The sequence below is a fragment of the Colletotrichum karsti genome (genome assembly GCF_011947395.1).
Source record: "Colletotrichum karsti strain CkLH20 chromosome Unknown Scaffold76, whole genome shotgun sequence".
In the NCBI taxonomy this organism is placed as follows: Eukaryota; Fungi; Ascomycota; class Sordariomycetes; order Glomerellales; family Glomerellaceae; genus Colletotrichum; species Colletotrichum karsti.
In genome coordinates this window covers 1093-73181 of record NW_024065976.1, presented here as the reverse complement: position 1 = coordinate 73181, position 72089 = coordinate 1093, and the positions used below count along the sequence as shown (strand labels likewise).

Genomic DNA, 72089 nt, shown 5'->3' with positions numbered 1-72089 from the left:
CAGATATTGTTCATAGGCATTGCGGCATCTTAGGTACGCTCGGGCGGGAGGGGTAGGGTATTTCGGATGAGGGTCCCCGCCGTCGGCTTACGGGTTGAAGGTTCCGGCGACACTGCACTGAGCTCATCTTACGAATGGCCTTTGGAGATGTGATTTGGATAGACTGGTAGTTATTGTTAAGTATTAATTAGGTAAAGCCGGCGAAGATATCCTATCCCAACCGGACATTGGTAGAGAGAGAGATGTCGGAGTCGGTGTCGGATGTGAGAGGTGGAGCTTACCCCTTCTAGGCATGTAGCTCAGGGAGCTTAGGTAGGTAGCTCATGCATGGGCCGGGGCGCACCTAACACCCCTCGTCTGTTCCACTGCTCGATGTTCTTCTCGCAACGCCGTCATCCGCCACACACACCCCCGTAGGAGCCGTAAAAGTTGGGGAGAATCCGAGAGCTCTTTCTTTCCTTATCCCGCTAGAAGTATTTCCCGGCCCAAGTCTGAGGTGCTGCGTCCGCTTTGTCCTTACTTTCCCTCCCACTACCTTACCTAGTCGGTGTACCTATTTAAATAGCTAAGCCCCTCCCTTCCATGTCCCGGCCCAGTCTTGTGCTTCGGCTTCGGAACGTCACCACCATCACCACCCCGCATCGACGAATTGCTTCTTCTACCACCGGCTTCGGGTATACCCATCTCGACACACGAACGCAGCGGACGAGCAAGATACGAGAGGACTGTCGTCGTCGGTTTTCCGCAACGACCGGACGAGAACGAGAACGTGAGAGACTGTATCTGGGAAAGGTCGTAGGAAGTCCCGCGAGGCTCAACGACGAGATGGCGGACCGGGTTCATCGCGTCACCATGTTCAAGATCGCGGACGAGGGGCAGAGGAAGAGGTTGATTGAGCAGTACAAGGTGCTGGGCAGCTCGCAGAAGAAGGTGTGTATATTGGTGTTGGGTCTCCTTGGGGGGCACTTGTTGTGTTTCTGGCGGCTTCGGAGTTGGGGTTTCGGAGGGGTGATGCCATCTCCCAATCTTCACTCACCTACGAAACTACTCTCCGAGTTGTCATTTGTGATAACGAGACCGGCCGTCTAGCCTTCTTCCGACGGGAAAACAACCCCCTTCTTTCGCATCATTGCTGACGGAGCCACCGCAGGACGGAAAGCCCTACATCCTCTCCATGGTCGTCGGCCCCGCCATCGACGACCCCCGCAGCCAGGGCTTCACCATCGTCGCCAAGACCGAGTTCGCCTCCCTCGAGGACATGAAGTACTACGACGACGAGTGCGCCGCCCACGGCGCCCTCAAGTCCTTCGTCAAAGAGAATCTCGATGTGGGCGGCGTCATGTCGGTGTACTTCAAGCCGGAGGCCATTGCGTCGCTGTGAGAGCGAGTTCGTGGACTTGGGTGAGGAGAGAGGTCTATGGGAAGTAGGTTGTGAGTTTCACGTTTCTCGGTGAGATGGCGTCACGGGACGTTGGTAGAGACTGGTGGTTTATCACCTTACTCGGTTACAGGCGAATTCCAATTCCATTGTTGCCGGTTATGGACAGGTATCAAGCTACTAGTATCACAGAAACACACAAACGCACCTAAAAACAACCCGGTTGCCTCATCCCTCATGTTTTTGTTCATTTCGTTTTCAAAACGTGCAAACCCAAAGACATCTCAACACCCTCCGTCACTCGAGGTATCCGAAATCACGAGGCAGCGGCAGCAGCGGCGGCGGCAGCCGAAGCGGGGGCAGCCTCGGCGGTAGTCTCGCCGTTCGTCCCGGCGGCGGCGGCGGGAGCGGCAGCCGGGGGCGCCACATCCCCCCCGCTCTCGACGAACCTCTTCAGCCCGTCCATCCACGCCGTGAAGGCCGCCTCGAGCTGCCCCACCAGCGTGAGCTTGACGATGTGCGCCAGCGGGCCGTAGAAGGTCTCGTAGCACCGGTACTCGGTGCCGCCCCCGTCCTCGGTCTCGAGGAACTCGTGCACGCGCTCCGCCCGCAGCAGGAACGTCGGCGGGGTGTACCCCGTGGTCTTCCAGGCGACGCGGTAGCCCTTGAGGCCCTTGTGCTCGCCGCCCGCGGTCGTCGTGATCACCTTGTTGAAGTCCTCGAGCTTGGTGATGATGCAGTGCGAGTTGGCGGACGGCTTGGCCGGGTCGAGGCCGAGGTGGACCTCGAAGGTGACCTGGGCGCCCTCGAGCATGAGGTCGGCGGGCTTGGCGTCGGCGACGGAGGAGCCGGCGAGCAAAGGGGGCAGGGGCTCGGTCGGGACGCGGTTGACGGTGACCTTGGGGAACATGGGGTTCCAGGAGGGGTAGGTGGCCGGGTTGACGAAGGCGGCGAGGACGGCGAGCGGGGGTTTGGCGATGGGGGTGGCGTAGGCGATGGTGAAGACGGCGCCGTCGTGGCCGAGGGTCGGGGTGGGGAGGACGGGGGAGACGAGGGTGGGCGCGAGGGTGGCGGGGATGGAGTCGGCGCCGTTGTCGAGGTGGTGGGCGGGTTTGGGCTTGAGGGTCTCGGGGAGCTGTCTGATGTTGTCCGGGATCTGGGACTGGATCCGCTGGCGGATGTTGTCCATCTTGACGGCCATTTTCTTTTGCGTTCTTCTCTTTGGGGGATATGAGCGTTCTGCGGGTGATGTTGGTGTATCTAGAGGTGAAGATGATTTGCGAGAAGGAGAATGAGGGGAAGTTGAGGTGTCGGGGAGAGCAGAAGGGGGAGAAAAGATGAGCCGTTTAGTTGCCTCGATGGTCTTCTGATGTGTGTGTGTGTGAGAGAGAAAGAGAAAGGGAAAACTGATTCAGGGAATCTGTAGCAGGAGGCCATCGGATTGGGCAGTCGAGGTGGATGTCACAGCTTTGTCCGCCGAGAAGATGCGTGGCCCAATGGTATCACCAGCTACACGTTTTGTTTGATAAGGGTCTTCCCTGTTACGCTTCTCCCGTAAGCTCGAGTTGGGCCGTATGAGGTAAGATAAGCCGGTCCAGGCGCATTCCAAGAATAAGTCTTTTTGTTCTCCTCAACGTTGGTGATCACGACATGAGGAGTTTTGTTTCATTAGGGCAGAGGGCATTCTACCCCGTGTGCTGCAACTGTGGTTGAAATCTGCAGGCGCGAGCTGTGATATCAATTCGACGCTGTGACATTCGATGCTACTCACCACTCCAAAAACTCGAGACACTGAAGAAGAGGCGGACAACACATACATCCCCACAACGAGGAGCCCAACCCCATCTTCGTTTTGGCGGATAATCTCTAACGGGGGGGCGAAGTGCGCAGCCGTAGGTTGGGCTTTAGACTTTGGGGTCTCGTGAGGGGTCGTCGGCGTCATGGGACGAGGGAGCTGAGGTACGGGGCTGGTCCGGGCGCGGAGATGCTTCAGCATGAGGAGTAAGGAGATGGTCTCTTGTGGCGGGGGTGCCGCGGGCCGGAGAGAGCTCTCCTGGGTGGTCTTGGTCTGGGCGGGGCCTTCCCCGGGAAGCTCCACTGACGATCCGGGGAATCGGACCCACTTGCGGGGACCGGGATTTTGTCTTCGGCGATTGCGGGGCGGGTGATCCGGCGGAGACGTCGGATTTTGAGGCGGGTTTTCCGGGATGCGCTCGGGGTGGTGGGGATGGTGTAGGAACGAGTTCTGTTTCCGCATGAGGCGTGGCCGGAATCATGCGCATGCGAGAAATCGCGGGTTGAAAGTCGGTTTGATATGGCCGTGGTGTCGTCGGCTTTGGTTAAGGCGCGGAAAAGGAAATGAAGAAGGACATGGTTTCCGGCTGTCAGCGAAGACAAGCTTGGCGTCGTCGCCGCCCCTCTAAACTGATCCTCAACTCTAACGGGTTCTCGCTAGCTTATCCGGAATGATTTCACGGCTTCTTTCAAGATCGCTCCACTGTATTTAATTCATGCCTCATCTCATCAACGACTACCCGGGTTGGCAAGCCGCGGGAGTATGCACCCGACATCGAGAATGCGAAGAAGCTGTGGGCTATGACTGAGGATCTAGTAGGACAGAAGTTTGACTTGTGATTGTAAAATGGCGATTTCCATCGTCAAAGTGCGCAGGTGTTCTCATTTTACGATTCTTCAATTGCTATCGCAGCTGAGCCAGACTAGTAACAATGCAACACTGTTCAATTTGAGTTTGTTGACTCAATGTGACGTATGCACGTTGTGCGGTGAGTTACACATTTATCATCCATTTTCCCATGCACTTACAGTCGATTAGCTCGACCGCTCTTTAAATCAGCTCCAGGCTCATAATTGTCGCTCAACGTGCATAACGAAATGCTTTGAGCCCCTGCTGTCGATGCGGCCGGGTAATAAAAAAACGATGACAGCAACTGCGGCTGTGGCTGGAGCGTTCTTAGAAGAGATGTCAACTTCGGGTTGATTGACTTGAACGCAACTCGCTTGGCTTCGAGTAGCGCAGCCTAGCTCGCGAGCTGCTTTTCGTGTCTTTTCGTGTTGTGGGTTGAACTCAATACCGCCAAGTGCGACTGCATGGAAGCCTTGAAGATGCTTCGCACAACTTCTGGCCCGAATTTGATAGTAAATACTCTCAAGTTAACTGTCAATATTGCCAAATTCCGCGACAGCCAGGTAACACTTTCCAAAGCGCACGAGCGGTTCCAGTTTCAGGGCAAAGTCACACGACAACCATCATATCGAACATCTTGTCGATACTCGGCTGAGGTTCTAGGATGCGACTGGGCCCGTGACAAAGTGGGCGCAATTGATCGTGTTGTACATTGAGGTCAACGTTGCCGTAAAGCCAACAATATTAGTTGACACCAGGACGCCATCGCACTAGCAGGTCATTTGGGTGCCTTGTTATCCCGCGAGGGATTGAAAGCGGCGTCGGCTGCAAAGGATGCGGATGTAGTGGAAGATAGACTCGAGTTGTTATTAGATAACGACCCAAGCATCTATGTCTTTGGTGGTGCGGTACGGGCCACCAATTTGCGATGGCAACGTCAGCGATCTCTGGGAACTTGTTGATTGCGATGCTTGCTTTCTGGTGAAGCTCGCAGTCGTTGTCAAGGATGCACGTGTCTCCTGCCTCGCGCATCCGTGGTAAAAGGTGCCCAGAGCAGTCATGCAGGGATGGCCGGTGGCGAGATGACTGGAGGTAGTGTAATGGGACAATCGTGTACCGCCACTTCCGTGGGCCACTTCCGTAGATGACTCGAAGACGCACTTGACCACTTTCGCATACGTCATCAAGACATTGCTGCAGTGCAGGCCTCTCCGCCTGAACCTGGGACCTTGGTATGGCAGTCTACATTCTCTTCACCCTCTGCATCGGATGGAAAGAAATCATCGCCATCGTCGCCATCGTCGCCATCGTTCTCATCAGGTTCAGCGTCAGGATTCTCCTCCTTGTCATCATTGAGATGAACTGTTCTTTTTTGTTGGTGCGTCGTCTCATGAGAGTGGTTATATCCAGTCTAACCTGCAGGCCCTCTGATATCTCCGAAGTACGACCTTATCAACGCGGCTGATACTGGCAATTCGAGTGTGACTCTCGTAGGGGTCCCCAAGCCAACGACCCCAGCCAACGCGCCATGAATGCGAATGGGCTCGGCCGTTGGAGGGTAGTATGTACTCACTTCGACCTTGGAGTCGGATTCATCATCGGGTTCAAACGTTGGTCATTCCCTTTCGGAACCTGCGGGCCTTGTGCCTGTTCTGCTGCGAGTACGCCTGCCCGAGCCGATCATTCTCAACCGGCGCGATGAGCACTTTGATTGTCTCTGCGGCGTCTTGGCTTCTGGGAAAAGGCTCTTGCTGGTCGTCTTCTCCATAGTCCGGTTGTGATAGACACTGACAAAGTGTCCTGTATGGGCCCGACCTTTCAGGATATTCTCAATGCTGTGATAGATTCTCAGTCATAGATGTCTAGTGGCAAGACGCATGCGCCTGCCCGTGTCCCTTTTGCCCTTACTTGTATAGAAAGGCAAGATGCTCGGCGCTAGGCCCAACTTCTGTCGCTCTCTTCAACAAACATTACCATACCTTATTGGACTAAGGTTACCATGGTATATATAACATAAGTTTATAGGAATATATAGTGAACTAATTAAATATTATATCGTATTTAAATACTATATTAATTATAGATATTATAACTAAGTCTAATTAATTAATTAACTAATAGGAGGCTAGGGATTTAAGTGCTAGTATAGGCGTTGCTCTAGGGCCCTATTTAGGTGCGCCCCCCCCCCTCTAGGCCCCCCTCTAGGCCCCCCTCTAGGCCCCCTCTAGGCGCCCCATCTAGGTGCGCCTAGCTAACTAAGCTATAGCACTAGGTATATATAGTTATTATAGCTCTAATTAAGTTAGTATTTATAAATATATATCTATATATATAACTATAGCTATTTAACCTCTTAATCTATATATACTAAGCTATTATTACTAATTAGAACTATATAGAGCTTTTTAGGCTAAACTAAGCTAAGGCTAATAATTATATAGTTATTATAGTAATATACCTATTTTAAGCTAAATACCTTATTATAATAATCTTAATATTATAGCTTCTCTACTATTAGAAAGATAAACTTTTCCCTATTATTAAGGCTATAGAGGAAGATTTAGTTAATATAACCTATTTACTATCTATTCTAAGCATTATTAAAGTAGATATATTAATTAATTTTAAATATATAGCGTTAGTTCTCTCTATAATTAGATTCTATATTAATAACTATATAATTAATATATTTACTAAATTAGCTATACCGTTATATACCCTAAGGATAGTAAGCTAATACTATAGTTACTAATACTAAGACTATCTATTACAGATATACTAAATACTTAAGTTTATTATATATCTACCTTAAAATTAGAGATATAATATACTATAGCTACTTAGTACTTATATATAAACTTAGTACTTAGAGAAGCTTATAAAGATATAGTAAGATATCTATAGATAGTCTATACGCTATAGTATTAGTATTAAGTTAGAATATATAAATATACCTATCTATAAAAATAGTTTTAATATACTATTAAATAGGAATCTTACTAAAGTTTAAAATAACTAGCTTATTATAATCTTATATATATACTTATAATAGAAACTACTAAAAATACTAAGATATATCTTTTTACTATATAAGTAGATAGTTACTATTATTAATCTTATAAATAGTAGACCTAATTTTAGCTAATAGGATATAGCTAATAATACTAATAAAGTAATAAAGACAAATTAGTGCCTAGCTCTAAATAAGCTTTATAGCGGTTTCTTAATATAAAGTTCTATAATATATTTATTATAATAATAGTACTTTAGCCTATATTATCTCCTAATAAAATAAATAGATATAATTTATAATTAAACTAATATTAATATATTTAGTTTAGCTAAGGTTTTTAAGTATATATATTATTTATAAGAGCTATAAGAAAAATAGGGGGGGAATAAATAGTAAGCTTAGTTACTAATAAGTAATAATAATAGCTTAAACCTATTATAAAGGTATTAAACTTTTTAGTTATAAATCCCTTTTTATAATACCTTTAAGGTCCTTTAATTAAAATAATATCTCTATTATAAATCCCTCTTTATAATACTCTTAAGGTCTTTTAGTTAATCTATTATATTATTAAGTAGGCTTATAAAGCTAGCTACTATTCTAACTCTTAGGCTAGAGGCTTATTCCTTATTTTCCTTCTTTATTACTATATTTAAATCCTTTCTCTAAAATATTATTTAGTATACCTCTTAATAAGTATAATAATATAAAAGCTTTAGCTATTAAGGATAATATCTAGAATTTAGGCTTTAGATATAAGAACTTAGAGACCTTAGTTAAAAAGAAAACTCTTATAAAATTTATTTTTAACTATAAATAGCTTTTAAGGCTTATTTTATATTTTTTAGAGTAGTTAGATAATCTAAAAGTTAATAAAATAGAGCTATTTATATAAATTAAAGCTAATTTATGTACCTATAAGTATCTTATAGGTTTCCTCTAAATAGCTATAGATCTAAAGCTTAAGGTAGTTAAGAATCTATAAGTTAAGCCTATTTAGATAATATATTATAAATATAGTTAATAATAAGTAATAAAACTATTATAATAGCCTTATTAAATAGTAATAGTAATAATAATAAGTAAAGAGTTTTCTATAAATAATTTTAAAAAGCTTAATATTAATAGTATAATAATATAATAGTATAGTAAGGTACTAGCTTAGTAGCCTTAAGGCTAATTATCTAGTAGATAGCTAGGAGGAGTAGCTTAGAGGAAGAGTATTAAAGCGTTAGATATATAGTAAAAAATCTATTATTATTATTATTATTATAATAGGGAAAGTTAAGATATAAAATAATAAACTAGTAGCTAAGATAGGAGCTTAAGCTTATATATAGGGTCTATAAGTTATATAGCTAAATAGCTATTAGTTAGTTAGTAGGCTAGGCTAAACCTAGAGTAAGTTAAATATATAGTTTAAATTATAATATAGTGCCTAAAGGCTCTAATAAAGTAATAAGCCCTAGCTATTTCTTTATCCTAATAGTATAGTCTTATAATATTAAGTTTATAATTATTAATATCCTCTATAGGGTATAAATAATCTTATAGAGTAATAAATAAGTTAAATATAGTTAGATACTACTTATATAGTGCTTTTATTATAGCTATAAGCTTAAGGTTATTAAAGAAGAAGGCATCCCTAAGGAGTAATATAGATAATATCTAAATAATAACCTTTTAGAGTAGTAGCTTCTTAACCTTAACTAAATAGTTTATCTTATATATATAAGTCTTAAAAAGCCTAGCTACTTATTAGTTAGGTTTAAACTATCTTATTTAATCCTTTTTAATATACTTAAGTATATATAGTATAGCCTCTTTAATAAATAGTATAAGTAAATCTAATAGTATATTAACTAATAGTAGGTCTATTATTAATAGAGAGTTAAGCTACTTAATATATTAATAGAAAGATAGTAGTCTATAGTGCTAATAAACTATAGCCTATATTAAATAAAGTACTTAAAGGGTAGCTCTCCCTCTTTCTCTAAACTTAATTACTATATTTATTTATAAAACCTAACTAAATATTATATACTACTTTATAAAACCTAACTAGTATAAAGTATCCTTATAAACTATTTACTATTATTATAATTATATATAAAGGGAATAATAATATACCTATATATAGATTCTCCTATTAGAGCGTTTATATTAATAGGTAATATATACTCCCTTATTATAGTAGAGTAGTAAACTATAATATAAATATTTAGTTATACTATATTATTTAGATACTACTTTATATACTTATTTAACTTATTATTATTATTACTATTAGAGTTAATTAATATATAAGACGTTTATACTAATAAGGATTATACTAATTATATAAAAGAAGAGCTATAGTAGGACCTATAGTAAGAATATATAGTGCTTACTCTAAATATATTAGTAGTAAGGTAGTATAGAGTATAAAACCTCTTTTATATATTAAGTATAATATTAATAAAGTAGGTTTAGTTATAATTAGAAATCTAGGGGCCTATTAATATATTATTACTCTTAGCTAACTTTATATATAATAATATAATAAAGTTAAGTCCTAGTTAAGTATTAGCTACCTCTAGATCTAAGTATTAATATATTTTATTAAAAAAGGCTAAATATATATATTTAACTATAAGCTAATATTTAAAAAGCCTTAATATAATAATAGACTATCTTATATACTTAGTAAGGGTATAGCTATTAAGGTAGAATATAAGTAATAGTAACTAACTCTAGCTAGATAGGAACTCTTAATATCTTAAAGTAATAATATACTCTTTTTTTATATTAACTCTATTTAGGATGATATTAAGTAGAAGGCTATATATTAAGTTAGTTAGGCTATTAAACTTAGAGTATATTATACTAATAGGCTAAGAGAGAATTATATTAAGGGCTAAGGTTAAGCCTAAAAGAATAGGCTTTACCTTAAGGCTTTTAATACCCTACTATACTCTATATAATACTTAATCTAATTATAGTAAGTTAATATTAATAAAGTTATATATTAATATTAATTAATAGTAATAGTAACTATATATAATAAAGTTAAAGTTAAGTACTATTATCTTATTATTCTTAGCCTTTATAGCTTACTTACTAATAAAGTAGAACTAATAAAACTTATTACCCTTTAGACCTTTTAACTTAAAGTTCTCTACCTATTATAGTATATTACTTAAGAAGGCTAAAATAGGTATATAAAGCTAGACCTATATACTTAGCTCTATTTTTATAATAATATCCTTATTAAGATCTCTTAATATAAGTATAGCTTTAATTACCTTATTAAAATTTAAGCTACATAGAATAAGAGTAATTAAAAAGATATTATAATAACTTTTATACTTACTTAATATAAGTCTAGCTAAAATTATATACTATTTAATAAGGCTTTATCTAGCGTTTTAATATAGGCTAAAGCTATCTATATATACCTCTATAGAATAAGTAACTATAGGATATTTAGTAATTAGTATATCCTATTCCTAGTTAAAATACTCTCTACTAAAGGCTTAGATTTTAAGCTTAGCGTAAATAGGATAAGTATAATATAGAGGTATTATTATTAGGATATTATTAAGCCTTAAAGTTATAATATATTAAATAATATAAGAATATTACTCTAGCTTAAAAATATAGTTATATTTATAAAAGATCTTTAGTCTCTAATTAGTCTTATTAATTAATTACCCTTATAGGTACTTAATAATCTCTATCCTAAGTGCTAAGTCGTTATAGACCTCCCTCTATATATAGTTATATAAAATAGAGTACTCTATATTAATAATATACTCTTTATATATAAAAGTATTAATACTAAGGAGGATATACTTATTATTATTTATTATTAAGTAGATATATATATTCTCTACTAAATAAGCTAGTTTTAGTCCTAAGTATTACTTAGCTAATAGACTAAAGGCCTTATATACTATAAGTATAATACTACCCTTCTTAATTATATAATATTACTAATAATAATTTAGGCCTATTATAATAACTTAACTAATATAGGTAGTATTATAATTATTAAAGTTTACTATTTAATATATATAAGTATAATCTATATAATAGTATATAATAACGTTAAAAAGAAAGATTAAGTTACTTAAAATAAGATTACTATTATTACTAGTTAGTTAGATATAAGTATAGTAGCTATTAGTAGTTTATATAGATAATAGCTATAAGATCCTATAGTAGAGTTTAATTAAGTAGTTAATAAAGTAGCTAAAACCTTAAAATAGCTTCTCCTCTACTATTATTAATATTATAAATCTCTTAAATAGGCTAACTAAGTTAATAAAGTAAAGGAAGACCTTAGGATTTAAGTAAATTAAGTTATTAAAGTTATTATCCTCCTCTACTTTATCCTTATTAACTTTCTCCTTTTCTCCTATAGGTATAATAGATAGTTTCTCTAGCTAGAGTATAATTTTAACTTATTATATTATAATAAGTAGTATCTATTTAGTAATCTTACTCTTTAATACCTTAAGTTAATTTAATAGTTTAATAATATTAAGTATTAATATTAATAGTTTATCCTTTTTCTTATATCTATTATAATCTTAGTATTAAATTAAGCTTATAATCTCCTATAACGCTATATATTTAACTTACTTTAAACTAGAGGAATATATAAAGAATCTAAAGGTAAGCTTAAACTCTAATAAATATAGCTCTCTATTATATTAGTATTATATTAGCTTAGAGGGGTCCTTACTAAGGTAGTATAACTTTAGATTAGTAATATATATTATAAATAGAATAGTCTCTTTATTTTTATTTTACTTACTATTATTATTATCCTTATAAAAGGGACTAATAGTTACTTTATATTTATTACTAAGTATATTATAGTTATTATATTCTAAAGCCTATAAGAGTTATTATATATTAAAACCTATAGAGAGTCTAGTCTATTAGGATAGTTAGTTATAGTCTACTTAATTAATAGTAGTAAAGTTAATAATCCTTAAATCTATTTATAGTTAGCATTCTAGCTACTTAGATATATTAAGTTTAAATATACTATTATTACTAGAGGAGTTATTTACTACCTCCTAATATATAGGGGAATTTTATAGATATAGATTACTTAATAATAATAGCTAGGGGCTATTATAGAGATCTATTAAGACGTCTACTATAGCTACTAAGTTACTTAAATATTATATTGCTCTATAGAGAGTAGCTTACTTATAGCTAGGAGAGAACTAAGAGGCTATATCTTAATTACTAGTATAGTATATTACGTTATTAAGTGCTCTAGCGTCTATAACGTCTATATCTAGCTAGGGTAGAGGTTATAATTATACTTATAGAGCTATAACAAGACCTACCTATTAAATAGTAAGACTATAAGGCTAGTAGCCTTACGTCCTAGTAGGTATCTTATTGCTATTATCTATATTTAGTATAATAGCTAAGAGTTACTAGTAGCATTAGAGATAGCTAATAGAAGCTAGTAAGTAAATACTAATACTATACTATATATAAGTATAATAAGTATTATAGGTATAATATAGTTAAGGTTATTAATATAGAAGATAGCACTTAAGTTAGCTAGATAATTAATAATAAGATATAAGTACGCTAGAGGTAGCTACCTTTATATATCTAGACTACTTAGGTAGGATAAATAAATAAGGATTAGTAAATTTACTTAAGGTAGTTAATTAATAATAGAACCTAAAGTATAAACACTATTAAAGGTTACTAAAGCCCCTAAAAGATATAGTATAGCCTTAAAAGGGCGCTTATAGTAAATAATACCCTACTATTACCTTAGTCTTTATTTATACTAAGTAATAAAAAAAAAGATCTAAATGCTATTAATAAATATTTACTAGATAAATAGATTTACTAAATAAATAGAATTTTCTAATATATATCTAACTTTTCCTATAGAATAGTAAAAATAAATCCTTTACTTTTCCTAACTTTTATAACTCTTCTCTATTATCTACTTTTTACTATTTAACTTATTTAAGTTACTTATTATATCTTAGCTCTAATAGTGCTATCTCTCTTATCCTACCTATAAATTACTATATCTTTAAGTTACTTAAGAGAGGTATATTACTATAACTAGCTAGGTAGGTTTAGCTTTATCTATATCTAGTAGAGGCTAGAAAAAAGCTAATAAAGCTAGTATATTAACCCTTTAGTATCTTATATATTCTTAGATATAATAATAACTATTTTATTATAGATTTACTACTAATAACTAGGATATTAATCCCTTACCTAATTGTTTTATAGTAAATAGCTAGCATTTTAAAGACGCCTAAAGGAACTCTATTATATAGTAAGATCGTTACGCCTATTCTAATTCTAGATCTACCTATAAGTTACCTAAAATAAAAGATTAAATATTATAGCTATTAAACCTTAAAGCTTTAGTAGACTATTACTCTATCTAATCTTAATACTTATATTAAAGCTAATAATAAAGTTATTAATACTCTTAAAGTTAGTTATTAATCTCTATCTTTATTTAGTCTATATAGCTAATAACTATATATAGACTTAATACGCCTTTCCTCTCTAGCTAGACGCTCCTATTAGGTATATCTCTATAAACCTACCCTTTAGGTTAATTATACTAAAGCTAATAGCATTAAAGCTATAGATACCTCTAGCCTAAATAGGATAAGTACCCCTATTTATTAGATCTACTATAGATAGTATACTATATATAGCTATTTAGTAGGCTATATTAACTCCTAGCTTATTATTTCCTTAGAGCCTATTCCCTTAATACTTATTCCCTTAGAGCCTATTTATAACTAAGCTAACTAGCTTTTCTAATACCCTTAAGCTTAAGATTTTCAATATTAATAGTACTCCTTATTATATAGAGTTAGGCACTAATAATCTAATTCCTATTATAGATAAAGTTATTTAAGTTAGTAGTATAGCCTATATAAAGAATATAGCTACTAGCAACCTAATACCTATTAACTCTTATCTAGTAATACTAAGCCCTTATAGACCCTCTTATAAACTTTCTTATAAACCTTTCCTACCTCTCTATATATATAACCCTATCCTATTTAATTAGTAATTAATTAACCCCTATACCTTAAGCCCTAGTAGAATCCTATATACTTATAGAGTTTTATCTATCTATAGAATCTTACTTACTTATAGGGTTTTATCTACTTATAGGGTCTTATCTACTTATAGGGTCTTATTTACTTATAGAGTCTTATTAACTTAATATAACTTAGGTCTATATTATATTCTTTAATCTTAATATCTTAATAATAAAGATAATAAAGATAAGAGTAATAGCTTATTTATTAAGTAGCGCCCTACTACTAGTAGATACTATTTATCTATCTCTATATTAGACTAGAGAGGTTAAACCTCTAGTATTAGCCTTAAATATAGCTAGCGTTATATATCTAAGCTTATACTTAATAACCTATTTAATTTTTTACCCCCTCCTCTACTTACTTACTATAGATCTAAAAAGGCTATTAAGATAACTCTAAATAATAATAAGCTTATTATTAATCTTATTATTACTTACTCTAACTATTTTAAGGAGCTATCTTATAAGAATATATAAGCCTTAAGTTAGGCTAATATTATATTAAATCTAAGGTTTAAAGGTAAAGTTATAGTAAAGTAGGTCCTTATTAAGAAGCTTAAATATATTAATATTAATAAAAAGAGTTAGCCTATTAGTAGATAGGAAAGTAATATTATTACCTTTACTATTACTAAGGAGATAGATATAACTACTTATTTAACCCTTAATTATCTCTATAAGATTCTTTACTTTATATACTATATAAATATCTTTATTAGTTAGGTAATTAAGTAGGCTTACCTATAGATCCCTACTTAAAGTAAGTTCTTTAAGTTATTATATCTATTTACTTTAAACTATAACTACTACTATAAAGTTAACTTTAGTATTAATATAGTTAAGTACTATAAGCTATTTATTTTGTAGGATACTATATATAAAGCTAATAGTTAAATCTAGCTAGAAGAGCCCTCTATTAATACTTAGCTATAGTAAGGTCCCTTATAGGCTTATATTAAATAGCTTAACTAAGTTATTAATAATATTAACCCTAAGTATATTAAAATATATAAATAAGCTAAAGAGTATATTATAATAGCTCTCCTAAAGCACTTAAATAACTATATATAGATTACTATTTAGTTCTATATAGTTAATATCTTTAACTAGGAGGCTAGTAACCTTAATAATACTAAGTTATTTATATATTATTATATTAAGTAGGTATATATTATACTAAGTACTAAATATCTCTAATATATTATCTAAAAGATTAACCTAAATACTAAATAATTTAAAGTTAAGTATTAAAAGTAGCCTATTATTTTAAATAATAACTAAATTATATTCCTTAACCTATATAACTCTATAATATATAAGGGAATATTTACCTCTATTAACTATATATTATTTAAATATAAAGTATAGCCTTAAGAGATAAATAGGAAGTATATTAAAGTGCTTACTACTACTTTAGCTAATAGAGATATTATTTATACTCCTACTAAGGCCCCTCTATATCTACTACTTAGTTACTACCTATCTATTACTAGTACTTTAGGCGTAAATAGCCCTATTACTACTATATAGAATAAGAGGTATTCTCTTACTACCTATAATAACTTAAATAATAATATACTAAATATAACTTAACTATTATAACTACTTAAATATATAACTAGTTATTATATCCCTACCTCTAGTAATAAGGATACCTTATATTAACTCTAAGAAGTAACTAATATAAATATTAATCTTATTAATAAAGAGAACTAAGTAGTCTCTAGTTTATTACTAGCTAAATATACTATAATAATATAATATAATCCTATTATAGAGGAGATAGTTACTAAAGGCTACTCTACTATTAATATCTTATTTAATAAATCTTTATTATTTAGTAATAATAGTCTAAAAGAGCCTATAGATCTAAAGCTAGCCCCTAACTATTCTAACTATAATCTAAAGGACTTAAGAAATTTTAAGGGTATTCCCTATATTTCTTATCTAAATAGATTTACTATAATAAAAGGAAGCTATTTTACCTATAGCTTAAATAATAATAAAGTTTATAATATAACTTTAGCTTAATATAAGTATAATAACTAGGTTTAATACTATAATATATAGTATTTTAATAATATATATATAACCTAAAAGATTATACTTAAAGAGAAGTTTAGCTTTAACTTTAATAAGCTAATTAGGGTTAAAGATTATAATAATAGGAACTATAAATATAATATAGATATAAAGATATTATATAGCTAGGGTATAATAGTTATATAAGGCCTTATAAGTAGGTTTAACTAAAAGTTAGTAGAGAATAGCCTAGAGATATAATAGTCTTTAATTAAGGACGTAAAGGCTTACTAGCTTACTAAAGCCTAAGTTAGTACTATTACTACCCCTTTTAGTCCTATTAATAAAACTAATATTACTAATACTTATACTTATATTAGCCCTATTACTAATACTAGCATTACTAAGCCTAACGTTATTAAGCCTAATATTACTATACCTAATATAACGTCTACTACTTATAACCTCCACTTTAATTACTCTAAGAGCCTAAAAGAGGCTACTTAAATAGCTATAAAGTATATACTTAATAATACTAATAATAAGACTAAAAAGTAATAGAAGATAAAAAAGATTAATAGCACTCCTATATCCTAATCCTCCTATAGTTACTCTACTAATTATAATAAGGTATAGAGTAAATAGCCCCCTCTACCTCTATATACTATATCCTATATAACTTATACCTAAACTACCTCTTAAGAGGATTCTACTACTACCCTAAGCAATAGGACAGATATAGAGGAGACTACTAGCACTATATTAAGCACTCCTACTCCTATAGGCTTATAGCGCTATTAATACTCCTATATAGGCCCTAAAGCTTAATTACTTATACACTAGGGATATTAGAGGACTTAGAGTAATATATATTATAGTATATTTACTAAGTAGTTTAAGTTTATAGATATAAATAGTTATACTAATATATATACCTATAGTATCCTAAATAAAGTTTTATTAGTTCCCTCTCTTATAAAATAAATACTAAAACTAAATTAAAAAAAAAATTATATTTATATATATTTACTTAATATCTTACTATATATAGTTATATTATTAGTCTATCTATACTATATTTAGTAATTTAGCCTACTTAGGTATACTAACTAACTAGATAGTATACTATTTAGTAGTAGTACCCTATAAAGCCTAGCCCTTCCTTAGCCGCTATTAACTACTATTAATTCTTCCTTATAATTACCTCCTACTACTACTATAGTAACTATAAGGCGTTTCTTATTAGCTTAATTAACTTATATATTACTCATTATAATATTCTATACTAATATAGTATTTAGATATAATATAGTATTTTATTATATTATATATTAAATTAATATATATATAATATCTATATTTACACTATAAAATAGTATATTTACACAATATATTTATAGAATATAACAATACAGCATATTAACACAATAACTAGCTCCCCCATATTCCCACTAATGAATTCCTCGACCAAGACGTGCACGCCCCCGGCATCCCACTTGGTTCTTGTTGGCTCGGATCGTATGGCGTTGGCATTGTTTGAGTTGATGTAAGAAGACCCCGTCCGGGCGTGGGGCAAAGCTGGGCCCGGGATGCTTCAATCCCACGAAACACCCCAAGACGAAGGTAACAGCGGCAGCTATGGTGACGTCCATGAAGTGAGAACATATTGGTCAGGGTCTGTAGACGTATTCTTTGTTACGTAGCCAGACGGTTAGGGCGAGAGTCAGGGGATGGTGATGGTTGTTGGAGTTGTGTTGCAATTCTGGTAACTGCCTGCACATGTCGAGACGCTCCATCGACATATTCTTCCGTCGAGAAGCTCCTCGGGGTTGATGAACGGGTAGCTGTCCCGTTCCTGCTTGATGATCCGGTTGCTATGCAGGGCGTGGAGAAAAGAGCTGAAGGGTCAGCCTGCTTGCACCTCGTGCCATGTGCAACCAGTCTCGTTGAGATGACGTCTCTGGCACAAGCTGTTCTGGACCTTTCAGGAGATGTCATTCCGTGAAGACAGAATTCTTCAACGCAAAGACTAAGCCTACATTCCTCATCATAGGTGACGAAGAAGCAGGCCTTGTAGACCTTATGGGCCATGCTTTGATGTGCAACATCCAGGGCCCGGCAATTCGGTTGCAGAGTGTGTTCTTCGCCATGTTAAATAAGGCGGCTAGATTTCCGCTGAACTTCGTGCTGAGTACTGAGTTGCATGATATTAAGGAGACCATAGTATGTAAGCTATGACTTCGACCTTGTCAGTGGGAAGCTGCTTCAACCGATCCTAAGCCGTGGCGAAATATGACGTCTCACTCAAGTAACCCATATAACAGCCATTGACGCATTGTAACAGAAAAAAGAATTCAAGTGTGCTGAACTCGCTGGTCCATCAAATCTCCTTCCCGCGTTGTGCAGACACAGGACCCTAGGAACGTGAGAGCGTCGTCTCTGTGGAAGTAACCACGAAGGGTTCGGGCAATCTCGTCCATGTGTTCCGGGGTGGCGGTTGGGATATTGTTTTCGAGGCGCTTCAATCTTATTCGAAGTTGGCCAATGTCGTCCAATCTTCCTCCGTTGTTATACGACCTATCTTTCTTTTGCCTCCAAAGCCGCTTGATGAGTAATAGCGAAAACGTGAGATCGGGAAGGCCATCCGTGATCGGGGTTCCGCTCAGTAACGCAAATAGAGGAGGATTGAGTTATCTTAACAGGCAATCCAGCATTGCCTCCACCTAGTTAGATATAGTCAACCGAATCTGGTGCACCTCGTCTTAGACGACGAGCCCCCAGCAAGCGCTGCTGATCGTAAACCTGAGTTTCCCGCCACGGAGCGTATCAAAATGATGGATCTCATTCCATTGCCTCCAGAATGGATACTCGTTCCGGCAAGCGTTCTCGCCATATTTTTCTGTGCACACTTTGCACATCACGAGAGCACCAATGTCGTAGCATGAAGGCATTGTCTCAGCCTTCTGGGCCGGGGGTGCGAGCAGTTGCGAGCAGCCCAGATCCGGGAAATTCACACAACAGTAGAGAAATCCCGTGGAACAGGTTGAAAGGAACCCGCTGACCTTGTGAGTGATTTCGTAATGATGGATGGTAGTGATGGATGGTAGTGATGGATGGGAATCCGCGCCGGAGAAAAAGCACACAAGGCGATCATGGCCTCCATGGTTTTGTTCCGTCAGCATCCCAGCTTTCATCATTCGGCCCCTCGGAAGCCAGCCTCACAGGCTGTCAGTCAGCGGGAATGTGATATAACGACGACAGAGACTGGACGGTCACGTTGATGCCTATATGGGTAGCTACGTTCGGGAGGCGGCCGAGCAGGTGGGGCCGGGCCGGGATGGCCGGCTGACGATCCCAGACCACCTCGGCCGCCTGCTCTTTGATGACTGGTTCGGCGTTGGCGATGTCGATAGAAAATGTTGAAATAGCAGTATAATTCCATCCGACCTCGATGGCCTGCCGAAACCGCGTCTTATAGCGCATTATGCGCTTCATCCCGGCCAGGTCCTTTCTTGCTCCGAGCAGCATATTGGTACATCTGTTGGGCCGTTTTATGGCAGTCGAAGTCTTCCAACGAGTCGGATACATCTAGACAGGACAGTACAACGAGCTAAAAAGATGGCTCAAAACTTGCCCATAGAATCTGCCGTTATTCCGGCTGTGCATGAAAGGCTCGTCGCGCTCTCTGTCCGCTGACTTCTTCTGCGGGCCGATCCTCTGGATCTGGGATGGTCGCGTTGGCGTAAGCCCGGCTTCCTCCACTTTGATCGCTTGCCTCTCTGGCTGACATCTCGCCAAGGTTTCTCGACATGTAATGACAAGTACAGGAAGGAGGCCCCGGACGCATGGATTGTTGATGGTCCCGGGTGATTCCTTGGCCTCCGGTCGACGTGGTGTCAGATTAGGTTGCTGGCTGTGTACGTGCTGCAGAGCGGTTGGCCATTGATAGAAGCCGTCGGCCCGGGGAGAAGTTGCAATCATTGAACAGATCGAATGACTTTCTTTGTCAAAACGAGAGGAATTTTAATTCGATTTAGCCACCACGCCCGCTATCGGGGGATTCAACAAGTTCTCGTCCATTTTTCCTTGCTCTTTTGTGATCTCAGGAGCCATAATGCCTGGGATGTGAAGAGAACGACTGGGAGGACGTAGAGGTCATTTATGAAAAAGATCTTTTGGTTGATCGCGTGATTGATCATCTCAAGAATCGGGGAAGGTCGACCCGAATAAGTTGGTCATTGTCAAGGCTATAGCCGATCATCATGTCGAAGTCTTCATCGCGCTGTTCGCACCAATACTGATGCTTTCAGTCAATGCTTGCGAGCAAACCCAGACAGTCGTTCATGAAGCTTGAAGGCAAATGGGTGGCAGCGCTAACGTGGACAGCCGTGAGTGTCTTGGTTGGGCCTTCCTCCGTCTCATGATGTCCACGAAGTTGTTGGCAGAATGTCTGTTGCCAGCGCTACGATTCTGGGCTTCTGAAATCCAAGCGGCATTGATCCTTACTGCTTGGTGGAATGTCTTACCACAATGTCCAGGTCTACGCCTGATTATGCCAAAACCACAGCTTCACCGGCCCGGGGTCTCGTCCTCTCCACGACTTTGCTGTCACTAGTAACCTTTTGAGCCCCCTAAGGGCGAGGAAGGTTTCTACGCTAAAAAGAAATAAAAACTTAGTAGTAGCTACTATTTACTATAACTAAATAGATAAAAACTTTAAACTTATAGAGTTATATAAAGACCTAAATAATATAAACCTTAATAGTTAAGCTAAAGCTATAAGGAAAGCTAAATTTAATTATAATTATATTATAATATAGTTAGTATTAAACTTCCTCTTATATATCTTTAAATTAAGCTAAAATACCTCTATTCCTTATTAATAGCTTAATAGTAATAGATTTACCTATATATTAGAATATTTAGAATATTACTTTTACCTCTCCTATTAACCTATATAATTTCTATCTCTTAGTAGTTACCCTTATATAAAGCTAAATAAGCCTTACTAAATAATAAGTATATAAGATTAATATAATTAAAAATATATTTAAGTAGATAATAATACTATTTATATCTAAAGATATAGCTAAAATTAACTAACTATTTAACTAATAGTATATTAAGCTCCTCTAAAGACTATAACGCCTTATTTAGTATAGAGGAAATAATATTTAACTTACCTATAGGGGGTAGAAAAGGGTAGTAGGAGCTATATAGTATATAGTATATATATAGGCTAAGTAGTAGGGTAAAGTATAAGTGGTCTTTATATACTCCTAGTTCTAATTAATCCACAAACTTATTCCACAATTTGGACTTTGCTGTCACGGCCGCTGCTAGGGCATGCGACTGCGCGATGTTGGCCGCAAATTCATCGACAATGTCCTTTCTGTGGTCATACCTCTCCATGTCCCTGTCCTTGAAACCGGAAGACGTTGGCTCTTCTGTCAGACTAACCAATAGGAGCTCTGAACACTGTGGAAACAGAAACAAGAGGCTTGGAAAGTGTCGTAATTGTCCTCAATCGCATGGAGGACGTGGCATACACAGCTGGCTCCATGAGTGGGCTCGCCACATTGCAACCACTGGTAGCCCTTGGTGGGCCAGCAAGGACACGCGTGGGGGCGAAGAACAGCCACGACTTGCTGAGGAGGTGGCTGTCCACGGTATAAGCTCAAGTGTCAAGAGCAACGTTTCCAGCAAAGATGACGGCTCATTCAGGAGACATCTGATGAGATCAGTTCACCTGGACATCCTTCTTGCACCCTTGGACGGCCTATTCTGTACTCCTGGCGCCAGATCAAGCCTGACAGTCTATGCATCTGTTGCTAGACCGTTGGGCCCGTGGCCTACGGCTGAGGTGAGGGACAGACCTGTGACCGGTTCCCGTCTCGAGAGAGGCGATCGTAACGGTCGGTTTACCAGCTGTATTTGTCTGCGAAGATGACCAGTTGAATCGGCCAGGCGTAGATGTAGATATGTTTGTCGTCTTCCCGAAAGGAACTAACAGCGCAGCCCGATGTCGTGCTCGTTTGTTTACCCCGGTCCCTGCGGGTGTGTCGCGTCAGTACTTACGCTCTCCCGACCACGGGCGTGAACATTTACTTTGTCTTTTGGAGCCCGGAAAACATGAGCCCCTTCGGCACCGTTGCGTTCCGTAGTTCGTGTTTGTACTAAGACTTTTCGACGCTGAGAACTGTCACCATGGTGGCCTTCAGGCGGTCAAAGTTACTGTGACCACCGCGGCGACGTGGGTGGGGGCGTGTCGCCGTCGCCCTCGAATTGACTGACGAGATCGATACCCCCCTGGGTGTCTGTCAGATCTTGCAACTCCTCGTTGCGCTGAGACAGCCGGACCATAAGAAAGGAACGCTGCAGGCCATTCGCCGCAATGTCGTGCATGTTGCAACTCCGCAGGACCCGGGCGAGCATTTGGAAAGGTTTAGGCACTCCCTTCTCTAGGCCTCCACATAGCGCCTTCCTTGACCTCTGGGAGTTAGTGAAATTCGCCATCTGCAAAATGTTGGCCTTGAAGCTGTTAATCATAGTGACCATTACATAGTCGGCCTGTCGGCGGGCTTCGTTGGCAGTGAAAGGCCTCCTCTCGGTCCTCGTAGTCTTCATGACGGTTACCGGGGTTGACGTTAGCTTGTCCATTACTTGTAGGCTCTGGTGCATGGCTGTCATGCGAGCCATGTCGAACCTTCCAGACACCGCGGTAATGGCCCTCAATCTCGTCGATTGGGCCCGGGTGGGCGACTACTCGTTGCCGTGCTCTTCACCATCCTCGTCGTCGGAGTCGATCGTCTCGTGATCCTCTGACTGCTTGGGTTTTCGATGGCGGGAGTGGAGCGTCCCATCAGCCGTTCTCCTGTTCCGTCCATTGGGCTTCCTTGGGGCAACGATCGGTATGCAGTATGACCTTCATCTTCCACCTTGAACAAGAACGGCCTTAGTCTGGATATGGAGTGAGCCGATAGTATTTGGAAATTCGTTCGTAATTGTGCAGGGGCTGATGCGTTGGAATAGCGATGTCTGGTGCCATCGTAGTAGGGTTGAATGGATGAGGGCAGCAGAAGCGACGGCGATTACTTGATGCTGGAGATGGTCGTCAGTCCCAACCCAGCCATGGAGGGAGATTGATGATCAGTCCGTCCCACCCGAAAGAGCAGGCAGTGGTTCCTCCATGATGTCGGAATCCACAACCGAGTGAAAAGCCGCCATCGCTCTGCGAGTATCGCCTGGTGAGGAACAGATGTGCTACTCTGGTGGAATTCCATGTATCCAGGGCCGTTATCAACCCTACGACACGCTGTAGATAGTGGTTGGTTTCAATGGCAAACCCAGGACGTGGACTCAGCAGGCCACAGACACTTGTGGTTCTTGCCTATCAACAACCCGCACCGAGAAATACGATGGACAGAAGGAGGCTCGGCCGTGCCTTTGATGAATCGGAGCGTTTGTCGCAATGCTGAGAAGCTGACTCTGCTTTCTTATCTGCGGGCCCGTGGAGCTCAGTGAAGCCATCCACAGTAAAGCGCCACCCCTGGGGTCCCGGGATTTGGATGACAGGATACCATTGCCATCGTCAGACGGATATCCCATCTGTGGCTAGACAAAAAGCACCGAAGAGGTCTGGCAGAAAACCAATCGGGCCGTACACCGATCTGACAATACGGGAAGAAGGAGATACAAAGTAGCTCCCTCGCCTCCGCTACGGTGGGTTCTGTCGTCCAGACGCTCGCAGGTAACGTCAAAGCCGTTTAGGATAGCGTTCATAGATGAGCGATAATCCGGGCCAATGCGGTTTACAGGGGCACGCAAAAAGGTAATAACTCTCTGATCGGTTCCCGGAGCGGTAAGGATGGTGAACTGGAAGTAAGATCCTAGTCGACGCGAAACTGACTCGGCATATGGGTGGCTACCATTGTAATAGTCTCGATGGGTGTGATGACAGCTCCGAGAGCACGGTGCGTTTCAAGCTTCTCACCTTCATGTTGGAATGATCTCCTCGAACAACTCCCGAGGTCTGCGTTGTATCGGGGGAGAAACAAAACAGACGAGGTGCACCAGCGGCGAAGGCGCGAGGGAGCATATGTCATAGGTGAGGGTCCTCGGATTTGCGAGACCGACACCACCTTGTCTTGCCACTCTGCGTGTGGTCGGAGGACCGAATTTGGTAGCTGCTAGATCCATATCCCTTGGAGAAGGCGATCCGATCGAGCTCTGGTGCGGATTTCATGTTCCTCTTCGGCCAACGGGAGTGGCCGTTTGTTGTATTCGAATGGGATGCGCCTCGTGGCTGGTATTAAGGGCCCGAGTGGACTGGACACAGTTTTCGACAACTTGATTGCGGAATTAGTACGTAGCTACCGCTGATCGACTCAGCTGGCAGTGAACGTCTTGCGCTGCAATTCTAGCGTAACATCATGCGTAGGGCGAGCTGCATGCTGGGCAGAGAGACCCCGGCGAATATGAGAATAACTCCAGGGAAACGAGCGCATATAGCCATCATGCATTTCTCTGATTGGCGTCGTGGCGGCTCGATAGAAATGAATTAAGTGTCTCGGCAACGAGGCGACGAGAACCCGTGATCGTCACATGAGACGAGGAACTGCAGAAGGGCTCGAGCCTTGATGGCCACCGACAGTGTCAACAGCGTCCAAGTCGGAAGAGTTGACACCTCAAACACCTTGTGTTCGATTCGTGGTTACGAGTCCGACTAGACGTGCCGATGAGAGACTGCCTCAGAAGTCAAGACATAGGAACGCTGCACCCAGGCCCCAGCCGTTGGGACCGTTTTGCACAGGTGGCTTTCTGAGAATGGTAGATAATCTTGTGCAGATTCTTCGACAGCCTTTCGAAATTCCTCGACCGAATCTGCAACAGCGATATAATGCTGAATGTGTGGAAGAGAAAGACAACGACGCCAATGAAGTTGGCGATCTTCTCCGATTGGATATTGACGATGTCTTTGTAGACTTGTCCGAGTACGGGAAGAGGACCCTTCGGCGAACTCCGTGATGTTCTGTATGCCTGATTCTCAGCTGTCGAGATCAACAAGCACGGTTCGTAAGTAGAATAGACTCCGTATGGATACTGTCTCTATGGGCCTTGGCGTCGACAGTCCGGGGAGACAACAAGTCTGAACTGGGATACGGAGTCCGGTGGTCGTTTCAACATCGAGCTTGGCGACTATGTTAGCCCTTCAAACCCGTGCGTCGACACAACGGAAGGCCAGAATACGATGTCGAACGCAGTGCTGTGGCGGGTGTTGAGCTTGGTCAAAACCACCCAGGATTCTATCGAAATCCGGTGACTGGGAAGATCTCTTGGTTATTCATCATCACCAACCGGGATTCACCACCAGTACCCCGCCAACTCATTAGCACCACACAACCAGTTAAAGTCTCGTTTCTGATCCACATCAGACGGCGACTTCAGGTTGTTCATCGTCCCGTCGAGCATTGGTGTAGGCCCGGCCCAGGAACGCCCGGGAATGGGATGGACTGCGGGTGTTCCAGACTGCTCTCCTGACCGGTCCAGAGGATACAGTCCAGAGAATACCGTGCAAGGGATTGCCTCTTTGCCATTCTACTGCATAATCAATCGACGAGAAATTGTGGTGTTTTCCTCCCGAGTCTCAATCGTAGGAGACAATGGTGCCCGCTCGTCTTAGGGAGATGGGCTGTCGCAGGATTTCCGAGGTGGCGCATGAGCACATCGATTTGCCGGAAGATAATGGCAACGGCCATGCAATCTCTCGTCTTGCCCATACCCATCGTATAAGCCAGTAGGGCACCCCGCTTTCCCTCCAACACGAAGGTGAGGATCCTGTAGGTGTCGGCCAGCTGGTATGGGTACAGGTATTGTTTGGCACCGACGAGGTAGATGCCCTCAGTAGAGTTCGGATCAATGCTGAACTCGGCAGCTACAGTGGCCCAGAGTTCCACATCGTCTTGGACACGGAGGAATTTTCTTCGAGTCTCGATCGTGAATGTTCAAATAGCTCTGGGACCTGGGTACCTTCGTGGTTCAGGTGGTAGTTCCAGCGGCGTTCGCGTTCCCTTCGACATCGCGACAAGGGGGTGACTGCAATACATACCTAGCTATACATCATTCTCGAAAGGGTCAACGGTTTCATCAGACGCATAGTCCCAGCTGCTATAGGCTTCTATGGCAAATGTAGCACTGGGGAATGGCTTCTGATTCCTCCCGAGGCTAGTTTTCGAAGATGACCCAATACAGAAGTGTGATGCTTGGACATTTGGTCTCGAAGAGGGGCGGCCGCAACACTGCCATGGATTATTCTCTTCTTGAAGAACTCCTACAAGAATTGCGTTCCGGGCAATCTGCGACCGGGCAGATGGACAGCGACCTGCAATCGAGTCGTTATCTAGGCGAGTGTGTATCCGGCGACGTTATTCATTCGGACTGTGCGTTCCCAGCACATCAAGTCAGGGACGATGAAGTAAGGTCCCGGAGGTTGAGGCTAATGCGTTCGGGAGATGGTTCTAGATGCCTGAAGAACGGGAGAACCTATCCAAATCTTGAACCTGTCGAGACAGGAAGCTCCTTCGCGTTTGATGAGAAGCTTATCAGGAAACTTTCTGAACAGTATTGGGCCCGAGTTGGATGGCGGTTATATTGATGAGCAAATTTCGGGTTCAGATCCAGCTCAAAACCCCCGTGTTTCACCGCCTAATGTCTCGATGAGGTTGGCTGTGTTGGCTCATCGTCGGCGAGAAGAGCCGTGTTGCCATCCGCCACGCCTGCGTAGGCAGGGCAACGTAGTTTCTGATTTGTGAAAATGCAGTTCCGGCGCGTGGTCCGCGTAGTTTTATCCTCTGTATGGTCGTTCCTAGATTTGTTGGATGGGTTTCTCCAATGTTCTGTTGCTGACGTTTCCTTCGGGTGCGACGCCCGTTGTTTGGGTCAATCACTCAAGCAATGCTTAACCGCACTGGAGTAGCAGGCGATTCAGCACTCGATGAGTCTAAATCATCGTCCCTAAGATTGATCTCACGAACGATGTGGCCAGAAGCAGGCGCATTAGGACCTGGTGTCCGAGGTTCCGTCGGCGCTCCATGAGAATGTTTGTCGCCATGGGCCCAGAGGTCTCCTTGAGGCCTTCAGGATATGCAGTCATGTACGACCGCCGCTGCTGAGCTACCTTGCTCATGAGGAAATGCAGGACAAGACCGAGACAGTGCACTAGTTTCTCTTCGGTGCGGAGATCGTATCTAATGAGACTTCCCTCCACCGCAAAGTGGAAGATATCTTGTCCGTTGGTGATGAACTTCTCTAGCCATGCCAAATTACATCAGCGGCGTAACGTGGAGATGAGGGCCGATTGTTGAGCTCGACGGGTGAAATAGTTGAACCGTCGGCGACTATGCGGGAAGCCTCCCGCTTTAGCGATGCCACCAACCGCTGGCTGCTGGGACCCAGAGCGCAGTCCTGCCTCTCGATAGCCTTCGTCTTGGTCTCTGGCCGGGGTCTTCGATCTGTGGTGAGATGGACGTACGACAGCCGCACCAGTCCTTCTCCAGGCTCTCAGGATCTCTTAGCAAAGTAGTCATACTACTCAAGACATGGTGGCTTCTTTACATTCCCACTAGAAGCATCTGAAGCTGGAGGCTGTTGTATTACGTCCATTGAAAGTCGCAGGTTGATCGTGGTACGGGGGTGATGGCAGACCACGTTCACATCCAGAGCCGGCATTCGAACCCAGCAGATCGCAACGAACCCTATCGGACGAGCCACGGGAAGCAGACAATGTGACAGATCTCGTAGACGACAGCACCAACGAATCCTGTTAAATGTTTCCGGCCGATATGCAGCGCCAGAATGATTGCTTGGGCGCCTTGGAACTCCAGACTTCCTTCGCTGATGTAAAGTATGAGATAAACCGCACCGCAACACCACCCATTGGATCTCTGTGATGGATGACATGGGTGAGACCTGCAGACCTTTCAAGAGACGCTGTGGACGAAGGCGTAGAGCATACAATCACGGTTGTGCAAAGTTATTCTGATAAGGTGCTGCGTGTTGGTGAAACCCAGGGCCCAGAGATTGTGTTAATGGTGATGTCGATTGACACGCATTCAAGGGCGTAATGAGTCAAGGTCGATCCAGTGTCTTGGGGTTGTCCACGACAATCGGCATGGCCCGTCTGAAGATGGCGGATGATGCACGCCAACATCCAGTGTTTCCTGAGCCCGAAGACGCAGTGGGTTTCAGGCCCCGGGGTTGGCTTTTCGTCGTTCATATTTGGGTAGAGTGTCGATCTAGGGGGAGGCGAATTCGAAAGGCCGGAATATGGTGGTACGCGTATGTTCGATATAGAGAGTCATGAACACGCTGGCAACTTCAACTTGCCTCAGTACATGTAACATTAAGTAGAGAGGGATGCAGTTGCTGGGTTCGTTTCCTTCAGTATCGGTCCCGACTAGGTGGTACGGCGGCGCCCAGCGGAAACTTCGGAGCTGTCGCCCTCGTCGACGAGCCTTTGTGAACCTCAAGGGCCCCTGGTAAAGACCATTGAATAGAGATGATGTAGCTTATTCTGGTCGGATTTGTGGGCGTAGACTTTTGGAACAGCAATTGCGTAGGCAAAGCTTGCTAAACCACAGTGACCTTCATGTTGTCTTGATTCGCTTGCAGATGTTCTCGAGGTCATTGTCCTTTGGGAGGTTTCCGCCAAGGAGCTGGCGGGACACCTGTAGACGATCGAGCTCTTCTTCTTGATCTTCTCGATCCGTTCCAGAGGTGTACGCCGACAAGTTCCACGGGTGGGACAATCTGTGTCCCCTAAGCAAGACCGTGTCGTTGCTGGCCAATTTCTCGAAAGATCGGATAGATCGACTGGTCCGGATAGTTGTAGGGTGGGTCGTCTCCGGTAATGGCCCGCTCGCTTCCGGTCCCGTACTGCGCTGAGAGGCGACGATGCTGTTCACCAGCCGGCTGTGTAATGATCTGGAAATCGTCGACGAGGGAAGTCTTAAACTGCATCATCCCGGAGGCTGAATCGACGGCCGAGGTGGTGCAATACAAGGCCGTTTACGCTTCTTCTTCTAGTCCATTGCGTGTTTGAGGGCGTATGACACTTTAGGCGAGTAGTAGATGGGTGCTCACTCATCTTGCTCGACGTCAGCCAGTTCACCCGGAAACCAACAAGCTATTGTTCAAAGGTTGTGTCTGGGCTTTCTTTGGGCAAGGAGACCAATTTCATCTCGCCCTTGCCACACAAGGGGAGAAGAGTCTGTTGCGACTCCTTTCGATGCTTGAGAAGCCTCCTGTACGATGCGTAGGTCTTGGTTCCGTCTCTGTCTGGTCTGAAGTTCTAGATCGGATGTGACTCCTGACTTTGAAGACACGTGTGAGTCAGCAATCAACTGCCGAACCTTGAAAACGTTGTCAAGGGGGCCAATCCAGAATATCCTTCTGCCCTGAAGTCACATGTTGCAACGTTTTGGGTCCTTGATCAGATCCCAGTCGAGTAAGGGCCCGGACATAGCCAGCAACGGATCTGTTGTCTTGTACCTGGCACCGACCTTGCCCGGGCAGGTTTGATAGCTCGTTATTAGTTGGAGTCATCCTGATCTCAAAGTCCGGACATACTCCTGGGCGGAGAGAACATTGTCTGCGGCTTTGAGAGTAAAACACAGCACTAGAAATTCGCTGTTCTCGAGCAACATAAGAAGCATGAGAAGCATGATTCTCGCAACGTCATGGTTTTTCCTCCGTATTTACCGAAGTCCCTGGGGTTCTGCGATAGGTTGGGCCCTGGGTACAGTAGCATGTAGATAACGGTCCGGATAGGGCCCCAGTCGGAACAGTCGTTGTCGACTTTGGTGATCGTAGGCAACCCATGAGTAAGGAGTTTACATTGCATAGTTCTTGATGACCAAAGTAAAGGCAAAAAGATAGTCGGGAGGCTGAACGGGAGAAACGAGTTGTGGTCTCTCGAGCCAGGGAGAACCATGAGGTTTGCCGTCGTTCATCACATGTATGGCCTGTATTGACAGCATTGCTGAGTTTCTCAAGGGTGGTCTCTGTTCCATGTTGAGAATACGTGCAACCAGGAATCCAGTCCTATAAGAGGTGACGGAGCCGCGAGGAGGACCGCCGGGCGGATGCAAGGGAACGCCGCAGGCACTGAGGACCACCAAGAGGGCCACTTAGGGAATCGGGCCTTGGGTATCGGGCCACTAAGGGTATCGCCACCAAGATCATCATCACTACCATGGCTACGGCCACGGTTCTCCGTCTCAGCCGGCCGTTGGACATTGGGGGAGTTGGTCGTGACCCAGAAGCCAGAATGTTCTTGTGGCCCGGGGGACCGCCGGAGACTGATGCAGTAACCGCGGCAGCGTTCGCCTGGGAACGTGATTCTGGCTTCCTCAGTCGATCACTTGCTTTTCAACTCGCTTGAGAATCTGGAAACTCTGCGTGGGTCTCGCTTGCTCCTATGCAAGCTCATCAGACGTTGACGCGGTAGACCGGGTTTCTGCATTTCTTCATGATTGCTTGTAGAGTCCACAGCAAAGCTCGCATTCGCATGTAATTTCTGATCTTAGAGCACCCTCGAGCCCATTAAAGGCAGATGAATGCTTGTCCGCGTCGGTGCGTTGGACCATTTGCTGCGTGTCTCTTGAGGTGTCATCTCGAACCGGTCTTCGTTGAGTCAGCATTCATTCAATGACATGGGTGACTCCAGTCGTGCTCTGAGCTGTGACGTGGAGGTTGTCAAACGCAAATTGACGGAGATACTCTTATCTGAATACCGACGCGGCTGACGGGCCCGAGAGCGAATGCTTTGTTTCCCTCGCCGTTGCCCCTCAGCAATCGCGAGAAGGTTGCAGCCCCTGGCTGTTCTCTATCGAGATGCCACAGTCGAGAGTGTTGCGCGCCATCATCTCTGCTTTGAGCTCCTCGAATGGCTTCAAATGTGGCTCAACGCATTCGGATCTCATGCAACATGTCGTGCACATGACGATGATGCATTGATGGTGCTATGGAGTTTATCTCCTTGCAACGGACCGCCACTTGAATTTGTTGCTACCACGGCCAAGGTCAATGGGATCTATTACGTATAACGCGTCGTAGAGGCCTTCCAAGCTGCGGTCGAATATACCGATCCCGACGGTCTCCGTCCGGCCGTTGTGGGTGCGTCGGTCGGTGTGATTTCTCCCCACCAGCAGTCGAAGCTTAGAACGCTCAGAGATCGGGGCTCTAACGTAGTCTGGTACATGGTGGACAGAGCTCGCAGTCCAGCACTTTGTAGAGTGGCGCCGACAGTCTTGGTCCTTTGCGGTCTTCGGCGAGGTCGGGTGGGAGTTCGGGCTCGGAACGGCCGTCGTTGATGATGTTTTCGTTGGCGAAAAGGACAATCACACGCGAGGAATTCGGGCCTGAGGGAAACCGGCAGCACTACACACCAGGCACGTCTTATTGTTGCTGCAAGTTGCCCTCAAAAGTTACTGGAATTCGCTCGACGTTTGACCTGATGCTACCATGGAGACACCACACAATGTCATTGCGTATGACGTGTATCTTCTGGCACCAGCATTAAGTAACTTGGAACTCTGGAGGCTAATGCTGAAACACCATCCGAGAAAACAACCGGCGCAAAGGAGGTAGTCCAGTTGGACGACAGAGAGGCAATTCAGAATCCGGAGTTCTCAGACAGCAGTGACCGTGACTGTAATGGAAGTAGTAAGAACAGACAAATCAGTTCGTGCTGTAGTCCGTGCGTATATTACAGCTTCTCGTGTTGTGATAGCAGCGAATGGCACAACGATCTTTCATGGCTTTCTCGCCAAGAGTAGATGTGGGTAAATCGCAAGATCAACGGTACGGCTCCATCCACGACTCAGGACAGCAGATTCGTAGTCGGGTGATTGGTCTCGGTGGGCCCGGGTTGAACGTAAATCAGTATTCAAGGAGCATTCGGGGTCTTGCTGTCTTCGTGAAGCCATCTGGCAGTAGGCAGCATGGCCTCGTGGACACTCCGCGGTGTCAGCTAATCATTGAGCGTGGAACTTCATGATGTGCCAGATTGAAGCCTGCAGCAATGGGAACGAGCTAGAAAGGTTGTCGTGTGGCAGAAGATAGGAAGGCGAGAGACTGAGCAGGGCCGAGACATAAGTCTCGAACCTGAGTCTATGAAGTATCGAAGGGGACGGCGGATGATAACTTACGAATAACGGTAGAGAGGCCAGCAACCTCTGGACGCCGAGAACTCGATATCATGCTGGTCCCGGCGTCTTGGCCCTGCTCAATGAATTGCGCTTCGATAGAGCACAGAACCCATGGGATCATGGGGATAATGTGGCAACGAGGAAGCCGCATAGCTACCGAATTTCCAGAGGCGGGGGCGGGGTTGTAGAGAGCCTGTCTTCAGCACGACGGCTCGGAGATCCATGAGTCATCTTGAATGGCAAGCTCCTCCCGAGTCTCCTTGTCTCTGTATTCAGGTAAGACCCAGAGATTGATCTAAGTCCGTCGCTACCCAGGTGTGGATTTGCAAGTCGGAAACAACATGAAGGATGTGGATCAATATATCGTTATGCCAGACGGGGCGGGCCCGGCGAAGGTAGATCGCATCGTCAGTGCTCCCTTGAATCCGTGCAACAGCTCATTCGGCTAGAAGATGGGGGATTTCCAATCTGGCGAGGAGCGAGGCGCGATGTCTTCTCGACGTTGGGCTCTGCCACCAAGAAGCGAAGGTATGTAGCCCTTATCCAGCAGTCCTATGATTCAACTGCATCGTAGCGCCTGAGCGTCCCCACTGACCTGACGCATTCGTCCCGTCGTCTTTCGGAACGAGACGAGGCGAAGTGTGGTGCTATTGTGTCCGAGTAGCCTCGTCCAGCTTTTCTTTCATTTCTCGTAAGACTTCCTCGGCTGGCTTTCTGTTGGTGTGGTGGGGGACCGGAATCCTGGTTCTCGTATCGGACGTATTCCATCATGACGGCTATAGCAAGCCTTTGCTGATACAGGTAACCTCAGACTATTCTGGAGGGTCTGCGAATCGATGTTACTGTTCTTCGCGATGGCTGTTACTGTTCTTCGCGATGGCTGTTACTGTTCTTCGCGATGGCGTCCTGCATCTTCTGCATGATCTTGGTGCCAGCGTCGTTCGTGAGCTTGGCAAGCGCACGCGTGAACTCGTCGTCAATGGGACACTCGATACTGTCTCTGTTACACTTTGGCCTGGTCATGACAGCCTGACCTAGGAACCCCGACTCGTTTCTTCTTGGGAAGGAGGCTCTCAGCACCATGGGTTTGAGTTCCATGGCCCTGAGGCGTTGGGTGATACTGCCATCTTCAGTCTTCTTTCCTGCAGCGGGAGCCGATCAGAGCCCGCTCGCGCAACGGATCCGCCGCATGGCGTCCAGCACACCACCTTACAGTGTGATGCAGGAAGTTGTTAGCGGGGGCCGGTCAGGGCCGGGGCGCTCTGCCTTATTTGTACCTGTGGCTCTTGGTTTGCTGCCGCCGAGGATAGGCTTGCCCCGTACGACCGAAAGCAGGCCATCTCCGCCCCAGTAGGAGGACATTCAGCATCGTGAGTCGTCTTCGTCTCCGCTTCTAGGTATACTGTCCTCATACCTCTGCGATGCCGACCTGAAGAGCGTCCCCTTTAGCACCACTTGCGCAACTTCGCTTCCTTTCCGCTGGTGTATCTCATCTGCGACAGAAGTTTCATGACCATAATCAGCCGTCTTGAACTTAAAGTCACAGCCTGTTGCCGAGTTGACCAACAGTCAAACTGACTTCTCGAATGTCGAACATATGTGAAAGCCAGTCCTTGCCTCGCGCATATGTTTCACCGTTTGCTGCGCTTCACCGGCACCACAGAAAGCCGAATTCGCCAGCTCCCAATACGGCGGCGTCACTTCGAGTGCCGAGAAGAATTCTAGATATGCTGATGTGATGCTCGTCAGGGCCCGGGGACCAAGATTGAAATGGATGAATGAAAAGACGGCCGAAGATTGAACGCGGTGTGAAGTTGGTCTTGTTGTGATAGTAACATGAAGTTGTAAGGGCCAGACGCGTCAACGTATGCCATGATGGGCCGCTGCTTCGAATCCAAATTCAATATTTCCGAACTGTGGTTGCGGCAACGCAGACGGCTCACTACCAAGTATTTTGGTAGTCAATCATTATGGGTGGAAAGATTGGCAATTCCGTTTCGCCATGACAAGTCTTCGCCGACGAAGAGTCAAGAAGTCTTTCCGGGCTCTGTGAATAAGACGATGGATCAATCTGTTTTTTTTTGGTGGGCTGGCAGGGAGACGGCTGGGGGCCACCCGCCCGGGGTTCCAGCGGCCCTTCATCGGCCAGGCGTACTTCCCATCGATTACGAGCTGCTGAAGACACTTGAACGCCCGGTCAAAGTGATGCTCGGACAGAACACCTCCTTCGTGATGTTCGGGTCGCCTTCCTCCCAACGCGCGGCAATCCCTTCAACCCTCTCGATCGACTTTGCATGCATCTTCAGGGTGGAGAATCACCCATTGGGCCACTTGAGAATAGAGGAGACCCTCTTGGCGGATCTTGGGATCCGTAAAGTTTTGCCATCCGATGAAGAGTCTCGGGTAGTAAGTATAGGACGCTCCGATGGAAATTCTCGTCGGTCCCGGGCCATGAAGAATGATCTCCTTTTTTGGGCTACCCCATGTGCGCCTTGCTCGTGAACCCTAGTTCGTACGACAGAACCGAACTACGCGCTGCTCCCGAATAAAGCGAAGAACCACCGCAACTTCGACCAGCAGAAACCCGCTCGTCCCATGAATGAACTCGAGGGATCTTCGGGTATAGGAATTCGAGGACGACGTTGTGCTTTCAGCATCCGCCGGGAGGCGTCAAATATCGAATGAGGGACGTCCTCACGCAGACAACTTGAGGAAGCTTCTCTCCCTGTCCCATCTTCATGGAGTCTATGATAGCCTTTCTGTGAATTCCGACGGCAATGAGTGGAGATTGGCTTGGGACGGAAGTGTAACTGCACGATCGGAGAGGGAGCTGTTGCTGGCAGTGCCTGGACTGCGTGAGGTACTTAGCAGGGCAACAGGCGGAGCGATTGGATGCCCTGGCTTTACTCACGCCGCGTGATGCCGTATGCAGACACGATCCCTCAGAATCAAGACCAGCACGCCAGGAAATTGTAGTAGGGGTCCCGGGGAATAGGTCCTTGCTGCATGTTGCGATAAAATGAAGAAGGCTTGGATGAGAAAGCGTTGAAGCTGGGATGTATTCCCCTGAGGGCATGTCAAGAATTTCGCTTGCCTTAAGCACGACAAACATGATCTTTTCCCATGCATCAATCAGCTGGTCTGGGGAAATTCTGCCGTGTTTTGTGGATAGTCTCTTGTCTCGGGGAATATCCACAGCTTCAGGCCGAATCTGATACCGAAGTGTCGTCCGGGGGCCCGGGGAGTCAACGTGAAAATCAGACACTCTCTTCTCGAGACTAGAACCGTTTCCCCCCGTAATGACTTGCCCCCATGTCTTTGGGTTTTGTCAACATCGTTGCCGCTTAAGAGTAGTAATACTGTGCTGTGATGATGAGATTGTGGACGGCATCTTGTCGAGAGCGTTGGCATGGGAGACGGAGTCGTGCTGAGGGCACAAGAGCCAGCAATACCATTTCAGGCCGTCGGCAACTGGGGACCGGAAGGAGGATAGTTATGAAAGATACGCTTGGAATGCGGCCAGTGCGGCCATATTTGACGACAAACTCGACTTCCAGAAGTAGAGATTATTTCCGTTGCTCCCCGTGCCTCTGCACAAGCTCGGTTAAGGACGATATTGACGTGTAAGCGTGATTCCTTGCCCACTTGGATGATGCTGCTTCGCGATGGAATTGGCGGTCAAGCCTCTTGACAGTGAAGTAGACATGCTCTGATATAGCATGTGCGGACGATGTGGATTTGAGACCAACACGAGCAGTTGATAAGGCTTACTGAGAATTACAAAATGGTTGTGTTATCCTCTGGCACTGCTCGAAAGGGAAGGGGCAGCTTGTCCTTGAGACAGGAGAAGGCATTGAGCAGTGTAAGCGGGAAATACCTTGCGAGTGCCATGGGTTTGCGCCCCCAGCCCCTCGAAGGAGGGAAGTATGCGAAGACGGCCAAAGTTGCCCTGGGATATTGGTCTAGGTCTGTCAGTCCAATTTGATTGCCCGAGGAGAAGGCACGTGTAGCTGCATTGCGTCAACTTTGGTCGCCCCGGAGACGATACAGCTTTAATGGCATCAAGACGTTTCCGCATCTTTCGTAGCATCGGGCGCCAATTCGTTTCCGCGTTTTCAGCCCCAAGACCTTGAAGGCCTCCATATCGCCACGCTGCTTCCGGGAAATCCACAGATTTCTGGGAATGGCCACACCTTCGAGCCGTGCAAAGTTCGGGCCCGGGTTATATCTGGAAGATGGACATGGAAGCCCGTGAAGATCCCTTTGTTGCCATATCAAGGTGTCTGGCACTGTCTGCTAGTGCACCTGAAAAGCAAGACGGTATTGGAGGGTGTATGAGAAGATTGAGGGTCTGTCCCTTTGTCAACCGGACACCAAACAGTCAGACTTCCTCCAGGTCAGCGCATCACTGGGGCCAAACGACCAACACGGATAGAGGGCTGTTCTGAATCTTGGATACGCGAACCGTCATTGTTGGGAGAGCCGGACGTCGCATATCTTCCCTGGGAATATCGTTTCAAACGAGACATGTCCTCAACCCAAATTCTATCTGGGTCGCCGATGAAGCCGCCCGAAGATGGAGCGAGGATAGTGATATCTGTACCAGACGGAGAAGATGCAAAGCCGTCGCGAGCGCAACTTGGCAGGTTCTTGCAGAGACGCCTTCGCCATGATCGGCTAGCGTATTCACACCGAGAACTCGTATCGACTGCTTGATCCCAGTGCAACCCCGTTTCGGGGCTTGAATCAGGAGCGTGGGCATTCGACAGCCTGGAGTCTTGGCTCCATGAAAGGACAGTAAGGTGCCAGCAGGGAAACCTCAAGTTCGTAGCGTTGCCATTCCGAACAATCTGATAGCCTGCCTTGAGCTCGCTTGTTGTAGGTTACGAGGCGGCATTGCGCCCGAGGCTCTCATTGGGGTTGTGCAATGTTGGGGTTACCGACTTGATGCTGCGTGTTTGACTTGGTCGCTATAAGATGATAAGAGGTAACCAGGTGAACAATTGGTGATGCTAGGTGAATGGCACGCCCCGATAGTCAGGGGCGGCAGGCGTAATTAACAGTGGAGGCTGATTTGCAGAGGGGGCAACTTGAGCAAGTTGTCGATATTGACAACCGCTAAGGGCTGCTTTAGCGTTCTACATCGCATGGAACTTTCCTCCCAGGCACTTTGGTGAAGGATCGACTTGCCAGGTGAGATGTGAAGGCCAAGAGAGGTAGTAGGTGGCGGTGGTGTTGAATCGACCAGGAATGTAAGTTCGGGTGTGTAGAGGGACCGCCTTGTCAGTTGGATGGCATGCCAAGATCGGCGTCTCAGCGTCATTGGAATTAGGATGATATGTGTCCACCGTGTACGAATGTTAAGCAGCGTGCTCGGGCATGAATCAGAATCGAAACCGACTGTTGCTCCTGAGTACGGAGATACGCAAGTACTCGAGACAGTTGCTTGAAGCTGAGATCCGTCTCAGCTGCCACACCCTCTCGAACGAGTTTGTGGGAGAGAAGCCGCATTCTTGTAACCATTATATCATGACTGTATCCAACAGCCCGTGGGGTATTGTGCTTGGGACGACAATTGCGATGTAGTCGTTGTCGTTGATGCCTAATCGCGGATATGACTGCGGATCCGGTTAGGGCAGAGGAGGGCAATGATGATGTGTCGTCGCCATCTTGTCATGCCAGTGGACTCGAAGCGCACACCCTGTAAGTTCGTTTGGGGGGTCGACTGGTGTTCGCCGGACCTTGCGGAGATGCAGAGGTCGCAAAGCTCTAGCCGATAGCGCCGCAGTGAGGTCAAAGACGCGAAGCCCCGGTAGGAGTGCATTAAATCGGAGTGAACTCGCTGATGTGCTTCGAATATGTTACCGTGGATAACCGGAAAATGCAGCCAGGTCCTGGGATTCCGGACGTGGCATCCCGGTTGTTTTGTTTGATGCGATCTGGTTATGGCCCAAATTCTCCGGCCCTGGGCCGATCTTTCGTGACCCTGAACTTTGTCCGGATGCGTTTTGCGACGGACCATGACCACCTCGCGAGTTGGACCCAGAAGGGCCGCCACGGCCGGCCCCACGGCCGTTGTACGAGCCCCTTCCAGCGTAGGGCTCTCTCGGGTGTCTTCCCGTTGCGGCTGTCGTGGGGATAGGAAGCAGGTCGAGGCTTGCGGTTGTGACCAGCTCCACGACGTGTGTGCCTTGGAAAGGGTATGTTCGACTTGTCGGTTGCTGTGCTGCAACAGACGAAGACATCGTCGATGTCGGAGTCCGCGTAGAACTCCGGGGGGAATCGCTCAGGCTGGACTGCTCACTGGAGCGTTTGAGTTGATCCTCGTGGATTTCCTCGACATCGCTGTCGAGGATATGGCGCCAGGGCCGTGTCAGGGCTATTACCAGATAGAGAGGCGCCGCCGCACTCATCCTTTTCGCGGATGCTGGCGATGCCGCGGACGAGTTTACGGCAAGCGGCGATGAATTGCCTTCGAATCGCAGTAGGCGAAGGCAACCTTCGCGATGTCCATCTGTGTGGCGGAACGAACGGTTAATATTGGCCAAGTCTGGCTGAGCATAGTATTCGCCATCTTCCCAGTCTGCTTCTCAAGGCTCGCGTGCTTCGTCTATATGTCTGTTGCACACGACGATAAGCTCCATCTGTTGGAACTCTTCTTCGTTATCCGCATGCCTTCGACCGTCTCGGTAATCGAAGTTGAGCCAACGGCCGCCGTCGTCTGCAACCCTCCGTGTGAGGACCACTGCGACCGCTTGAAGTCTTCGCCAGCAAGGTAATGTCCCTATAGATGGTGACTTTCAGCTCTTGTTGCGCAGAGCTGGTAGATCTTGACATATGTCGTCGGCCAGTGACAGCCCGATCCCACGTTTTGGGAGTCGCGTCTCTTCGCTCATGCTCTGAAGCTGGATTGGCTCGACTATATTGTTCGTAGGTTCTAGTCCTCTTCACACACTGTAGTCGCGTGTCATGGGCCCGTGGTCTCATTAGCCTTGATGCGTGAATTGATCGACTGAAGATGTGTATCACGGGTAGATCGTCGTGTTGATGCCCCGGGCAAAGATCTCCTCATGGATGAACAACCATTAATATTTGGCCACCTTGCTGTTCTCGTTGTCACGGGACGGACCACCGCAGAGGCTTTAAGGCCTCAGCCGGATCGGCTGAGTGGAGAGTGTACTGTCTGCCGATAACCCCTCAACTCAGTCGATGCTTGCAGACACAGCTGAAGAGGCCCCGGGGGTGTTGTCAATGCGCTGGCCAGATCAGTGGCGCACCGGAAGCGACGAACTTGAACAGCAGGTCAGACATAGTTGTTGAGGTAGTCATCGGAGAGACAATTGTATGCTGGGAGGGAGACCACAATGGGTGGGCGAAAAGGTGAGTAAGATGGGATATATCGCCCCAGCTGGCGACAGGCAGATGGAAACCCTTGATGTCGGGTTGATGAAACCATTCCAAATGCCGCTTGGAATGCGATAGACATATATCTTCTCAGTCGAACCAAGAAGTGATTGGTGTGATTCTTTGGGGATATTTGTGAGCATAGAAATGGAGCCAGAGGTGTTCTTTTTGCCTTTGGTTCAGGCGAGTGACCAGGACGAGACCAATATCTGCAATCTCACAAACTTTCATTGAAGGTAGGCGCGGGCCTCATGGATTCCACCAGCATGTTCGAGAAGAAGCTGTGTGAGAAAGCGTTCTGTTATACCATCCGGCAGAGAAGCATGAGTAAGCCGGAGGACCGAGGCTGCAATGTGTTCCTATGGCCGTTATATCAGTGAGGGATGAGTTTCGGGTGAAGGCCGACTTGGATGTCAGCCAGCCCTACACTCTGATCACTACCTCGCTCCAGCATCACCCACCACTGCACTCCATCATACCCACGAATGGGACGGTGAGAGAGGCGTCGCGAAGGCCCGCCTTCTGTGCTAATTCGGGGGTCCACTATGCAGGCTTGATCGAGTCCAGAAGCCTCTGACTCTACCCGCGCAATCGCTGGTGTGAGGAGACGGTATGAGGAACGAGCCCAGAAGAATGAGCCATAGGCATTGCTTGTTCTGTGGGTACATATCGGTTGATACTGTGAGTCTAGCAGCTGTACTGGGGCATCACTCATCCCGCATGTTCAGGCCGCCGGCGCCATCCGAAGTTGTTGCGTGTCTCTTGCCCTGAAGAGGACTCGAAACTCCCTCCATTTGGCCTCATCTAGAGCCGTGTTGTCATGACGGATCACTCCGACGCACCTCGGATTGCTGACTCCCCATGGTCCGGGTTTTCATGATTGGGGAGGTCCAGCATTGGAAGTCGTGGTATCTTTCCCTGGGCAACCACTGCCACAAGGCCCAAGTCGTCTCGTTGGAGCATATTTGCTGCCACATGACCAACGCAGCTGGGTCCAGCGCATGGAAACCGAAACTTGTCCATCGTGAGAGCGATCGGGCGGCTCTAAGATCGCCATCATCTCAATTGGTATCAGTCGAGGGACTATTCCTCCGGCTGACATGATCAGAACGTAGCCATCTTCCACCATTGCTGCTTGATGTTCAAGTGCACCTTAGATTCTCTGGGAAGTGCGCGACGATTGCTGATGTCTCATGATCGGGGATACACACCACAATGGCGGCATGGTGTGTATCCCCGATCATGATCGAGTTGCCGTTGTGCTGCGCCCGGGGCCTCGAGCACGCTGAGACCGAGTGTTATTGGTTGGATATACTTGGAGGCGGCATGATAAAACTTCTGAGTGTGTGCGACATGCTCGTGAGACGTTGTTTTGTGGGAGTTGCTATGCATCTAGCTGAAGACGCCTTCGACGATTCCCACACAATGAGGTAGTTTGGATGATACTTGGGCAACCGGCGCCGAATGCGACTGCTTCATTCCCGACTTGTTGGCAGCGAGCCAGCATAATGCTATCCTCTCTCTCACGCAATCTGACATCTGATGTTCGGCTCATCGAGAAGGCTAAGAAGATTGTGGACTTGCCAGTTATCTGACAACCGCTGCCATCCGACATGTCAACGTCTTCCTCCCGGACTTGCTTTGGAGGATGATTATGTGCTCTCTGATGTTGATGAAATCCGTGTCATTGGGGGGCCATTGCCCCCATGATCCCGTTCTCCGTAAGGGCCGGAGAGCCTTACAATGGAATAATGGTGATCTGACTGATCAAGCTGGTTCTGTGAAGAGTCTGTTGTGAGTTGGTGTAGGTACCGCCAGAGAGTCTCTCATAGGCCCTGGGGCCTGGGGGAAGTTTATGGGTAGGCACCCGGAAGTGGGGCCCCCTTTACACGTAACATTCTCTATCCGGAGGAAGAGCAAGGCAAGATGTGGTATTCTTCTCGATTGGCATTGAGCCCAATGGGCCATCCTGAGCAGGATAGTTGCGTGTCTCGATTCAAAACCAGTCGATGATCCGATTGAGCATTGCTCAAGAGCTTGACGCGACGCATCGGCCCGAACACGCCAGAGGATTGTGGCCACCTCAAGATCCAGGGATCTTCCGCGCAGTGGAGGATGGCCACCCAGACGCTCGGCATCGTCAGCTTGAATTCATCGCTGACAGCGGACTGCCCGGACTGCCCCTAGTTCTTTCCCTTGGCGGGGAGGCTTTCTAGCCGTGCTCAGTGAGTTTTCCCTCCGGAGACGTCTTACCAGGGAAAACGCGTCGTACTCGTCCGTGTCTGGGTTGCCGTCGTGCAGTTCACAGGTAACTGAAAACCGTTTACCGTCGGCAGAGGGCATGCCTGACCTTCCCGTTGCATCCAGCATAATGCGCAGTGCGCAGAGGAACTCACCCTCGTGTCTAATGGTGCCGCTGGCGACGAGTCCTTGGTTGTGGTACAAGTGGGTGAGGTAGATGGTCTGGGCAGGGTTGACGGGGTTGGACTCTGCAACGGCAGAACCAAACTTCTTCCAGCTATTTCAGACGGCAATAACTGGTGAGCCTCGCTGCTCCCGAGGCTCGTCGGCTGCAGACGTCCGGCCATCGATAATCTTAAAGTCGACAGAGGGCAGGACCTCGATTGTGCGAGTGGTATGAGACGTCTTTTTCGGCTCGTAGCACCGTAGGGCGCAACAGAAAATTGAAATGCTGTCATATAGAGGCTATATGTACGCAGATCCTCTGACTATACGTCTGGGAAGAGCAGCTTGCGTGGGCCGATGGGCCTCGTTTTGACCGAGATTTTCGCAGCCAGTTCGAGAGCCCGGTGTTGTGGAAGGTCTTTATCAGATGATCATGGTTGTTCGGGATAGTAGAGAAGGGAAGCCAAAGCCCGTTTCCTCTCCATCGTCCGCATTGCACGCCAGATCATCGTTCGCGGATTGCCTCAGGGCATGCAGGGTAAAATAGCAACCAAGGACCTGAGTAAGTTTGGGCCGGTTGATGGGAAATCGGGAGGTTGCAGTGCATGCCGAAGTCATTCTCCGTTGCATCGGTGTCTTCACGTTGACGCGAGGGAAATTGCTGCGAACAGTTGGGGCGGCGGTCGAGACGAGTAACCCTAGCGGGCGGTTGGCGACCGTTGGCAATATGATGGCCGTGATTTGGGTCAGACTCAGTAGGTCCGTTCTGGCAGGGTTTCCAGGAGACTCTTTTCGGAGTCTTCGGGCATCGTAGGCACCAGTATGAACGACGCCACAAGACTCCGCGTGCCAGGTCTCGCGGTATCGCGAACAGAAACCTTGCCAAAAAGCGGGTTTGCCTCCCGGAAAAGGTTTGTGTCCTGGTTGGCGCTCGTATCGGGTAGCATGGAGAACATCTGCTCGGAGAAATCGGAGCAACTTCGAACGCCTGGATACCTATGTGGATGAACTCGCGCGTACTCAGACTCTTGAGGCAGATTCAGCTTCACACCAAGTAGCTCACGTCCGTGACATCAAGAGCCGACACTCGGTTTACGCCTTCTCGGAGGTTGACCGGTGCTGCACCCATCTGCTCGTAGACCATAGATAGGGAAACCAACTAGATCGTGTTCCAAGAAGGAGACCTTCTATTGATTGGTTAATGGCGCTTCCGACTTTCTCCTGTTGAGTCCCCTAATATGTGAGGGGTTTTCGAGCTTGTCGAGGTCATCAGCGTCAACTGGTTCGGTGCGCACAAAGTCTGCCCTCCTCAGATGGAGTATGGCCGCCGATGTGCATACCAGTCGATCTGATACCGCTCAGAAGGAGCAGAGGATTCTTTGGTGTTATCCATTTTCGTTGATGTTCGAAACGCGAACAGAAATCTGTCTGGCTTTGTCGTCGAAAACCTACTGCCCGCACTAGGTCGGGTAAAACTCGGTCATGCGAGAGGGGCCCGGGGACTTTGACCGCCTCCCGAACGACGGGTCCACATTTCCCGGGCCGATGTCCGGGCCATCGGGTCCCGTCGGTCCCGTCGTGTTCGGCCTGCTTTGCCTTTCTTCCTGCGCAAGAGTCAGTCAATGCGACCACACGTAGTGTTTGGTAGAGCCCACTTAGCTCGGCATAGGTGCCGGCCGGGTCTGGTTTTGCCAACATATGAACGTCGTCGTCCATGTTTGGCTTCTTGGTGTTGTCGTTGGCGATAGAGGAGATGGTACGAGACTGAGTGGGTGCTTCAGATCGCCTTTAGTAATTCCAGTATACGCAGCGAGACAATCAGATTGTGAAACTCTGGTCGATGCACATCTTGGGGATGAGATTTCGTGGCATCAGCCAATGTAGCAGCGCCAGTTGAAGAGGGCAGAGCCACTGACTGCGAATTGCGGAATTTCGGACCGTCATCAAATCAGATCACAGTGGGCTTCCATCGCTAAGCTGCCGACGGCCGATGGCTTTGGCGACAAGCTCCAGCCACTTCGACTGTCGACCTGAGACTGACTCACAGAGTCGTCTGTTCGAATCTCAACATGCCACTGCGAAGACGGACAGCCCGCTAGGTGCTGCAGTGTTATAAATATAGACCATGATCGAAGTCGCTCAGGGCGGCCAGTTCTTCCAAGTGGAACACTCGGACACTCCTCGACGGGTTCGACATGTTTCCACGACACAACCTCAACCATAGGGGCGGGAAATGTGACGCCGGAGAGACGAAGGTCGTGCATGAACTCGTGCCCACAGAACACCCTTGTGAAAGCCATACCCTCCAGGACGCACTCCTGCATTCACCACGCCAAAGACGCTTCAGCTTCGGAGTTCGGGTTCCCATTGCAAGGATAGCCGTGTCGCTCGGGCGATCTTCGAGTGAGTCCTTGAATACTGGCGATGAATCTCTTCGGACAGTCCTTCTTCGCGACTTGATGGACACAATACCCAGCTCTTTGTGTTCATCGCAATAGAGAATGTCTTCCCGGGGAATACTCGGCAAGGTGCATCTCTCGGAGACCACTTGGCCGCAGCTGCGTATCTCCTCGAACAATGCTCGAATGGCCAGACGCAGGAGATGAGTGACAAAGTCCGTGTGTCCTTGTGCTTCCAACTCCTGATCGCTTCTTCTCCATGTGCTCTTTCCTTGCGGGGCCCGACTGGGTTCATCACCTTTTAGGAAATAAGAGCAGCGGATGCGTGATACATTGCGCCGAATGGCTAGCTGGGATCGAACGCGCCCAGCTGGTAAATGAAGGAGTGAAACAAGCGGGAACACTTCGTGGTGCTTCTCTCGCTCTTCGTGACACGGGTGACGGCTTGATGCTGTCGTCTGGATAGAGCGAGTCCTGGAGCCGTAGATCGGCTGATGGCATGCCTGACGAGCTCGGGATCGGGTCTCTGCTTGAGCTCCTCTCCAATGCCACCTAGATCTTGATACGGTTCTTTGGAGGTCTTTCCAGGTGTGGCTGCGTCAGGAACGGCACGATTTTCCAGAATGACTTCCTGTCCCTCGATCAGGACACCCCGACCTCTGAGACGCTTCTAATGAACCGATTTGGGGAGACCAAGATCGCGAGGCCCGCTGTGCTAAGCGTAAACAACTGTGTCTTGGACGAAGCCCTGAGTTTTCAGAGACTCCTTCGACTCTTTGCCCTTCAAAAGTCGGTCTTGCCCTCATCTCACGGGTCCGTGGAGAAGACTCGTTTGAGGGGTCGCGTCTCGTGACGATGAAATCCACTTCTTTTGACTTTCGACACTGTGGTGCTTAGTCGGACATCATGCAAGCGGCGCAGATAATCTCGAAGATTTTGCCGGTAGATGCACAGGGCTCTCCTATTGAGGTATCCGAGCTGGACCCGGGGCCGGGCCGGTATGAAACCGACAGGGCAGAACAATCGATTCTGATATCTGGATAGAGCTGACTGAGGCAACGCCTCGCTGTTTTGGTCTTCTAGACCATTGCACGTAGTACGCCACCTCACGACGAGACCAGTGGGCTATGAGTGCCACACAACGGGCGCTTAGATGTGTTTTTCGCACTAATTTAGCAGTGATTTGAGACAATTCTTGCGCGAAGAGCGCAAGAAGAGAGAAGTAATGTGCGGACGGATCTGAGCTTCCCATTCGGAATGTCCCAGGGCAACGGCGATATACGGGCCGAACCTTGCCATCGGGATCTCCCAGGGGAACGACAACGAAGGGACGGGTCTCAGTCGGTAGTCGGGGTGCGCCAGGGCAACGACGATACTCTGGACACTGGCACCTGCTTGTGGCACCATCTGACGTAGAGGCTGTCGATGCGGCAATCCACCCATGGTGACGGCGACGGGAGCCGGTTGCCGCTTTTTCTTGCGTTACTGGCTCTCCTTGTGGGCCAAGCACGCCGAGGGAAGCCAGATCTCCAAGACACAAGTCTTCCTTATCGTTTGATTGCTTCAGGCGAAGACTGATATTACGAGACGAAGATCCATTTCGGCGGGAGACTGAAGTCGGGAATAGTACCAGACGATAGAGTACGAGGATGATGTATCAACGGCGGACGATGCGTACAGCCGGACAGCAGGTCTCACTGTCATCGGCGGGTTTCTTCAAGAATATCATCGGGAAACAGTTTGTCAACGCTGAAGACGGCGTCCGCGACGTGCCTCTTTCCCCTGCTGGTCGCATGCATCATCTTGCCGTCAGCCGAGGGAAACTGATCTGATGGGGGCGACCTGCGAGGAGCTTTCCTCACAGCCTTGGACGAAACTGTTGGATTGGTTAATTTCAACCAAAAGCAGCGAGAAATCTGAACTGGCTCGACTCTTATGCAATGTCTTTGAGTCCAGGGCGACCAAATTCGCTCTCACTGTTTGCTTCTCACGATTAGACATTGCCGGCAGCAGCCTCTGTGATTTCGTCGAGAAAGGCCCGGCAGTAGTCTGGCTGCAAAGAAACTCAGACCAGAGACCAAGGTCTTCCGCACAATTGACATGGCACTCTTCCTGGGGCCTCGAAGGACTCATCGAGGGGGCGCCGTGGAAGAGCCGGCAGCACAATCGAGGATGGCGAAAGGGCCCGAGCTCATGCATCCTGGGGTCGGGAATAATCCGCCTTTCGGCCTTTCTCTTACGCAAGGAAGATCCGATGGTATTGTTTGCTCCGTGAGCAGTTGAAGTACATCTTGTGAAGGTAGTTTTGACGTTTGTGAATCTGTTGTGGGCTAGGCGAGTCGAGATGCCATGTCGAACATCTCAGTGTGTAGCTGAGCCGGGTTTGTCTGGACCAGGCGGGAGCAACATCGCCTGCATGCGTCCCGGCATGAACATATGACGGGGTTGAATCGTCGGGCAGCACCTTCGGCCTTCTGTCTTTTGCCTGTTGCTTGGTTCGTCCAGGTGGATGTGTGAGCGTTTGCGGGTGTATATCGGGGTGAGCGTTGAAGGGTTTTAGAAGACCTGGGGTCTGCGTGGCGAGCTTCCTGGTTTGGCGATTCTATCAAGTGCTTCCCTTCCCGTTGTCTTGACTTGCCATATGGATAGGTAATCGCTTTGTGCCAAGCCCACCGCGATATTGGCGCCGATTCGCTCTCGTGATCGTATCCACTAGGGTCTTTGTCCATATTGGTTATACTCTCGAAGGAGTATGAATTGTGCGGCCGTACGGGCATACACATGTGGGCGTGGGGCGTCAAAACTGATTAATATGCAAGGCTTGTTGATCCGGAGTGTCACATCCTCAGACCACAACACATCCAGTGTAGGTGGACTTCATAGACACCTACGGAGGCCGACTGTGTCCGAGGAGGGTCACCAGTAGGTACTGGGACGTCAAGGCCACGATCAGCACCCATAACTCCATGCTTTTGGCCATTGGCTAAGAGGGAAAAGATACCCCCTTGCAGTCGCACCGTGACCGCAGTAGACCGGGTCACTCTTCCCATAGTGCTGTGAGCAGGTAGATTGTGAAGACCTCCCAGAATCTGATCTGGTCTGCAGCAGTGGCACCGACACAGCGTCCTGGGAAGTCCGACCCCTCTTTCAATGGTAGTCTCTAGGTATCTGAGTGCTCAGTGCTCACAGCACTCATTGAGCCCGGGGATTTAGACATGCTTCACACATTGTCTTATGAGTCGAGGTGCTGCGTTGTTGAAGAGATACGAGGTGAGTCGAGCAGTGCCTACGAGTAAGCTTCGTGAACAGTTCTTATGTTATCCCGCCGGATCGCTGACGCCCTGAATCGATGACGTTGTTGGCGATCTTCACCTGTTCGGCAGTTGACTCTGGAAACATGAAATTCCGGATCATCGTGATCACGTTTCTGTGCGTCTTGTTGGACTTCTTTTGGCTGAAAAATGCATCAGGAGGGTTTCATCTGTTTACCCATTGGAAGGTGACAAAGAATCATCAGGCAGAGACCTCATAAGCGATATGTAAAGGGCTTATTGGCTCCAGCCCGGTGACAAACGATGCAAGCGCGCTGTTGATGACCACCACAAACGTCGATATCGCCACCTTCAACGTAGCCACATTGTGGACGAAAAGTGTTGACGTCGAAAAGGACAGCGCGGACGGGACAGTTCGTCCTCCATGAGCGTCCAGCGCGCCAATCTGATTGGTCTGGTAACCTCTTTAACGATCGTCAACGAGGTGCTTCGCCGTGACATTAACCACCCATCGCTCAACGAAACGTTTGATAGTGCGTGGGTCTCTGATTTTGTCACGAAAAAGAAGCGATAAGTAGAGGTTTCCGATCGGCGGGCCCGTCGCAGCCAAGCTAGATCAGCATGTAGGATAGTCATGAACCGTGGGGCTGGGTAAGTGTGTGCATCCTGGCGAGAACGAACGTCGAGATATATGCCGATAGAGTGCCATGGTTCTCGGAGTTCTGACATAGCCTTTCGAAAGCTTGGATGCTGAACTTTTGGCCGGCCCGGGGCAGCTTGAATCAGCCTGTCCCAAGTTGATTGTCGACAGAGTAAGTCTGGAGTGGCTTCTCGAGCATGGTGCCTGCGAGATACGATGTTCCATTCCGAGATTCGAGAGTAGTGTTGGGCGCGAGAATGCCGCGGGGCGATGTCAAATGCGCAGTTAAGCGAGTCTTCGTCCACATGGCCAGCTCCAGCGTCGCTTTTCGGGAGTACCGCGCGTGAATTGGTTGCTTCTCATTCTGCCAGGCGTCCGAGTACCGGCTAGCGTCTTATCGCGGATAAGAAGATTCAAATAAGGACGGGATGAGTAAGGTACGGCTTAGTAGCACCGTAGTTGAGAAGGGAGGCGATGAGAAGAATGAAGATGAGATTCAACGACCCATGCCGATGTCCTCTTCAGCGTACCCCAGTGCAAGCCTCTTGTGTTAACAGACGTCGGAAGGAATGGTGGTGATGTTGCAAGTTGGCTATGTAGACTCTTTCGCTGCATTGGATGAACCAAGGTAGGGTGTGACGGATGGTACTAGCGGTGTGATCCGGGGCCCCAGGGGAAATATTATGCATCCCATCTCCCACCCCGTCCCAACGTCCCAAAAGAGCCCAAGGCAAGGGAGGCCAAAGGATCCTGCGGAAATAGCAAACGGAGGTAATACTCAGTACAAGCTCTTCTCGGCCAGTCCAGGGCAATCGACGACAGGATTCATCCCGTTGGCCAGAGAACAAACGCCGAGCTGACCAAATCCGTCGGCGGTCAGATATTGGCTTCTGTGCCGTATGCAGGTCAACGTGTCTTTCTCCGGAAAAGTAGCCAGCAATACACATCAGAAAACTAGCTGCGGGATGTTTCTGACGTGAAGCTTGGTTGCCCGTCCCACGCGTGGTCTGTATAAGTGCTGCCTCGAAGAGTTCCGAGCTGCCAAGGGCAGGTCGGTCCAGAGCAGTGGTCGTCCGTCACGCCGTCTTGAACTGGACAGATCCAAGTGGCCGACGATTCACCTCTTCAATTCTTGCGAGGGCTCGCCTCGTGGTCTTCATTTCCTCGGTTGGCCGCATGGCAATCTCACCATCGTGGTTGACTCGCTAGGGGCGGTTTATTGCGAGACATGTGCTACCATGGAGTGGGCGAGGGGTGCAGGATCATACGATCCTAGAAGAGGATGGGTAAAAAGAAGCAGTGAGAGTGTAACCAATCTGCCTGAGCAAGCAATAAGTGGTGGGATATTTCTGTGGTGTGTGGCAGGAGGAGGCGCCGTCACGAACCTCGCCGAGCATGTCCAGCAACCAGTTGCCGAACAGACGCTCGCTTTTGCTTTCGTAACCTGCATCCACACATTCAGTGGGATACCAGCCGTCTAGCGTACATTGAACAGTCTTGGGAGTGCGGCGAGTGGGTGAGCTTGTCCTGACCTTGTGATCGCGTTCGGGGATCTCCTTCTCGCAGTGCATCTTGACCATAATGGGGACATCTTTGTAGGTCGAGTTCGAGGGCCTGTGTATGTACCCTTCCATGGCGCTGGTAATCAGAGCCGCATCTAAAGGCGCTGAGGCCGACGACGATGTTGCATCCAGAGCCTTGAGAGCCCGCTCGAGTTTTGCAACGTCATCCCCGTTCCTGCTGCCTTCTTTCCTTTTCCAGAGAGATCTGGTGAGCGAGAAGGATAACGTGAGGTTGGCCAGCCCGTTGGAGATAGGGGTCCCGGTCATTGGCAGGAACGCAAGGGCCTCAGCGTTGAGCGTTGAACTCGCGCAGGTTCGACGGTAGGTCAGCGGGCCTCTATCGGCCGCAATGGAAGGCCATCTCAATTCCAGAGGGAGCAGGAACATCTTGCTGATCCTCCATCTCTTTGAAGAGTTTTGGTTTCCTGGCTGGGCCCATGCCGCGTTCCAGGGAGACATCACCCAACACCTCCATCCAGGCAGCAGTGTCTTTGACGATATGGATGCTCTAGACCGGCTTGATGTACTGCAACAACCCCGGCCTGAGATAAACGAGGACGACATGGGGAAAAAGTGCTGGGCTTCTCTTCTTCGGATGTTCGCAGGGTAATCAAGGGGTGTGCCGGTTGTGAAGGGCGCTCCTCGGCTGTAAGCGTACATGTAGAGTCGGTACAGTCCGACGTCAATCCCATGAAGAGAGCAACTCTGCCGAGATACAACCAGTCACCTTGGCAAAGATCCGGTAAGAATGAAAATTCTCTCTGCGATGGACGAGAATCTTGAAAGCAACAAAGTCGATGGGGATAGTAAGTGTTTGCACGTGCGAAAGCCAAGGGCAGCCCGAATAGACCTGCTGTAGTATGTGCAGAGGTTGAAGGCGGCATGAAGGTCCCGGGGAAGCCTACTCTTGGTGGGCATCGCGATCGTGGGTTCGTCCTAGCTATAGATGGGTTGGACGATTGGGATTGTCCGGGAGGTATTGTCGTTTCCACGGAAGTTATGTCGGCCTGGCCATTGCGTACGTGATGTCTGGGATTCTTCATGAAGCCAAACAAGCCAGAATATGATCAGGTCGTGTGTAGTTGTGATGGCTGATGCTGTATCGACGGAAAGACACAAAACACGCTTCCACAGCAAGTCTCAGTAGACTGTTGCTTGATTACGTAGATAGATGTTTGTGTCAGACGACAGGATCACGTAGATGGTTCTTTGCCTCGACAACTTGGTTGAGCCCGGGGCAACACGATGCCGATAATAGTGATTCGGGCCGTGACGAAGTCTCTGGTGGGGGCTGATAGCCTTGCTGGTGAGTATGCCAACAGGGCGCGAAGATCCTGAATGGTATTCGTTAGCCGGTGTTTGAGAAACAATTTGGTAAGATTTATCTTACATATAGTATACGTGAAAAGGGAACCGAGTTCATTCCAGGACGTCGTCAAAGTGGTGCCACATGAGTACGTTCGTTTCGAGAGCTCATCCGGGGCTTCAGGGCCGGGCCGGTCTCTCGCCTGGCAGCTATTACGAATCATCCGCGAACGGCAACCGGAGACAGGTAAACCGTCTGATCGTATTCGGAGGTGACACCGAAGTGCTAATTATGTCGAAGGATGCTGCTGTGACACGGTTGGTCAGCTGAGTTGCTCTAAAAGATGATCCATCTTGACTTACCGGAGTTTCCCATTACAGCCTCCTGAATTGTATCATTTCTCCACGCTCCAACGACCCGATCCCGCTCGCCAATTCACTACACCACACTGTCTGTGGACAGACAGTCGCCGGAGTTCGCTCGCGAGTGAGACGGAACGACAAGTCTGAAGCATCGATGAGCTTGCGTATCCTTTGTTTCGAGGAGTCTGTCTCCGCAGGTGATGGTAGCATCTTGCGGCGCGATACTCGTCTGAGGGGTGCTCGTGCAAAAGGATCTAAGAATCGGTCAGACGCGCTTCGACCATTGCAAAAGTACCATCTGATGAACTACCTTCGGAATGACCCTTCATGGGATGGACGAGAATTCTGAAGCACGGCGGCAACGATCTCACAGGTGGTTCGTTGAGGAGGAGGATGAATTGAGATACATATTGACATCAAAAGTGCAGCAGACGATCAAGGCAGAGTGAGGGTCTGAAGATCGTCTCGCCATGGCAGAAGAGAAAGAGTATAGTCACGCCAAGGTCTGGTATTTCGCTGGAAATTGGTCAGGGATGGAAAAAGATGAAGAGACAGGGGATGAATCTGCTTCATTAAGTGAGGAGAGAGCGACCTCCCAGTCGCTTCCGTCTGGGTCAGAGGCAAACTTTGTTTAAGCAGGCCAGTACCGCTGCAGACATCTCTATCTGCCGCAGGTGGTCAAAGACAAGCAACATCCCGTGGTGCGGCTTCTGGCGCCGCATCTCGGGTAAGTACATATGGCGGTGTGGTAGGTCTCGCATGTGTGTGGAAACAAGAGAAACGGCCAACATGACACCCCGCAAAAGAACAGGGCATGGCGCCAGAGGGAGGGTAACGCGCAGCCAAGCGCGTCAAGCACTGCTTGATCCCGTGAGAAGTGGGGTGTGACATGACAAGAGGCAATTCCACTGGTTTTTGCAACCCATGGCGATAGGTAAAGCGACGACCTATTTGCGAGAGGATATCGGAGGTTGATTTAGGCACATGCGCTTCCAAACCTTGACGTTTCCCCTCCGCTAGGAGAGTCTTGCTGACGATGCCAGTCCGGATGACTTCAAAAGACCAGGCGAGGAGGGTTTGAGCGCTTGATACAGATGTCAAAACTGCAGAGATATGTGCAAGCCGCCGTCCAGAGAAGCTGCGAAAGTTTGGTAGAGACAAAAACAGGATGAAATGGTGGTTGGAGGACAGGCAGCGATTCCTTTCAGCAAACAGAGTTCCATTGCGGTAGATGACGTCGGCCAGAGTGTCGTCTCGCCGAGACAAGCGAAACTGGACCCTGTCCGGGGGAATGCCGGCGGATCCCCGGAAGGAAGCACCGAATAGGCCACAATCACAACAAACTGCCTGGAGAATATTGAAAATCTCCTAGTTTATTGATCAAGCAGTTGGAGTATGATGATCTCGAGCATCGTGAATGATTTTCAGGAGGTGCTGGAAGAAATCGTTGCGCATGTCCGCCGCAGAAACTGGGGACCTCAAACTCTGGGCCCATGCCAGCTACTTAGGCAACTTTGTCACCAACCCACCCAACGCAGTTCGGAATCATCGGATTTCGAGCTCCTCAGCGTCAGTGGTGTAGGGGTTAGTCTCAGAGGGACGGGTTTATTACGTATATAGTTGTCAAATTGGCGCCCACCTAGCGCCAGCCCTGCCGGACTGGCCGAGTTTCTGCCGATAATTACCGCCCGCGCGCGCCCCCTAAGGGGCGCGCTAAGGGCGCAAAAAGCAGGCTCTTTTTGCCTAGTTATAATAATATAAATTTTTCACCCTAATACTATTAAAGTGCTAATTACGCCTAATTTAATCATTAATAGTCTAGTATATATTACTAAAGCTATTATAACCCTCTTAAGCTCTCTATTATTAATATAATTATTTAATTATTATTATTCCCTATAATAAGTACCTTATTTATACTTATAAAGCTTATTATACCTACTAATTAGCTCTACTAGCTTTAACTTATTAAGATAAAAGCTTATAATCTTAATATATAGTAATATATTAACCTAATTATTAATAAGGCCCTACTAACTATACCTACCTAGCTAGAAGTATTATTATTATTACTATTTATGAAGTAAATTACTCCTTTTAAGCCTATTAAGTTACTATATAATTTATTAGCTAATAACTATTAGATTAGGTATATAAGCGTAATAAGGGCTAAAAAAAGGCACCTAATAGGGCCCTATATCTTTTAGCTTAATTTAATATTAAGCGGTATAAATACTTTAGTAGTATTAAGGTGAAAATTTATATTATTATAACTAAGTAAAAAGAGCCTACTTTTATACCCTTAGTATACCTCCTTAAGGGGTATATATAGGTAGTAATTATTAATAGAAACTTAGCTAGTCTAATAGAGCTAGTACTAAGTAGGTATTAATTTAATATATCCCCTTAAATAAGCCTAAAAAGCTACTTTTAATATATCTATTACTATTTATAAATTATATAAGATATACTTAAAACTATAGAGTTTTTAATTATTTAAAAACTTAATAAAATAATAAATAATTTAATAGATAAATAATATATTAACTAATACTTTAGCCTTTATAGACTATTTATAAGCTTTAAGCTTAAATTAGAGGCCTCTATTACTCTTATTAAAACCTCTTATAAATAGAAAGGAGTAATACTATTTTTAAGGCTTTATAAGGAGTCTCTTATAATATCTTAAGAGTTATATAATTATTAATACTTACTTTATACTTTTTAAGTAAGCTAATAGCTTTATTCTATATTATAGAGAGGGGGGTAAATAGGCCTATCCCTCTTATTACTTATAAGGTTTTTTATACTATTATAGATTAAAGCTAATAGCTAGTTATTATAGATTTTAATAATCTTATAATTTAACTTAAAATTAATAATATATTTATACTTAATATATATATAAACCTCCTATTTACCCCTCTAGCTAGATAGGCTATTAATAATATAGTAATATTTAATAAAAATATAGTAGTAGCTATATATAATATACTTAAGGGGTTAGTCTTTTTATATAGAGCTTAAAGTTTAATACTACTTTATACTTATAATATTAAAATTAATATAATATAATATAATATATTATATTACTATAAATATCTTATAAGAGTTAAAATAGTCTATTTCTATATTATTTTAATACTTTAATATATAAATATTAATAAATAAGTTAAGGGGAGATATATAGAGGATCTTAGCTAATTTATAAAACTATATACCCTTCTTAAATACTCTATACTCTATTATATATAGTATTAATAAATAAATACTTTTATACTCTATTAAGAACTACTTAAACTAAAATATACTCTTCTATATAATATTTTTAGCCTAAATAATAAGCTTATTATATATTATAATAATAATAAGCTATTACTTAGAGATTAAGGGAGCTATATATTTATAAGGGTCTTAGGAACTCTAGAATAGAGACGCTAGAAATAGCTTAAGGAACTATAGGTAAGCTAATAGTAAAGGCCTATAGGTCTAATATTATAAATAGATAAATAGACTAGGCTAGCGCGCTAAAATATACTATATTAAGCAAATTTATAGCTAATGAAGGAAAGAAAACTCTACTATAGGGCGTATATAAGATCCTAGCCTTATAGGCTAGAGCGTATAAAGCCCTACTTATATAATAGAGGTTATATAACTACTAGTTAAGCCTAAAAGGCTCCTAAGGTTATTAATATTATAATATTACCCCCCCCCTTTAGAAATATTACTATCTATAGTAATAATATAGGTATATTAAGTATAAATTATCTCTATAAAAGGGGTAGAATAAGCTTAAATTCCTCTAGATCCCTCTAAAATAATTAAGTAGCCTTTCTATTTTACTTTAAAGTTAATTAAGCTATTTTTATTATTTATTTTTAGGTTTTTATATTTAATTTAATTTTATTAAGTAGTATAAAAGCTATATTATAGTATTATAACCCTAAATAGAGGATAAGTAAGAATAAATAAATAAATAGGGGGTAATAGTATTAAGTAATAATAAGAGGGGTAAGAGTAATAAGGGTAGTAATAACTATCTCTTAGCTTAATATATAAAGGGCTTTTAGGTCCCTCTATAGTTTAAAACGCTAGAGATCTTAAGAATATTAGTATTACTCTTAGTTTAAAATTACTTAAGATCTTTAGGATATTAATACTATTTAATTAACTAGCTCTTCCTTTAAATAGGTTTTTTTAAAGTATAAATAATAAGGTTACTATTTATATTAAATATCTTATTATTATTAATAATAGGAGGTATTAGCTAAATATTCTTTATATTTAGATAGGTAAGTTATTATTAAAGTAGATAATAATAATATTATTAATAGCTATTATAATAAGCTAAATATTAAGGCGTTTTAATAGGCCTTTACTTTATAAGTTATTAATATAAAAGTTATAAAGTATAATAGAGGTATATTAAAAGCTCTTAATATTATACTATATTAGGTCCTTATTATATCCCTTTTAGTTAGCTTATTATTATAGCTTACTATATTATATTTATAAAGTAGTAATATAAAATACTTTATATTTAGGCTTATTATTAAATTTAATTAATAGGAGTAATAGCTCTATTTAATTTAATAATAGGTCCTTAATAGCTTTATATAACTTACTTAAATAGAAAACTAAATAGTATTTATATTTAGCTAATAGATTAAAGATCTAGGTATTACTCTTATTAGTAGCTTTAATAAGCTAGAAACTATTCTATAGAAAGAATAGCTTTAAGAAGTTCTAATAATACTAACTAAATATAGAGATAAAGACTTTATTATTAATATAGAGGTTATTAAAGTAATAATAATAGTTAGTAATATATTAATATTAGCTTTAAGTAGTAACTATATTTCCCTTTATAATATTCTATATAGTATAAAGCTTATTAGTTAAGTATTAAGTATTAATTTAGTTTAGTTTCTCCTTTATATTATTAAAAGTAATTAAGTATTTCTCTTACTTAAAGCTTATTTATAAAGTATAGCTATACTCTATTTTAAAAGGGTAAAAGCCTATAGTTTTACTTAATAGGGTAGTTTAAATAAAATTTATAGTAAGTAGTATTTTACTTTAGTTATTTTAAAATTAGTTAAATTAAAGCTAAAGCTATTAAGTAAGATATTAATTTATAATTTCTATTTAATTATTAGTTTTAATATAAGTAGTAGTTAATAACTATACCTATATACTATAGATTTTATAAAGCTTATTCTAAAACTTTAAGATAAACTATAAGCTTTTATTTAAAGTTATAGTAGCTAAAAAACCTATATAATAAAAGATATTAATATAGTATAGCTATATTATATTTCTTATTATTACTATTTTATAGTAGAGTAATAAAACGCTTTTTTTTAATAAGTAATAAATTATAATAAATATATTATTATACTTATAATAATTAATAAGATATAATATATAATTTATAATAATATATTCCTAGAGATAGTTAGATATTAAGAGGGGTTTAAGCTTATTTAGAGGCTTATCTTATAGCTTTTAGGTATAGTAATAGGTATAATAGTAATAAATATATTACTTTATATTTACTATAAAGTAGAGCTAATAGTAATACTATTTAAGTATCTTTAATATTTTGTTTTAGCTTAAATAGGTTGTTAGTTTCTAAATATAAACCTCTTAAATAAGTTATATCTATAGGTTTTCTTCCTTAGGAACTATTAACTTACTATTTATAACTAATAGACTATTATAAATAGCTTAGCGCTCTTTATTATTTATAGCTAAAGTATAAAGAGGTTAAAGAGATATTATAGTTTTATTATAATTAAGTTATAGTACCTATTTAATAAGAAGATAACTCTTAAGCTCTTTTATCAGGTCTATAATGCCTATAGAGGCCTTAAGAGCCTCTATAATAGCTAATAGTATTTTATATAGCTTTATAGTAATATTATTATTTAAATAGGAGGATAGTAATAATACTTATATTTAGTTAGCTTTATAGAGAGCCTATTAGGTATAGATATCTTTATTTTTCTATATTAATATATTAATAAGAATATTTCTTTAGCTTAATTTATATTTTATAGTAAAATTAAAACTAATTAAAATATTAATTTATTAGGCTTATTAAATACTAAAGAGGCGCTTTGTTATAAAGTATAGAAGTAACTAATAATCTATAATTACTTTAAACTTTTATAGGAGAGTAAATAGCTCAATATATTATTCCTCTATTATTAATATAATTATTATTATCTTATAGTTATAAATTAAGTAATTTATCTCTATTAGAAATATTATCTTAAAGAAATAAGCTATAAGGTACTATAAGCTATTATTAAGTTATAATTATAAGAGGGTATTAATATAAATTAACTTAGAGGTATCTATTTTAAAATAGATTTATAATTTTAAGCGCTAATAGTAGAGAATTAATATTAATATTAAGGCTTACTTTAGAGCTTTAAAGATAGCTTTATAGTTTACTATAAAAGTAAACTATACTCCTTTTATTATTAGTTGAGTTAGTAGCTTAATAATTTTATTATAATTCTATATAAACTATTAATAGAAATTATAAAAGCTTAAAAAGGATTAAACCCCCTTAATAGTTATAGAGGATTATGAGTTTATTATAATAGAGATTTTATTTAGATTTAGTTATATACCCTCTATTAAGATAATAAACCTAAAGTATTTAATTAATATAATATTAAATTTATACTTCTTAATATTAGCTTAAAGCTCTATATTATATAGCTAATTTAATACCTTTTTAATATATATTTTATATTTTAAAGGGTTCTCTAAGAAGATTAAGATATTATCTATATAGGTAATATAGAAGTTATTAAGGTATTTTATTAATATATTATTTATATACTATTAATATATTATAAGCTTATTATAAAGGCTAAAAAATAGAACTTTATATTTATAGGCTTTATAATAAGTTTAAAAGGTTATAAAGTCTTTAGAGTTAAAGTATATTTATATATAGTAAAATACCTACTAAATATTAAGCTTTATAAATACTTTAGCTTAATTAATCCTTATAAGTATTTTATTAATAAGTAGTAATAAGTATTAATCTTTTTTAATAAGTTTATTAAGCTTTTAAAAGTTAATATAAAAGTATAAGCTATTATTAAGCTTTTATATAAACAGTATAAATACTATAAAAAGAGCTTTATTAGTTATAATAAAATCTTTTTTTAAGTTATCTAATAGGTATTTCTATATAGCTTTTAGTTTAAGTAGAGACTATTTATACATAGAGTAGTATTTTAGTTACTCTTTAATATTCAGTTCTAGCTTAATCTTATAGTTATATAGGTAGTAAGGTATTAAAGTATTACTAATAGCCTTATTAAAATAGTCTCTATAGCTATTAAGATATATAGAGAGCTTCTTATTAACTAGCTATTATATCGTATTATTATTATTATTATTTAGAGGGTTATAGCTTATAGCTAGTTATTCCCTCTTATTTTTAATAATATAGTTAAGCTTATAGAGTATAATTAACCTAAATTCTATATCTTCTTACTTTAAGTTCTTTTTAAACCTAATAGTACTAATAAGAGCTATATTTAGGCGTTATTTAGCTATTATAGCCTCTATTAATAATTATTTTTAGTAGTAGTAATATAGAGGTTAGTATTTCTATAGGGGATTACTAATAAGTACTCTATTTAGCTTTTATAGGTTCTCTTATTAATTAATCTTCTTAATATACTATAGATATAATAAGATCTTTATAGGAGAGTTTATAGTATTTCTCTTTTATTATTATTTATTATAAAGATATTCTTTAGCCTTAAAGGTAGCTTAAAATCTTTTAGTATTTAACTAATAGTTAATATTAATCTTAATAGGCTAATAAAGGTCCTCTATATTATATATAATAATATATAGTAGGTCTTAATTAGCTAGGAGATCCTTAAGCTATAATAGGTATTATTAATATATATTTAAGTTAATACTATAATACTTAAATTATAGCTAGCTTAAGGTCCTCTACTTAGTAAATAGGGGACCCTTTACCCTTTAGGTAGAGGAGTATAGATATACTACTTTTAGTTTAAAACTTATTTATACTATAGGGATTTTCTATTTAATAACTAATAACTTAGTTCTAAATATATATAACTATAGAATAATTTAATAACCTTTATAACTAATTAATACCTTTAATAACCTCTCTTTAGTTTATAACCCTTACTTTATCTCTAATATAACGTTCTTCCTTATATACTTAATATAATTAATATATATAATTAAGTTACTTCTAATATATATTGATATAATTATATTTAATATATATTTATATTATAGTATATAGTAGGGGTCCTATAGCTTTTAGATTATATTACTTTCCTCTTTTTATAGCTTCTACCCTATTTTAATCTTATTTTATATTACTTTATATTCTATAATTAGGTCTATATTTATCTTAAGAGTATTTTTCCCTTATATCTCCTTCTATAAAATAACTAATATTATAATATTAATAGAGAGGAAAATATCTTTATCTTTATATAAAGTATAATTAATATAGAAAGGGAATAATCCCTTAATACTATATTATAAAGTATATATTACTTATTAGCTTAAATTACTAAAAATAGTAAATTAGATATTAAACTTATTTTATTATTATTAGTTTTTATATAGATAATAGGGAGCTATAGAGAAGTCCCTAAAGAAGTTTATAATATCTAGATATTTATTAGAGTTATTTTATAATATAATATTATTCTTATTTAGAGTTAGATACTTAAGGGGGGTTTAAGCTATTTAGTAAAGTAGTTTATAAAAGATATTTAGAGGAGTTTCTTTTTATTAGAAGAGTCTTTATAGGTATTTATATAAGTAGGAAGTTATAAGAGATAATAATTAGACTTTTCTATACTCTTTTATATTTATAACTATATTAAGCTTTTCTATAAGCCCTAGAGGTAGTAATAAATTAAAGCTATTACTATTTAGGTTATAGCTAGAGATATCTCTATAGTTATAAGTAGGAACGCTATATATTTATACTATATATTTATACTATATATTTATACTATATATTTATACTATATATTTATACTATATATTTATATTATACTATAGAAAGTTAAGTTATAAATAATAATAAGTAAATAGAAGCTAAATAGGAGCTTAATAATATAATAAGTATATTAAGTTATATAGTTAAGGCTTTTTTACTAGGTATATATATGTTACGGCCAGCTAACTGATAGTGGGTTTGTGTTAATAGTAAGTTAGGGATTGAGAACTATAAACAGTAATTAGTCGTTCTCTAGGTCTAGTTAAATAATTATAGGTCTTTAAAGGTCTTAGTGATCAGTTAAGGCCTCAATAAGAGTTGTAGAGTAGTTGTCACTTAGGTATAGCTGAAAGTACTAGTAAGGGTAATTATAAAGTTGATTGCTAAAGAGCTATAGAAGTTTGTCCTCAAGCGGACTTAAGTCTATCCTATATATAGGTCCTGGGTAGTCCTATTGCTGGGTGCCGTACATGCCCTATATGGCTCCTGTATCCTTGGCATATGGCTTCTGTCTTTCTGGAATATGGATGCTATATCTTGATCATATGGATCTAATCTCTTATCTTATTGTTATATAACCTATACTATAGTTCTTCCGTTCCTAAGGGATCCTTATGTGTTCCTGTGATCCTATATATAAGTGTGTTGTCATAACCGCTTAGTATCCTAGTAGGGCGTCCTTTATTAGTTATACCTAATAGGTTATAATATTAGGTCCCCTCTTTAAAGGTCTAATCCCTCAGACTAATATAAGTAGGTAGTATCTCCTAGGTTGGGGAGGCGTTAATTGTGCTTCCTGATCTCCATAATGCTGATACTATATTAGGTTGTATTTAAAAATTAAAAGATTTAAAATCCGTTCTTTATTCTACTTATAATAATGTATTTAAGTGCTTTAGTTCTTCTAACGTTATGCCCTATACTCACTATTTCCAGGCGAAGCATCCTTATTATATAGCGGAGGGTTTAAAGGTCTATTATAGGTATAAGAATTTAAAGCGTCCTTATAATAGACTAGTTGTTACATTAAGCTATAAGTCTTATTATATCTTTCTTTATAGGCTGCTTCTAACTTATTATAGTAAAGCGTCTTAGTAACTAGCGTCAAGAGTGGGAGGAAAAGGAGGAGCAGGCTAGCAATGCTCTATTAGCGCTCTATAAGAAGCTTGCTTAGGTATAATTAGAGGTAGCTAATGCGGCTAGTCGTTTAGCTTATATTTATACGACTTAGAAGTTAATTAAGGAGCGTTATATAGAGACGTTTGCTTAGGGGATGCAGGAACTTAAGGAGGCTAATGACGTTCTTCCTGCATTGGAGGCTCATAAGCGATACGTTATAGAGGATCTTCAGGCTAGAGGTGTTGAGAACGACCCTTCCTGGACTGAGTTTGGGATTGGGGAGGAGTTTGCAGACTTAGGTCCCTTGCTTAGTGATACTCCTGTAGCAGCTGCTGGGAGTGCTGGAGGTTCTTGACGGGTTCCCATGAGCTGTCTTTGTGTCTGTACCCCTTCTATTTAACGAGGTATTCTGTGTTTCTGTTGTTTTTGTGGTGGTTAATGATTTATTTAACTTCATATTCTGGTTCTAGTGGTTCCATAATAATGTAGTCTTCTATATGTGAACCTGCTGGTGCTTTTTTGAGAAGTGAAATATGAAAGACTAGATAATACTTTATAGTGTCTAGTAGTATAAGTTTGAAGTTAATGTTAGATACCTTCTTTATAATCTTAAAAGGTCTAAGTTTCTTAAAGTCTAACTTATTGCTTAGTCGTTTTATCTTAATGTTTTAGTGGAGAAGGTATATATTATCTCCCTCCTATAGAGTTAGTCCCTCAACTCTTAAGGTGTTAGCGTATTTACGCATTCATTTGCGCACAAATTTAAGTTCTCTAGGTAGCTCTTACTGGATTTCCTTAAGTTTATTAATATCTACTATAGCTTTTAGAGCTACTAGGCCTTGTTGTGGTTCTCTATAGGCTGTTGGGTTAAATCCATAGTTTAGATAGAATGGTGATTCTTTTGTACTTTCTCCTATTGCGCTATTGTAGGCGAACTGGGCCATAGGTAGTAGTTGAACCTAATTGTCTTATTAGTAGTTGACATAGCAGCGTAGATAGGTCTCTATAATCTGATTAATTTGTTCTGTCTAGCTATTAGTTTGTGGATAAAAAGCGGTAGATATCTTATAGTTAGATCTAAGCTATAAGATCAGTAATCTCTAAAACTTAGAAGTAAATAACTTATCTCTATTAGATATAATTTCCTTTAGCGTTCTATATTAGCTAATAATTACTTATAGAAACTTATAGGCGAGGTCTTCTATAGTGCTAGACTCTATATATGGGATGAAGTATAAGTACTTTATGAGTCTATTGATAATGACTAGGATGCTATTATAGTGGACCTTAGTTATTAGTTCTTAGGACTTAAGTAACTTAGTGATAAAGTCTAATGAGATAGATTCCTATGCGGTTTATAGCACTAGGAGCGGCTATATCTTACTATAAGGCTAGTATCAGCTAGGTTTGCTTTTTGTATAGACCTCATAGTCCCTAATTGCTAAAGATACTTCTTGTTATATAGCCGTTTTGTTATAGTGTTATCTAATGCGTTTCCATGTCTTAGTTACGCCTTAGTGGCTATATGCAGGTGTAGAGTGTACCTCCCTAATGGCTTTAGGAGACATTCTTCTAGTCGTGCTGGTACTATCTCTTCTGGCCATTATTAAGAGTCTAACTGCTAGCACAAGGTCTCCTTCCTTGTCCTTTTTGAGGATAACTTGGGTTTCCTTAGGTACCTGGACTTTGTGGTCTGGTCTCCTGCTGAGAGCGTCTGCTCTTCCGTTTTCTTTGCCTTTCTAGTAGATAATTTTGAAGTTAAATTCTAAGAGGAATTTAGACTATCTAATCTATTATTTATTAAGTTCTTTTAATATAGTAAAGTAGGTGAGATTCTTATAATTAGTATAGACCTTGACTTTATACTTTGTTCCTAATAGTTGAGGTCTCTATTCCTTAAATGCTTTAATGATTGCTATAAGTTCTTTATTGTGGATTTAATAGTTAAGTTCTAGGCTGTGTAGCTTGCGTGAGAAGAAGGCGTATGGGCGTAGCTGTCCTTTATCGTCTCGTTGGCCTAGCTATCCTCCTATAGCGTAGTCTGAGGAGTTGGTCTTAACTTTGAATGGTTTCTTAGGATTAGGTATAATGAGTATGGGTTCCAATATAACCTATTGCTTAATCTTATTAAAGGCTTATTCTTATTTATCTTCCCATTACTAGGGGGTATCTTTCTTTAAGAGTCTTATAAGAGGGTCGTTCTTATTTAAGTATCCTTTTAGGAATTATTAGTAGTAGTTTATATATCTAATAAAGGATTATACGTCCTTAACGTTCTAGGGTGTTAGCTAGTCTTATACTACTGCGATTTTATCTTTTAACATTTTGAGGATTCTAGGGGCTATTATAAAGCCTAGGAATTCAACTTCTTGGGTATGGAATTTGCTCTTTTCTGGTTCCACTAGGAGTTTGGCTTTTTGGAGTTTCTGTAGTACTTAATGTACATGCTTCTTATAGTCTTCTAGCGTCTTTAAGAAGATTAGGATATTATTGAGATAAACTATAATAAATATATCTAGGTATTCTTATAGGACGTAATTAATTATTATCTAGAATATTACGGGTGTATTAGTGAGTCTAAAGGGCATTACTAGGTACTCATAATATCCTTAGCGTATTTAAAACGCTATTTTCTATTCTTTACCTGATTTTATATATATCAGGTTGTAGGCTCCTTTTAAGTTGAGTGCTATAAACCACTGGGCTCTATATAGCAGGTCTCTGAGTTCTAAGATAAGCGGTAGTGGGTAGTAGTTCTTAATTATGATGTTATTAAGTTTTCTATAGTTAACGTAGAGTTATAGTTTACCGTTCTTTTTAGGCATAAATAGGATTAGATATCCTGCTAGTGATGTGGAGGGTCTGATGTATCCCTTCTATAGGTTTTCTTTAAGGTAAGCGTTAAGTGCTTCTATTTCTTTCTAATTAAGTCCATAGATTGCTTCTAGCTTTAGCTCCTTCCCTTCTCTTAGGGGTATCTTATGGTTATAGTTGCTATGTTCTAGTAGTCCTATTTTAAGTTCTTTAGTAAATAGCTTCTAGTATTACTAGTATTCTTCTAGGATAGACAAAAGTTAATCTTCCTTATTAATATCTATTGCTAATAACGTCCTAGCGTTTATATCCTTAATTTATAGGTATGCTAAAAATCTCTTCACTTTAGGAGTTCTAAAAGGTTCATTTGAGGCACCTCTTCTAGGCTGCTGCTTAGTGACTAAATCCTGGTCCCAATGGAGTTAGCTAGTTCTCCAATCTATCTATAGGTTGCTATTATATAACTATAGTCTTCTAAGGATAACATCATACTTATCTCCTATCTCCATAATATTGAAGTTTAGTTGCTTATTCTAGCTATAGATCTACATAGGGAGGTGCGCTATCTCCACTATAATGCGTCCTCCACTATACTAGACTTATTCTCCTTTAACAGTGCTGAGTTTATAGCAGTCTTCTACTGCTTTCTTTTTCTAGGTTATTTTTTATTTATTCACTATTTGTAGCGATATAAAGTTTCCTTAGGCTCCACTATTTATTATTATAGTAGCCGGTCTTCCATTAAGTTATATCTAAACTTAGATATACTTATATTGTTAAGCTGGGTGTGCCCTAGTTGCACTATATAGGGACCTTATCTTATCTACCTGTTGTTATCCCTTAGTTTTAGTAGGCGATCCTAGTTTTTTGACTAGTCGTCTCTATAGTAGGTGATCTATTTCCCTTTGCGTTATGCTTTCTAGAGCTAGCTCTCCTTATACTTTACTATAGGGGGGGTTGCTCCATTCTAGCTAAGTCGCTATGCTTTGGCTTTATTTTCTCTATAGATTATATATTTATCTTATTAGCAATCTTACTAGCTTATATTAGTATTGTAGAGGCATCTCATGGGGTATTCTTAGCTTAGTCTAAAGGTTGCAATTTATCTATTAAACAGCTTAAGTTCCTATCTGTATGTTTAGTTGATTTAATAGACCTTCTTAATGGGTTCTTAGTTGTACCTTCTGGGGTAGAATTGATATATATGCTTATCTTTAAGATGTTCCTTATAGTTATTGAAGAAGCACTGCGGCTAGTAGAGGTATTAGTGGTGGTTGCTTTCCACATATAAATATAGGTAGTCGTCTAGCCTAAACTCTAGTTTATAGTTCCTATCACGCTGTTCTCCTGAGGTGCTAAAGAATTTGAGTGTCTATTCGTCCTTCATAGGATTGATTTTCTGGTACTAAAGGCGTTTGCTGGCCCTAGTGGTTTCATCGTTAGAGTCCTCTTTAGAGCTAGTGTCATTAATGCTAGGTTTGCGCCCATAGATGGCTACCGTCTAAGCACGTTATCGTATAACGTTGTGAGGCTTATCTAAGTTATAGGTTGGTTCTTATTTAAGGCTAATATATTTAGTTATCTTAAACGGTCTATTTTCTTTAAGGGCCCCATATTCTAGGAGGCTATTAAGTTATTCTTGAGCCTTACGCTTGAGTTTGCTATTGCTTCTATATCCTATAGCAATGGTTTGTTAATTTGGGGGTCTACTGATGTTCTTCACTCTAGTAGTGTTATATCCCATTCTGCTAGGGTTCTTAGGGTACTATCCTATATATTCCTTAGAGTCTAAGTGAACTCCATAGTTATCATTAAAGTAGGTAGTCTAACTGAGTTATTTATGAGGGATTGCCTTAGTAGTAGCACTAACTTATCTTTTCTTAGGTACTAGCTAGAAGCGTTCTTTCTTAGGTGCTCTATATTCTTTTATAAGGTGTCCGTTCTTATTATAGTTATAGCACTTAATGTTCTTCTTCTAGCTATTGCCCTTATTATTATCGTTACGCTAGGCCGCGCTGAGATCCATAGGTCCGCTATAGTGTCTATAGGCGGTACTATTACGTTTGTTGCGTTAATTGTTATTGTGGTATCTAGGCTGCTACTGGTACTTACGGCTAGAGTTAGTGGGTTATTGTCGTTTGCCTTTCTCCTTACGTCGCTTATATAGTTAGTTATTAATCTTAATAGTAAGCTTAGTATACTAGAGGAAGTCCTTAGGTCTATTAACCTTAATAATTTTATCCTTAACTTCATCCTTAAGGTTATTATAGAATATAAAGATCTTGCCTTTATTAGTTAAGTCCAGCTAGGTGTAGATCCATTAGAACTCTACGGTATAGTCCTTAGCTGACTTGGTCTATTTGAAGCGAAGTAAGTCTCATTTAGCTTATCGTTTCTCATTAGGGTCTTAGAATAGAGACTTTAGGGTGGACTTAAAGCCCTAGAAGCTGCTGAAAATGTCTCTAACTTTAGTAGAATAGTGGTTGAGTGTTTCCTTATTGAGGTATTCTTTAAGGAAGGGTTTAAACTACTAGAGGGCTTATCCCTTAAGGAAGGTAGACGTGTGGATGACCTTCTTAGTTCTATTCTTAAAGTTATTATAATAGAAATTCTAGTAGTTCTTGATTTGGATGAGGAATCCCTTGAGCTGTCCTGGGGATCTATTGAAAGGATTGGGAGAGTTAAGTTGAAGCTTCTCTCGTCCTTCTATAATAGGGGTAGTAATAATGTTAGTAGCAGCTTAAAGAGTGTAGTTCTACTGTTTAAGTTCCTAGGTGCGCTAGTTGGATAGGCATATAGCGGCCTAAAGTTCTTTAGTAGTGCAGGCGTTAGCGTTAAATATTTCCTATATCTATTAGATGTTATAGTTAGCTTGTTTAAGCTGTTCCTTAAGCGCATTGTTGTTATCACTATTGCTATTATCTTTTATTCTCTGATCCCTAAGTTCTTAAGTAAGGTTCTTCTTAACGGGGGCCTTCCTAGCGCTAGAGGAGGATCCAGTGCTAGGGGTCTTTCTAGAGAGTTATAAAGATATTATGATACTATTAGTAGTTTTTAAAGGGTAACTTACTAAATAGGAGTAATTAAAGTGTTATAGCTAGCTAACTAATAGTGGGTTTATATTAATAGTAAGTTAGGGATTAAGAACTATAAATAGTAATTAGTTGTTCTCTAGGTCTAGTTAAATAATTATAGGTCTTTAAAGGTCTTAGTGATTAGTTAAGGCCTTAATAAGAGTTATAGAGTAGTTATTACTTAGGTATAGCTAAAAGTACTAGTGAGAGTAATTATGAAGTTAATTGCTAAAGAGCTATGGAAGTTTGTCCTCAAGCGGACTCAAGTCTATCCTATATACAGGTCCTGGGTAGTCCTATTGCTGGGTGCCGTACATGCCCTGTATGGCTCCCATATCCTTGGCATATAGCTTCCGTCTTTCTGGAATATGGATGCTGTATCTTGATCATATGGATCTAATCTCTTATCTTATCGTCACGTGACCTGTACTATAGTTCTTCCGTTCCTGAGGGATCCTTGCGTGTTCCCGTGATCCTGTATACAAGTGTGTTGTCATAACCGCCCAGTATCCTAGTGGGGCGTCCTTCGTTGGTTATGCCTAATGGGTCGTAACAATATAGTATAGGGTATTATACTATTTTATAGGTTATTTACATTAAGTATTTACTTATTAGGTTAGTTTATATAACTAAGGCTATATCTAGCTTTAGCTTAAGCGTATAAACCTTAATTATATAAATAGCTAGCTTAAGATTAAGTTATATTTACTTATATTAAGTTAGAGGAGAGGTATATATAGTAGTTCTTAATAGTCTATATATATATAAGCTATCTAAGCTATAGTTATAGTATCTAGTTATTTTCTATTAAACCCTATAGTAGGGATAAGCTATTATAGTTCCTTATAGAGTACTTAGTAAAAATCTCTTAATAGGGGTATAATTTATATATTTATAAAAGTATAACTATTTACTTTAGTATTAAAAAGTATATATAAATAAATACTATATCTATTATAGACTAATATTATCTCTTTTTCTCGTAGCTAGCCTCTAATAAGTTATTAGAGGTTAATAGAAGCTAATATTATATATTAATCTATTTTATTCTCCTCTAACTAAGAGTCTATTTATACTAAAGGCTTTAGTTTTCTATTAAATTATTCTTAGAGGTCTCTTTAACTAGTTTAGTAACGTTTATAGAGGTCTTATTTAATTTATGTAGGTATTTATAGGCTTAATAGTCCTTATTATTATAGATAAAGTAGGTACCCTTAATATAAAGCTTTTTATATATAACCTTTAGTATAGTATTATAGAGGCTCTAATTTTAATAAGATCTATTTACTAAGGGGGCACTTAAATTAATACCTATAGTAATAATAATATTAATATAAATATTAAATCTATTAGTATTAATAGTAATAAAATAGATCTTAATTAGTAATATAATATAAATAGTAATATAAATTATTATAATATACTTTTAAAAGCTTAAGTTATTATTTATATAATAAATAGAGTATTAATTTTAAAAAGAGATAAACAACTTCTTATAAAACTTTTAATATTATTATAAATTAAAAAGCTTACTCTTATAGGCTAGCTTAATAAACTTAATATATTTAGCTTAAATATCCTTAAAAGAGATAGTAAGGGTATTAAGCTTTAATTAAGCTTTATTTTATTAAATTAAGTTAATAAATATACTTTTAAGCTTTAAGATAATCTATTTAATAGTAATAACCTAAAGGATATTACTTAAAAGTATAAGAAATAATATATTATAGGCTTTTTCTTTTATATAAAATAAAATATATTTAAAGTGTTATCTTTAAGTAGAGTACTCTCTATTAATAAGATAGATATAAATATAAAACTATTAAGCTTTAAATATAGGGTTCTTATTAATATAGCTATTAATAATAGGTATATTAATAAAGATAAAGACCTTTAGTATCTTAATAGCTTATTAACTTATATTACTTTTAGTTAAATTAGATATTAAGTCTTATTAATTAGCTTTAAGGCGTTCTATATAGTTAAGAATTACCTAAATAGTAATACTTATAATAGGGTTAATTTAAAGTACTAAAGGTATAAGAGATATATTTTAACTTAATAGAGCTTTATTAATAATATAAATAAGGTTTAATTACTTTTAAATCTTAATAAGTTTATTATAAGCTTTATCTTACTTAATATAATAATAATAGAAAGCTTTACTATTTAAATTAATATAGTAAAAGTTATTAATAGTATTATAAAGCTTTATATTTTGAAGTTTAAAATAGAGAGCTACCTTATAGAGAGCTTTATTATTTTAAAATATTTAGACCTATATAGTATATAGTTATTATCCCTTAAAACTCTAAGTAGCTTAAAGAAGAATCTAGTTATTAATATAAAGGTAAACTACTTTAAGGTTATTTTAATATAAATAATTAAAGGTATTTTTACTTTAGGTATAAGTTTTTTTATTTATAAAAAGTCTTTTATCTTAAACTTAAAGGTTATTAATATCTTTTAGTTTATTATATATTATAAAGATAAATTATTTTTAGACTATTATAATAATATTATTAGAGAAGAGATACTTAAGGGGCTAAAGAGGCTAATTAGTATTGATTATAACCTTATTAAGACTCTAGCTAAAGTCTCTCTATAAGTTATAAGCTATTTTATATAGTAGAGGAGATATATTAATTATATTTATTTAGTATAATATATTAAATTAATTTAATATTTAGTTAAATACTATAAAGATATAAGTAATTAATATAAAGTAGTTTTAATAGGTATTTAATTAAGATATTAATCTTTTATCTCTAGAGAATAAAAGGGGAGCTATAAATAGTATGATAAATAGATAAATAGATTAAGCTAGTATATTAAAATATATTATATTAAGTAAATTTATAGCTAAAAAAGGAAAGAAAACTCTACTATAGGGTATATATAAGATCTTAGCCTTATAGGCTAGGGCGTATAAGGCCTTACTTATATAATAGAGGTTATATAACTACTAGTTAAGCCTAAAAGTGTTACAACCCGTTGGGCATGCTTAGCAGAGAAAAAGCCCCATAAGGATAACTGGGCGGCTAGAACGTCACATTTGTATGCAGGATCACGGGAACAGAAAGGACTCACCTCGGAACGGAAGAACTATAGAATGAGTCACGTAACCTCAGCTAATGAGATGAGAGTCAACAGAGTCGGTAGCCAACTCTAGCGACTCTTAAGTATACCAATTAAGATGAAGTCAATAGAGTTAATAGTTAACTCCTACAACTCTAAGGTAGAGGTATAGAGGAACAGCTTAGGACTTATATATAGGATGGACTTAAGCCCAGCTTAAGGATAGACTTCTATAGCTCTTTAGCAATTAACTTTATAACTACCCTCACTAATACTTTTAGCTATACCTAAGTAATAACTACTCTATAACTCTTATTAAGGCCTTAACTAATTACTAAGACCTTTAAAGACCTATAATTACTTAAATAGCCCTATAAAATAACTTAATACTATTTATAGTTTTTAATCCCTAACTTACTACTAATATAAACCCACTATTAGTTAGCTAGCTATAACACTTTAATTACTCCTATTTAGTAAGTTACCCTTTAAAAACTACTAATAGTATTATAATGTCTTTATAACTCTCTAAAAAGACCCCTAGCACTAGATCCTCTTCTAGCGCTGGGAAGGCCCCTATTAAGAAGAACCTTACTTAAGAACTTAGGGATTAGAGAATAAAAGATAATAGTAATAGTAATAATAATAATACGCTTAAGGAATAGCTTAAATAAGCTAACTATAATATCTAATAGATATAGGAAATATTTAATACTAACGCTTATACTACTAAAGAACTTTAGGCTGCTATATGCCTATCTAACTAGCGCACTTAGGAACTTAAATAGTAGAACTATACTCTTTAAGCTACTACTAATATTATTACTACCCCTATTATAGAAGGATAAGAGAAGCTTTAACTTAACTCTCCTAATCCTTTTAATAGATCCCTAGGATAGCTTAAGGGATTCCTTATCTAAGTTAAGAACTACTAGAATTTCTATTATAATAACTTTAAGAATAGAACTAAGAAGGTTATTTATATATCTACCTTCCTTAAGGGATAAGCCCTCTAGTAGTTTAAACCCTTCCTTAAAGAGTACCTTAATAAGGAAATACTTAACTACTATTCTATTAAAGTTAGAGATATTTTTAGTAGCTTCTAGGGCTTTAAGTCTGCCCTAAAGTCTCTATTTTAAGACCCTAATAAGAAATAATAAGCTAAATAAGACTTACTTTACCTTAAATAGACTAAGTTAGCTAAGGACTATACTATAGAGTTCTAATAGATTTATACCTAGCT

The 72089-nt window shown here is 41.6% G+C and overlaps 5 protein-coding genes across 5 annotated transcripts; 1 reads left to right on the top strand and 4 right to left on the bottom strand.

The window, feature by feature from the left end:
- Window positions 1–825: 825 nt before the first annotated feature.
- CkaCkLH20_13183 (stress responsive A/B Barrel domain-containing protein) lies at window positions 826–1381 on the top strand (the record flags this gene model as incomplete). The annotated part of the gene is made up of 2 exons (XM_038895894.1): window positions 826–930; window positions 1151–1381. The coding sequence occupies 2 exons, from the start codon at window positions 826–828 to the stop codon at window positions 1379–1381; spliced, it is 336 nt and encodes a 111-aa protein (XP_038738806.1).
- Window positions 1382–1694: 313 nt separating this feature from the next.
- CkaCkLH20_13182 (uncharacterized protein) lies at window positions 1695–2579 on the bottom strand (the record flags this gene model as incomplete). The annotated part of the gene is made up of 1 exon (XM_038895893.1): window positions 1695–2579. The coding sequence occupies one exon, from the start codon at window positions 2577–2579 to the stop codon at window positions 1695–1697; it is 885 nt and encodes a 294-aa protein (XP_038738805.1).
- Window positions 2580–22396: 19817 nt separating this feature from the next.
- CkaCkLH20_13181 (uncharacterized protein) lies at window positions 22397–22825 on the bottom strand (the record flags this gene model as incomplete). The annotated part of the gene is made up of 1 exon (XM_038895892.1): window positions 22397–22825. The coding sequence occupies one exon, from the start codon at window positions 22823–22825 to the stop codon at window positions 22397–22399; it is 429 nt and encodes a 142-aa protein (XP_038738804.1).
- Window positions 22826–33234: 10409 nt separating this feature from the next.
- Window positions 33235–43576, bottom strand: CkaCkLH20_13180 (uncharacterized protein; the record flags this gene model as incomplete). The annotated part of the gene is made up of 3 exons (XM_038895891.1): window positions 33235–33381; window positions 42031–42295; window positions 43524–43576. 3 exons carry the CDS (start codon window positions 43574–43576, stop codon window positions 33235–33237), a joined length of 465 nt encoding a protein of 154 aa, XP_038738803.1.
- A 67-nt stretch (window positions 43577–43643) lies between these two features.
- On the bottom strand, window positions 43644–50443 carry CkaCkLH20_13179 (uncharacterized protein; the record flags this gene model as incomplete). Its single annotated transcript, XM_038895890.1, has 3 exons — window positions 43644–43787; window positions 49880–49938; window positions 49981–50443. The coding sequence occupies 3 exons, from the start codon at window positions 50441–50443 to the stop codon at window positions 43644–43646; spliced, it is 666 nt and encodes a 221-aa protein (XP_038738802.1).
- Between the last annotated feature and the right edge of the window lie 21646 nt (window positions 50444–72089).